This window comes from Mercenaria mercenaria, chromosome 3, assembly GCF_021730395.1.
Source record: "Mercenaria mercenaria strain notata chromosome 3, MADL_Memer_1, whole genome shotgun sequence".
In the NCBI taxonomy this organism is placed as follows: Eukaryota; Metazoa; Mollusca; class Bivalvia; order Venerida; family Veneridae; genus Mercenaria; species Mercenaria mercenaria.
In genome coordinates, this window is record NC_069363.1 from 22,532,855 (window position 1) to 22,604,943 (window position 72,089).

The window sequence follows — 72,089 nt, forward strand, 5'->3', positions numbered from 1 at the left end:
AATGGAAGTAACTTCTCCCTATTGGCATTGTTACTACAACCAATCAGAATGCTTGGATCACGTATTGGCCCTGTTTTTCTCGTATTGGCTCAGTTGAGTTTGATATTAGCTCAATCTAATTCACATAACTTGTATAATTTACCTAATATTGTGTTTAATATTTCAATGTTGAATAATAATTTCTAATATAATTTTGTCACTCCACAAAAACAATTACCAAATATCTAACTGAGACTGAAGTTTCTGTGATATTTTTATGGCTATTACATGTATTACGGTATTTTTATATTGTACCTGATGTTAACGTCATCAGATCTTCGCAGCCACAATAGAATATGTATTGAATAGCCGTTGATTTCGTACCTAATTGCTGGAAATCTGACACAACAGAGTGTACTTAATTACAGAAGGTATCTGCTCTTTCACCATCTGTGAAATCATACGTACCATTCGCGCGACTTATCAAATATCACTTGACTTATATAGAATTTATCAGATTACAACAAGTCTTTGGCGTATATCTTATAAATAACCTAGCGCTATATACAGTCATCCGCTTTTAGATTTAGAATGGGCGATGTTGACGTTGTAAAATGGTGTTTTGTACTGTAGCCTCGAAAATAATATTTTTGCTAAAATCTATACTAGGAAAACTGCAAAATCATTTTGTTATATTTTAATGTTAGTTCCTAGAATTAGCCTGAGATGTGGTGCCTCACAATAACTACTGTGCAGTACAGTTAAATGATGCTGAATCAGATGTGATAAAACTGTGTCGTCAACAGCTAGTGGCGTAGGAATGATATCAAAGTGAGTGGTGGAGCAAGAGAGGCCCGACCAGCCAAACCGGCTACCAATATTTTCCCACGAAATTTTGAAAGACTAAAAAACATTCTTGATAGTAGTTATAGCAAATCCTCACCAGTGCATCAATATGCCCTTTTAAATACGTGCTTTCCCTTTATTAACCTAATTTATGTGTAAACAAATTATTTTATGTCAAAAGTTGGGTCGAGAGCAAACGTTGGCCCCCAATCACAAAGCTGGGGTACCAGCACTTCCCCTGGCTCTCCATGGCCACCAAGACGAAAGATAAATCGATAATGTATGTCAGTTGGTGACTTTTTTTCAGGTACTTAGAAATGCCAATGACATGACATATCACATATTACACAAATCCAAGCACAAGACAAAATTTGCTATTGAGAAATAGTTTAAGTTTTGCCATTAAATGATCACTGTGATAACAATTATGTCTTGAAGATTGAAGTACCTCAATCACGCCGTTTTTAAATAGCCGGTGCTTGTCACTCTGGACACGGACCGCCTGGGGAGGTTACTAGAAGCTCATATATATTTACTGTGCTCATGCAAACACTAACGTGACCAGACTCGGCTGGCGCTAAAATGAACCCTAGGAATACTAATACTTAATTTGGGTACGGAAGTAGGAGTTACAAGAAGTACTTTCATGTTAAAACATTTGGCCAATAGTATTTGATAGTTAACTCTTATACGTTATTAAATAAATTGCAACGGGGCTTTTCAACGAAACTGTACCATTTAATAATAATAATATTTCTAAGACACAATGAAGTTTTGATTCTTTGGATTGTGTGTTATTTTCAATGAGGTACGTATGGAGAAAGAATCAAATAAAGTTTAATTAAAATTATGAAAAACGTTTAAAAAAGTACCCCGAGCGGTATGCATTAAATGTTGAATCCAGTTTAGCTGTATAATCTGGACACGATACGAATTTCTGCTTAGTTTTCGTACTTCGCCTTCTATCAGTTAATGTATGAAAAACATAACTTTTTCATTCAGAATTTGATGTGTTCGCCAGACATGTACAGTTGAGCTTTAAATATAACATAAACATAACATTGAATAGTAATAATACTCAAATGGCAATCTCAATAAATTCACACATATTTAAAATCGTGTTTTAGTTATTTCAGCATGGACATATTTCAATATTTGCATATCAAACACCGATGAACTATTGTCAGAACCATTCTCGTCTTTAAAATGGTTTTTGGTTTATCTACTGCAACTTTGAACAGTTATCACCGGAACAGGTCAATCCTTAGGGATGTTAAAACCAAAAAGAGTTAAATTTTACACTGTTGTCGGCAATATCAAAACCTTAATAGCGTAAACCAATACAGCTAGAACAATTTCCTTTTTATTTCTTTTTTTATAATATCAATTATATTCTATTGCAAAGAGGATCTATTTACAAACAGGTCGTTACAGCTGTACAGCATTGGAGAAAAAAATGTCAAGATGCCATATTTTGTTGTAAATTTATGAGATCGATTGATGCGTTAAATATTTCCTTCCTGTCACGAGAAGAGCTGCTGTCTGAATGCATCCCCACTACAATTGTGCTGATTAACCTCACAAATTGGCGGCATTGAATACAATAGGCGAGGACTTAGCAAGAATAATGTAATAATGACCCTAGAAAACTTAACTTGGCGTAAATATTGAATAGTTTGCCCTTAATACTCAAGTGCGTTCAACGTACTTATCTTCGAAATCAAATAAAATGTTCAGCTATTCTCATAATTGTCGGGTTGTAATCGCTCTATAAATTAGCAACTTACACATAATTATAAGTATGGATTCCGACTAGCCATCAACAAATCAAACTGCTCTTGAAACCTTATGATCTCTGCAGATCTGTTACAAGTAAATAAATGGTAAAATAAGATAAGATAAGATAATCTTTTATTATAGTGACTTGTGTTTACGTACATAATAATGAACAGGCATATATACAATAATAGAGAACACCCGGCCACACGGGCCTAGCTATAAGTCACCTTAATTAACAATGTGACATTTAAACGCAATTATACACAAATGGACAAATTAATGCTCATTCTATATAGAAACTCAATAATCAATATCAGTTTAACGTTTTAAATGAAAATGATAAATAACAAACGTAGTTTCAGACCTGTAAACATATATACACATACACACACATATGCTCTTGTATGTTATTACCATTTTCATAAATATATTCTGATAATTACAAATTGTAAAATAAAGAAAGTGGAATATGTCTTCTAAAGAGAAAATGATTAAGAAAATTTTATAAAACATGCACAAATTTACATATACAAGACGACAGTTGAATATCACTGGGTATACAGCATACTTCTTCTAATACAATAAGCCTGAACAATAAATTTTGCACATTTTCTTGGGTGGCCTCGGACTAAGAAGACTAGTTTATCTTTGTTTGATTTGCTTAAATATTCATCACAGTTCAAAATTTCACCAAAATGACAGATCTGGTGTTATTATATAAAGTACATTCAACAAGAAAGTGAGTTTCGTCTTCTATCAAGTTCCTATCACACAACCTACATAGTCCTTGTTCTGGGGATTCACCGATATACCTTCCGGTTTCAATTCTGAGCGGAAGAATTCCAGTTCTAAACTGAGCAAAAAGGGCACGTTCATTTCTTTTTAAATTCAAGTTGATATATTCTTCACAGGTAAACTCAGTTTTAAAGGTTCTATATGTTCTTAACTTTGACACTCTTTCATAGCCTTGAGACCAGAGTATTGAATAAAACTGATGCATGTTTTCTTTGGCTAAGTCCATTGGAACGTTAAGTTTATTGTTATAATAATCCGTAAGGTGAAGTCTAGACATAACGGTATTTAGTGCACTGCAGCAGTTATTGTTATTTGATGATCTATAATCCCTATTGAATGCGCGTTTAGTTAGTCTATTGTCATCAAATTTAATAAGTCTATTCCAGAATCTAACCTACGGTAAACACTGGGTAACCATCCAACTTCGCCGAGTAACGCTAAAATTGGTGTGAATCGATGTACGCCTAGAAAGTATCGTATCGCTCGATTATGAATGTTTTCTGCTGCCTGAAAATGTTTGAAGCCCCAAACGGACGCACAATAATCTGAAATTGGTATGACACAGGAATGGTACAGCTTTTCAAACGTTTTAAATCCGACTTGTTTTAAATTATGAATTTTATTTATTATAGATCCGAGGGCTCGCCCAGCACTTTTTGAAAGGATTTCACAGTGAAAAGTATAGTCATGTTTCTCGTGCATCATAACACCCAAATATTTATATCTGTCTACAGTTTCAAGCACATTTAATCCAATTTTGAAGTCAAATTCTGTACGTTGTGTGCGACCTTTACAGAAGTGTACGACTTTTGATTTTTCTGTATTTATGAGTACTCGCAATCGCTTACACCAGTCATGCATTTGGTGCAACATTTTCTGAAGATCTGCTTCCGTTTTGGCGACAAGGACTATATCATCTGCGTAAAGTAACACTGAAACAGAAATGTCATCTATCTTGACCCCAAGGTCAAGGTTGTTGATCTCGGCTACCAGGTCATTGACAAAGATTGAGAAGAGCGTCGGGGAGAGGTTATCTCCCTGTTTTACCCCGTTATCGCACTGGAACCACTCTGTAAGCCGCCCGTGAATACGTACGCAGGACCCTGTGTGGCTGTATATACTTTTTATAGAGTTGTATAGTTTACCGTCTGTTCCATTTAGTAAAAGTTTGTACATAAGCATCTCTCGATCTATAAAATCAAAACATTGGCGGAGGTCGATGAAAGCTGCAAATACTGAGTTATTGTCCCTTATGATACTATCTAAAGTGAAAACATGGTCTTCACATGAACGGCCTGCTCTAAACCCAGTTTGCTCTTCGGCTAGAATATCATTATCGTCAAGATAAGATGTGAGTCTCTTGTTAATAAAGGAGCTGTATAATTTGCTAACACATGACAATAAACTGATGCCTCTATAGTTCATAGGTAAATATTAATTCAGCTAGTATTTAATTGTTTTAATACTAGCCTGAATATTTAAGGAAAAAGACAAATCTTTGTAAAAGTTACTCATCATATTTTTCCAACGAAGACATATTTACAGATTAATGTATTGTCTCTATTCTCTGAAAAACTTGTATATATCACTTTTTGTATGAAAACATTTATTCATGCAATTTAACATCATAACTTCCTTCTAATATTTGCTCATAGACTGTAATATATCATTTTTTTAAATGATTATTTTCAAAGTTGTAAATATAGCCAATCTATATCCTCTGTCCAATCAATCTCTAAAGTACACTGGCATATGTCACTATTACATAAAATAAAAGAAATATTTAAAAAAAAATATGAAATTTTGTGACAAATTCTGTATCATCAGTCTAGTGGCCAGTCTAGTTGCTGCATTATGTTGTTAGAAAATTCAGAATTCCATATATTGATATTAGTCAGCCTTAGAAAATAAAGTTAAAATTGATGCAGAATCGATCAGTTTCTATTACATCACCTGAGAAGAATTCAAATGAATTCACGACTACTTTAACTATTAAGTAACGTAAAACATATTCCAAAGGTAGTATTGTTTACATAAAAAGAAGTCAGTGTACTGAAATCGCTAAATTCAAAATGTCTTTTGCAGGTCTCCAAAATACAGCTGTAAAAATTAAGTTGAAAGTTACAGCTGTAAAATGGCCATGTCTCCTCAAAATTACAGCTGTAACTTTTCTGGAGGGAAACAGGAGTATTGACAGCCATCTTTAATGCATTTTGGCGTGATATAACTAAAACTGAAATTCACAGAGACACCAAATCATCTAACATATTGGAATTTGGAGTAAGGGCAAATGTTTAATTTACAGTTGTAAAAGGACATGTGTAAGCACATTCATTAACAATTTACACTTTATTTGAAACTGATAAGATTAAAAGAAATAATTACAAGATTGTCATATGTTTTAATGACAAATAAAGTTTATAAACATGATATGATGCATAGTTTCTACTTTTTATCCTACTCTTTAATTTTGCACTTGATATACTAGAAACAAATTTTTCATATTGTTATTTACTTACGAGAGCATTTATTTTGCCATTTGTGTAGTAACTGCTACCCTTTCTAGAGAATTACAATTCATCCCAAAACTGTTTGTACCTCTGCTTTCGTCGCTAAAAATAATGTTCTCTTTTTCAACACCTAGCTGTACTGTAATATTTCTACAGCTGTAACTTTTAGGCATATTTACAGCTGTAACTTTTTCATTTTTACAGCTGTAAGGTTTTTTTTTTCAGCTATATCTCATTTGCACGACCTGTTTTACAGTCGTTTTGCAGCTGTAAATTGAAATCTACAGCTGCAAAATCAATATTGTTATATAAAAGCTACAAGTGTAAATTTGAAATAATCATATTCTGTAATTTTGCACAAAAATGCAGGTCTTTCACAGCTGTAAAATTTCGTATAGGTATATGCAGTTGTTAATACAAGAATTTCTGTTACACTTGGGTTTATCAAACTTAAATTGCATAACCAAGTCATGAGGTCAAACGTTTGCTCTCTTGGCGACTTATTTGACAGTTCAGCAGATACAGGTACGTTAACTAACTAGCAGTTTTCATAATACAGTACGTTTACAAACTTCAGCTCTCCATTAATAGATTACACCACAGAACTATAACTAAAAGTACTAAGTAACAATTAGAATATCAGAGCATGAACACACTTCATATCTATTAAATGAACATAATTTGCAAATCACATTTGCCGCATGTTTCATAAAAGTATATGTTCTAATTACAACCACAAATGACACGTTTTATCTTCACTAAAAAGCATCAAACTGAGTTGATGGCATATAATCACCGAATCATTCACGCACGCAAATTGACAAAACTGCCAGCAGGAAATATCCCACTTTAACGTATGTTAAAATAACTCGTATTTGTTAAGAATTCTAAAAATATCTTGCATGAAACCAAAAAGAAAACTGTTTACCTTATAGTTTATGTCATGTTGTATCTTAGCAACCTGTGGTTAGAAAGCATTTTAGCTAAATAATGACACCGAAGCCTCCATAAAATTCAAAAATATTGCAACTTACTATACATTCTACTTATACACAGTTAGATAGCTTACCCGTGGTTGCAAGCGACACATCATTATTTGTATAAATTGGAATATTCTGAACAAATTTTACACAAAGCCTATGTGCTCTCTCTCTCTCTCTCTCTCTCTCTCTCTCTCTCTCTCTCTCTCTCTCTCTTGAGTATATTCAAACTACCATCAACTACCATTAGGCCTTTGGAACACGCAGTGATGACCGCCAAATAGCGTTGAAAGTAAGTGTGTATTAAACTCCGTTGCATTTTGACTCTAACTCCAATTCTGAGAGCCGTCCCTCATGTCAAAAATCCGTAAAACCAAGTTAAGGTTCATGTAAAGTGTTTGAGACTGCCCCTCGGGTGAATATTCGTTTCACGTTTTTTGACCTCATAGACCTTTGTTTTTCATACATTGTATACCAAACTGTTCAGAAAGAGTAGAAGTGTCATTCAAGAGAGGTTGTTTTGTTCGGTATAATAATATTTTTCTTATATCACATGTACTTTGATTGTCCACATTCTGTTTTGTAAAACATATCAAACTTCTTTTTCAAAATTATTTTGACATAATGTCTATACTTACTGTGTGCCTAACATATTTCTCCAGGTACTCCCAGTGTTAAAATTGCTACAATACATGTACATTGCAAAATGTTGCAATAATTGCAAAACGAAAGTGAAAGTAGAGCTGTCATAATGACAAAATACTCCTATATTTCAGAAAATATGTAAGTTAACTGTATTTCAATCCTGGGAGTACCTAGATAAATATATTACAGACACAAACAAAACATATTTAAAGAAAAAATACTTTTGAAAAAGAAGTTTGATATTTTCTACAAAATAGAACTGTGACGATCGAAGTAAATGCAATTTTAGACAAAATACTCATTCTCAAAGAAGCTTACCTTTGTATAATGCATTCCCTACTTCCTCTGAACAATTCAGTGTATTTATAATAAATAGTAATGATCTGTCAGGCCTTCAGGAATAAATTTCCAGAATCAAAATTCACCTGAGGGGTGGTCTCCAAACACTTCTGATGAACCTTAAACTCGTAAAAGACTCGGGTAATTTATCGTTTACTAAATCATGCTGGTACTATTTTCCTATGGTAAGAAAGATATGGTCAAGTTTTATAATTTCCTTTACCCAGTCCTATTTCAGCGCTTTCAAAAGATTCACGTGAGGAAATACAAAGATTTCATGTATGGAAGTACGTCTCCTCAGCAACTGACTTTCATATACGTAAGATATGGAACAAACTGCCTGTTATAAAAACGTGCCAAAAAGCAAGCAAACAAGGCCACGTGCTCATTAAAATCATTTTTTCCTGAACCACTTCTGACAAAATATAATATTACTTCTTCCAGGTCGTCACTGATAGATCCATGTATTAGGTTGATGTCAGAATTTACGAAATTGACATGCATGATCGAACTGATCTGTAAGGTAGGAGCTGGACGATCATTCAGTTCCAATGTCTTCCTTTGTAATAGAAACACAACTTTATACCGATGAAAGTACTTCCTTCAGTTATCTAGGCAGCACAAACATTGTTTTCCTTAGTCTATATTTATATACCAGTATTTAATTTCGATGTTGTCATAACTACAATATTGTTGTATTCTTAAAGTAACCCAACGAGTTTCTGTACTTTTCTCAGTTGAGTGCACGAATCACACCTTTAACCACCGGTTTTAGAAGTGGAGTTTAGCTTCTAGACATTTAATTCTTTTCACAGTAGCTTGTTCATATTTACGTTGTCTTGATAAATGGTAGCAAAAAGAGAAAGAGAGAAACTATTAAAAACACAATAACACATCATAAATGAAAATGTTGCAGGCTCGGTTTGATTAATGCTCATGGGCGGTAGTGTAAACACAAGCTAACGCACACGCTCTCTATCCCTGGGTTGAGCAGAACTCAACATTTACACATGTTACAAGTACCAAACTATAATTCAAAGACACCCTTAGAGGTATTCAAAAGGTAAGGCCATTGTGTTTGGGGGAGGTGGTGGGGGGGGGGGAGTCATTATGTTATCCTCACTAAGCAGTTTTTAATGTTATATCATTATTATTACTGCTCTTATATCGTCAGGGCGTACCTAGGCATACTTTATACCGACATAACACAATGATTGGACAAAAGATAATAGGTAAGGGTAGAGTTCTCTGAAGCACAGAGTACCTAAAACACAGCCTCAGAGCCACGCATTAGCAAAGTAGGCCCACAAAATAAGAAGCTGTAATGGAAAAATATTACAGACGGGTTGCTTCAAACATCTAACAAGAACATATTACTTTATGTGAAATATAGAGTACCAAAGAACTGTATCAGACCTGCTACTAGGAAAGGATAAAAACCTGGCACCTTAAATGGCAAACTCGCACATCTTTGTAAAAGCTCACGCAGCTTCAGTGATTGATCTTGATCATAGTTATACTAACAAAACAAACCATCTTATTGCGTCTTTTGTGGCTATCATCTCTATTACTGTTCACTATCCCATTTGCTTTGCAAGAGACACAGGTAAAAATGAAGTCAAAAGAAATCAACATACTATCATATAAAACATTTTTGCGATTACGAGATATCAGACATAAAATAGGACTAGTTAATTAAATTGCATCTTTGAAATATAGAACAATACTTCGATAAGTGTATTTGACAGTCATGCATCCAGATTGGCTGGCCGAGTATATTACCTTTGCAAAAAAGAAAAGAGGTTAGTTATATACTTCCATTAAATTAAAAACAATTCAGAATATAAGTACAGTAGAAATAAAACTAGATCAATAATTAAGAAAAGGAGGCAAACCTTCTTTTCAAATGCTATAAATAACAACAAAAATAATGCATACCTTTAATGGTAAACCCAGTCAAAACTCTATTCAACAAAGTTTTGACATTGATAATTGCAAGATTGAAAATCTACGACGTATCATGAACACTTCTTATACTCTATTTATATAAGCTCATTCTGATAAAGAATTGAAAGTTTTGAAATCTTTCTCAATTCGTGGAACATGATAAAATTCTTTTAAACGTTAGATTTCAGATACTAACTGTGGAGGAAATTGAAGGTTTGAAACTTACTAATGATCTAGATTCAAAGTGAGTGACAAGTATTGATGGTTTTAGCCCAAACATACTTAAATTAACATTAAACGTAGTAGCCCTGACCATATCAGATATAATAAATGTAACCATACTAAACAATGAATCATTTATTGTTCCGAAATGCCTCAAGGCAGCTAAAGTCTTCCCTGTGGATAAAGCTGATCCTAATAACTAAGACATAAGCCACTAAATCTAAACGAATATAACTTGATATACACATCCCAGTCAGGCTTCAGACAAAACCATTCCTGCCAACCTGTGCGCTACTTAAACAAGCATAAAGTAACAGATAAATGGCTCACAGGTGTAAATAAAAGAGAGATAATAGGAGCCATATTTTTGTCATCACATTGTCATTATGTCATCTTCAGCGGACAATTTCAGGGATTTTGGTGGCTATAAATCACTAAACAAGTGTACTACCTTTAAAATCACTTATTATTAATAAATTAATCACAAATGTTTCTTATCCTAACCATAGAAGCCCGAGATCGGTAACAAATGATCAACTCAAGATTCCTAGATCAAGAACAGCATTATATAGTACGTCATTAGTGTGGTACAAACATGTGCAAAGGTCCCAATATGGTAGTAGGGATACGATATCCTGGAGGGGAAAATTGTAATGTTGACTATTTCCTGATGTGTGCATTCCGTTCTTTCTGATCAAAACCACCATCCATAATATCATCCACAGTAGCTGTGCGTTTGTACACACTGTTCATTCTTCTCATTCGTGAGTTCTCAAACATTGGAAATTCCCTAAAAGTTATCATTTTTGTCTACATCTTATAATAATGTATTCATTATTATCTACATATTTTCTTTCGATTGTTGCTAACAAAGTTGTACATTTCGTTTTTTTCTTACCTGCTTAGTTGTGTACAATTCGTATGACAATTTTGTCAAAACACATGACTATTTTAGTTTTTATACAATAAGGTACGTTAAGCTCCGTTTTTCAACAGTACATGTATTTCAGTTATGTATTGGCAGACAGTTAACCTAACTTTCCTGGATTCTGTACCAGTTGTAAGCTGTTTTGCGCAAGTAACTGCCAACGAATGTTAATGGACACACTAGTCTTTTATCAATCGTCAAGGACATACATCTCGCTTGGGACTCGAACTCATGACCCTGCAAACCGTTGATATGCGCTCTCCCTGATAAACTAAGTGGGCAGATTCACTTTACTCTCTCTATTAAATACAAACCTAAATATTATAGATTAACAAATAGTGTTAAGTGTACTGTGATGAAACTTAATTGTGTTAAGTGTACTGTGTTCAAACTTGAATTGTGTTAGAGAGTACTGTGTTCAAACTTGAATTGTGTTAAGTATACCATGTTCGAACATGAAAATAAACAAAAAAAGGAAACAATAAATATGAGAGTCTTTACTATCAGTTTGAATGAAGGTTTTGGCAGCAATATGAAATTATGCTATAAATCTCATTTTTAACAATAAATGAACAAGAGGGTCATTGACCCTAAATCGCTCACCTGTGAACAAGGCTTCAAGTGTGTTTGTGTAAGTACAGAGTTAGGTTTCTTCTATGTTGGCCTATATTATATACATGTCACACACATTTTGAACCTAGGGCAATAATTTGAACAATTACGGTAGACATTACAAATCTGATATTACATGCCAAATATCAAGGCATTCAGAGAAGAAGATTTTCAAAGTTTCTTATATACAAGCCTATAGTAAGTACATGTCAGACACAGGGGCGTGGCCATTTTATTTTATCTTAGGGCAACAATTTGGACAAGTTTGGTAGAGAGTCAAACCCCTATATCACAAGCCAAATATCAAAGCCTCAGAGAAAAGGATTTTTAGTCTGATAGCTGAAAACCTATTTTTAACCAGAAGGACCCGTATGTTCAATGAACCGGAACCATTTAAACAACTTTGAAAGAGGGTTACACAGAGATTTGTGTTAAGTTTCATCAAAATCCATTCAGTGGTTTTGAAGATGTTGTTTAAAGAAATTGTTGATGAAAAGTGGCCACGCCCTCTGGTGGCCTTGTTTTTTTTATTCATCAGAAAAATTTGAACAAGATTTATAGAAGGTCACACAAGGACAATTTGTGTGAAATATATTTTAAAATCGGGCTAACAGTTTTATACAAGAAGATTTTAATCGGAATAATTTGAAAAATCTTGGTAGAGGGTCACACAAGAACCATTTGTGTAAAATTGGGCTAGCAGTTACACACAAAAATTTTTTTAAAGTTTCAACTAAATACATATAGAAAAAAGTGACCACGCCCTCTGGCGACCGTGTTTTTTGACGAATCAGAATAATTTGAACAATCTTGGTAGAGGGTCACACAAGGACTATTTGTGTAAAATTATTCTAAAATCGGGCCAGCAGTTTCACACAAGATTTTAGAAGTTTCAACTATATACATACTAGTATAGGGAAAAGTGACCACGCCCTCTGGCGGCCACGTTTTTGACGAATCAGAATAATTTGAACAAGCTTGGTACAGGGTAACACAAGGACTATTTGTGTAGAAGTATTCTAAAATCGGGCCAGCAGTTTCACACAAGAAGATTTTAAAAGTTTCAACTATATTCATACTAGTATAGGGAAAAGTGACCACGCCCTCTGGCGGCCATGTCTTTTGAAGAATCAAAATAATTTAAACAATCTTGGTAGAGGGCCACACAAGGATCATTTGTGTAAAATTATTTTAAAATCAGGCTAGCTGTTTCAGACAAATTTCCACTATATACATGGAGGGAAGTGACCACGCCCTCTGGCGGCCATTTTTTTTTGTTGACGAATCGGTATAATCTGAACAATCTTGGTGGTCACACAAGAACTATTTGTGTAAAATTATTCTAAAATTGGGCCAGCAGATGTTTAACGTTTCAACTATATACATATAGGGAAAAGTGACCACGCCCTCTGGTGGCCATGTATTTTGACGAACCAAAATAATTTGAACAATCTTGGTAGAGGGTCACACAAGGACCATTTGTGTCAAATTATTTTAACATCGGGCCAGCAGTTTCACACAAGAAGATTTTTAAAGTTTCCACTATATACATATAGGGAAAAGTGACCGCACTCCCCTGGCGGCAATGTTTTTTGACAAATCTGTATAATTTGAACAATCTTGGAAGAGAGTGACATTTATGTGAAATTATTTTAAAATCGGACCATCGGTTCAGGAGATGTTGTTTGAAGATTTTTCTATATTTAGCTCTGGCGGCCCCTATGTGAATTCAAGCGTTTGAATAACTTTGGTAGAGGACTATCCAAGGAACATCCATGCCAAGTTTCATCAAAATCCATTCAGTGGCTTTGGAGGAGATGTCTTATAAACGACGGACGCACGCACGCACACACGACGGACACAGGGTGATCACAACAGCTCACCATGAGCATTGCTCAGGTGAGCTTAAAATAAATCGATACTTAAATTTGCTAATCATGTATTTTGCAAGGATGGCGTTGGCGATGCTTAGTGAAAAAAGCTCACATTGCGCCCTGTTGAGCTAAAATTACAAGGATGCTTCAGACTATTTTTGATGAAGATATATCAAGCAATTCGTGTTTATGAGCTGTTTTAGTTTTTTTTATTGAGTTCAGACTAAAAGGTGTCAAACCCTTTGAATAAACATGCATGCTACATACAATTTATTTAATTTGGGTTTTACGGCGCATAACAGTATAGGTTATATGGCACCAAACAGGACTACAAAGTTTGGTTTACATCGAAATAAAAACGAGGTATGGAATCAAAATTTGCATACCTGCTGGAATCACAGAGTTACTGCAAAACCAAGTGTTAAGACCCAATTAGTCGCCTCTTACGATCATGCAAGGGTAAGGCAGTTATTCCAATTCTTTTCATACACAGATCGTCCCAGAACCACCCTTTGAATATACATGCATGCTACATACAAAGCCTGGTGAAAAGTATTTGTTTTCAGCCAAGGAGGCCCCTAAAATGAGCAAGGTTGAACTGTATTAACAAATTTTAGAGAGGTCCATGCAAAAATACTTCTGACCAAGACTGGTGAAGATCCATCGAATGGTCACCTGCAGTAACAAGGAGTGCAAAATAGTAAGACGGCCATGTTTATATTGAAACGCGGCTTTGGAATGTTTGGAAAAAAGTGAAAGGAAACCCACAAGAGTCTAAATGAGGCATAAGCTGATTTGATAAAAAGGTAATATTAACAATAATAAAATTTGCGCCAGAATCAAGCAATACGTTTTGTGAAATTTCGAATATTTTACAAGTATCTGATTTTTCAATTGTCACTTTAGAAAATTGGTGTCAGTGGGCATTTGGCCTCTATATGCCATTCTACAAAGTGGGTAATTGTGCTTGAAGAGAAACTGTAAAAACAAGAGGGCCAAGATGCCCTAGGTCGCTCATCTGAGTAACGCACCATAACAGAGTAAACATGTTTTACCTAGTGATTTCATGGAGACAAATATTCTGACCAATTTTCATTAAGATTGGACCAAAAAAATTGTGGCCTCTTGAGTGTAAACAAGCATTTTCTTTGATTTGATCTAGTTTTTTACCCCACATGACCCAGATTTGAACTTGTCCAAAATTTCATGAAAACAAACATTCTGACAAAGTTTCGGGAAAACTGTGGCGTAAAAATGTGGCCTCTCGAGTGGATACAAGCTTTTCCTTTCATTTGACCTAGTTTCTGACCCCACATGACCCAGATTTGAAATCATCCAAGACTTCATGATAAACATTCTGACCAAGTTTTATGAAGATAGAATAAAAAAAGCCCCCCTAGGGTGTAAACAAGCGTATTCTTTGATTTGACCTGGTGACCTAGTTTTTGACCCCACTTGACCTAGTTAATAATTCGTACGAGATTTAATGCAGAGAAACATTCTGACAGTCTCATGCACATCAAATGGAAAATGCAGCCCCTATTGCATGCACAAGGTTTTTCTTTGATTTTAACAGGTGACCTAGATTTTGACCCCACATGATCCAGATTCGAACTATGGCCAGAAATCACCAAGATCATCATTTTGACCAAGTGTCATGAAGATAGGGTCATTAACGTGGCCGCTTCAGTGTGGGAGGTCGTGGTTGGACCGCCGGCCGCGTCATACAAGACGAGAAAAAAGGTACCAGAAGCTCCCTTGCTTGGCGCTCAGCATTAAACACGAGGGCCATGAAGGCCCTGTATCGCTCACCTGACCTACTGACCTAAAGATCATCAAGATTAACATTCTGACCAAGTTTCATTAAGATATTGTCATACATGTGGCCTCTGAAGTGTTAAATAGCTATTCCTTTGATTTGACCCCGTGACCTAGTTTTTGACCCAAAATGACCCAGATTTGAATCTGACCTAAAGATCATCAAGTTTAACATTCTGACTAAGTTTCATGAAGATAAAGTCTTAAATGTGGCCTCTAAAGTGTTAATAAGCTTTTCCTTTGATTTGACCTAGTGACCTAGTTTTTGACCCCACCTGACCCAGATTTGAACTTAACCTAAATTCATCGAGATTAACATTCTGACCAAGTTTCATTAAGACATGGTCATAAATGTGGCCTCTAAAGTGTTAGCTAGCTTTTTCTTTGATTTGACCCGACATGATCCAGATTCCAACTTGTCCTAAAGATCAAGTTTAACATTCTGACTAAGTTTCATGAAGATACAGTCATAAATGTGACCTCTAGAGTGTTAACAGGCTTTTCCTTTGATTTGACCTAGTGACCTAGTTTTTGACCCCACCTGATCCAGATTTGAACTTGGCCTAAAGATCAAGATAAACATTTTGACCAAGTTTCATTAAGATATGGTCATAAATGTGGCCTCTACAGTGTAAACTAGCTTTTCCTTTGATTTGACATAGTGACCTAGTTTTTGATCCTACATGACCCAGATTCAAACTCAATCTTAAGATCATTAATATTAACATTCTGACCAAGTTTCATGGAGATACAGTCATAAATGTGGCCTCTACAGTGTTTACAAGCTTTTCCTTTGATTTGACCTGGTGACTTAGTTTTTTACCCAAGATGACCCATTATCGAACTCCTCCAAGACTTTATTGAAGATAACACTCTGACCAAGTTTCATTAAGATTGGATCAAAATTGTGACGTCTAGAGTGTTAACAAGCTTTTCCTTTGATTTGACCTGGTGACCTAGTTTTTGACCCCAGATGACCCAATATCAAACTCGTCCAAGATTTTATTAAGGGTAACATTCTGACCAAGATTCATTAAGATTGGGCCAAAAATGTGACCTCTAGAGTGTTAACAAGCCTTTCCTTTGATTTGACCTGGTGACCTAGTTTTTGACCCCAGATGACCCAATATCGAACTTGTCCAAGATTTTATTAAGGGTAACATTCTGACCAAGTTTCATTAAGATTGGGCCAAAAATGTGACCTCTAGAGTGTTAACAAGCTTTTCCTTTGATTTGACCTGGTGACCTAGTTTTGACCCCAAATGACCCAATATCGAACTCGTCCAAGGTTTTATAAAGGGTAACATTCTGACCAAGTTTCATTAAGATTGGGCCAAAATTGTGACCTCTAGAGTGTTAACAAGCTTTTCCTTCGATTTGACCTGGTGACCTAGTTTTTGACCCCAGATGACCCAATGTCGAATTCATCCAAGATTTTATTGAGGGTAACATTCTGACCAAGTTTCATTAAGATTGGGCCAAAAATATACCCTCTAGAGTGTTAACAGTCAAATTGTTGACGACGGACGGACGAACGACGAACACAGGATGATCACAAAAGCTCACCTTTGAGCACTTCGTGCTCAGGTGAGCTATAAAAGGAAACTGGCTTCTTCTCTCATACCCTCGTGGCGATGGACTCCATCAGGCATGAGGTGTCTAGAGTGATTAATACAAGTTGTACAACTTCCTTCACAATCGACCTAAAATAATTTATGTATAAACTAAACATGGCCTCTGGAGTGTTAAGCTTTTCCTTTGATTCGACTGTATGACCTAGTTTTTGACCCCACATAACCCAGATTCGAACTTGACCTGGAGATCATCAAGACAACCATTCTGACTGAGTCACAACTGTGGCCTCTTGAGTGTTAACAAGCTTTTCCTTTGATTTGACCTAGATTCTGACCCCACATGACCCAGTTTCGAACTTGACCTAGAGGTCATCACGACAAACATTCTGACTTACTCGCATGAGTTTCAAACTTAAATTGTGGCCTCTAGAGTGATAAGATTTCTATTTGATCTGGCCTAATGACCTAATTTTTGACCCAACATGACCCAGTTTCAAACCTGACCTCATCAAGACAAACATTCTGACCAAGCTTCATAAAGATTGAGTCACAACTGTGGCCTCTAGAGTGTTCACACGATTTTTCTTTGATTTGACCGGGCAACCTAGTTCTTGACCCCACGTAACCCAGATTCAAACTTGACCTACAGATCATCGAGACAAACAAGCGCGCACAAGATTGCATATGCAGAATCTATGTATATAGTATAGTAACAAGAGAGCCAGAATGTCATAATATATGCCCGTCATAGCAAATATACACTAGCACCTGTATTTGCAAATGGAATTTTAATTTGGTGGTTGTGTAGCAATTATTGTAATTCTTTTGTTTTTCTAAGTCCACAAAAAAACTCCTTACCAGGTAGAGATACCTTAAAATACACCTAAAATTTGAAAGTAGCCAACTGGGGGATGCATGTGCCCCCTTGGCCCAGCCCTGGATCTGGACCTGTACAATGGAAATTAAAAATGATGACCACAGATATCTTGACTGGCAGTTTCTGTGCATGAATCAATGTGTCCATATGGTTTGGTAGGATAATAGGTACCTTGATATTAGGCAATGTATTGCAGGGGGCACCAAATGGCTCCAGAAACTGCCAGCAACACATCAAGAGTTCATCATCTGCAAATATGACTACTGAAAAGGCTGTTTATTTTTTTTCCTTTTTATGTCAAGGAAAAAAGTAGGAGAAGTAGGTTTTCATCAAAAAGTAGGAGGCATTAATAAGTAGGAAAATGTAGGAATGCCGGAAGGCCTGGTTCTTGCGCACGACACTCTGTCTCATGGTGCTGAACATTTGTGCCAAGTTACATCAAAATCCCGCCATGCATGAAGAAATGCTCCGGACAGTTTTCATTCTTGTATTCTTTGACCTCTGTGACCTTGACCTTAGACCTAGGGCCCTGGTTCTTGCACACGACACTCCGTCTCATGATGGTGAACAATTGTGCCAAGTTACATCAAAATCTCTCCATGCATGAAGAAGATATTCTCCGGACAATGTCTGTAGACGCTGCCCACCAGGGTTGTTCCCAGAATATAAACTAGAAATACATTCTGCATGCCCTAGGGCAGAATGTCGAGCCCGCATGCTGTCTAAAAAAGTAACATTTATGATACTATTTGCGGTGTGAGAACTGATTTACACTAGCACCTATGTTGGCATATGGAATTTTTTGACCAATTACAAAAAAAACAAGAAGGCCATGAAGGCCCTGTATCGCTCACCTGACCTTTTGACCTAAAGATCATCAAGATTAACATTCTCGCCAAGTTTCATTAAGATATGGTCATAAATGTGGTCTCTAAAGTGTTAACGAGCTTTATTTTTGATTTGACATGGTGACCTAGTTTTTGACCCCACATGACCCAGATTCGAACTTGACCTAAAGATCATCAAGATTAACATTCTGACTAGGGTTCATGAAGATACAGTCATAAATGTGGCATCTACAGTGTTAACAAGCTTTTCTTTTGATTTGACCTGGTGACCTAGTTTTTGACCCTAGATGACCAAATATCAATCTCATCCACAATTTTATTGAGGGTAACATTCTGACCAAGTTTCATTAAGATTGGGCCAAAATTGTGACCTCTAGTGTTAACAAGCTTTTCCTTTGATTTGACCTGGTGACCTAGTTTTTGACGCCAGATTACTCAATATCGAACTCGTCCAAGATTTTATATTGGGTAACATGCTGACTAAGTTTCATTAAGATTGGGCCAAAATTGTGGCCTCTACAGTGTTAACAAGCTTTTCCTTTGATTTGACCTGGTGACCTAGTTTTTGATCCAAGATGACCCAATATCGAACTCGTCCAAGATTTTATTGAGAGTAACATTCTGACCAAGTTCATTAAGATTGGCCCAAAATTGTGACCTCTAGAGTGTTAACAGTCAAATTGTTGACGACGGACGACTGACGGACACAGGGTGATCACAAAAGCTCACCTTTGAGCACTTCGTGATCAGGTGATCTAAAAATCTATATAAATTAAGTCCACACAAAACTCCTTACCAGGAACAGATAGGAAAATACACCTAAAAATTGGATGTAACATGCATGTTGTACCACAGAAAAGTGATCTCAATTTTTCCAGACGGCCAGTAATAAAAACGTTACAATATAAGCTATTTATAGTAAAACAAAGGGAAGTAATTCTAAAAACAAGGTTGCCTCATGGTGTTGAACATATGTGCCAAGTGACATCAAAATCCCCTTATGGATGATGAAGACATGCTCCAGACAATGTCATTCTTGTATCTGACCTTTGGCCTCTGTGACCTTGACCTTAGACCTAGGGACCTGGTTCTTGCGCATGACACTCCGTCTCATAAAGGTGAACATTCATGCCAAGTTACATCAAAATCCCACCATGCATGAAGAAGAAATGCTCCGGACAAGCTTCAATTTAACGTTTGACCTCCAACTATGCCATTGACCTTTGAGACAGGAACATGGGGTTTGCGCATGACACGCCTTCTCATTGAGGTAAACATTCATGCCAAATATAAGCAAATTTGGTCCATGCATTTCAAAGTTCTGGTCCATACAAACTTCAATTTGACCTTTGTCCTCCAACTGTGACCTTGACCTTTGAGATAAGAACATGGGATTTGCTCATAACACACCTTCTCATTGAGGTAAACATTCATGCCAAATATAAACAAGATTGGTCCATGCATGTCAAAGAAATGGTCCGGACAAAATAGGACGGACGCATATACACGGACACGCCAAAAGTGACAACTATATTGGGCTCACCGCAAGCGGGCTCGACAAAAACAGAAGTCCTGTAATTTTTTTTCTGAAAGAACCTAATATGCACCATGCACAACTACTGTTGTTACTTAATACTGATCAAATGTAAAGTTTCATTAAACTGTGTCAATGGGATTAGAGTTAGTGCTAACAAGTTTGTGTTGACAGATATACAGACAAACGAACAACCTGAAACCAGTATACACCCCCCTTACAACTTCGTTGTTCAAGGGTACAATATTTTTTGGTGTCTGACACTATTAAAACACGGCTACTAAACGCTAGCGCCACCACCAAATTGTGGTGATAAGGAAAAGAGCTATCGACATTTCCGTGGTGCAGCTATCGCCCGTTTCTACTTGTAAACACGTGAGTAAAATTTATATTTTATCTTATAATTTCATTGATAGAACTTTTTTCAAAAATCGGAGAATGTAGTTCCGTGTAACAACACTTTTACTACAGGTTGGCTGTGATTTCATTAAAATAATATGCAAATTGTGGTGTCAGGGGCTTTTCTCCCGAATCTTATAGTGGCGCATTTTCATATCGGCCAGTATTCAAACACCATTCCGATGAATAGACACACTGTAAGAACATACCTGCGCATGCAAATGGTGTAGAAATGAAAAATAATTATATACGCACACACCATGAATAATAGAATCTCGGGTTAGAAGAAATATACAAGGATTTTTAAAAGTGGTGGCGCTTTAACTCTAGTGATGGCGCTATACAGTAGTGGTGGCACTGTTACGGCATTCAATAATACGAACTGCTGACGCATCCGAAACAAAACAAACAAAAACATTCTCTAATTGATAATTTTCCTGCAATGAATTATGTTATTAAAGAAAGAATCGATCATAGTTCACTTACCTTTATGAAACATTCTTTATTCAAGAAAAAAAGAATAAAATACTCACAGACCCTTGGGACTCTTGTAGTCAAAGTAAATATTTTCCTTTGTTAATTAAAATGTTAATGTAGAATTATTTCTAACCTTTAAATATTCTTCTTAAATACAAACGTAAGTGTACTTTAATTTCAGGTCAAGAAAAATAGTAGCAATACTTTTATTTCAAACAAAGATTTGTGTCCAGGAAATAATTTGAAGATAGTGTAGAATTTATTTGTTATATTAAGATTCTGAAAGTTACTCACCATTGTTATTATACGTCGTTTACATGTCATTGTAAACAAAAAACCTTTCTGAAAAGTGAGTACAGAACATTTTCAATTCCAATCGATTAAATATGATTAATCAATAGAGCTTAGATGTACAATCTGAATCCATATAGATTATTTTGCGATCATGTAGAGGTTACTACGTATTTTGTTGAGTAACGTAATTTGGGTGTAGTGTGGGATAGGTTAATAACATCGATTATTGTAGCAATTTCCGTGGTTGCAGACAGACATTTTCATATATTAAAATTGAATATATCAGCCACTAATCATATACAACAGCGCCACCACTACTGTATAGCGCCACCACTTGAGTGATAGCGCCACCACTTCCCAAAATAATCGTGTTTTAACTTTTTACTGTGTTTTTTGCAATTGTTTGGTTTATGGGATACGTGTAATTCATTTCTACATCATTTGCATGAGCAGGTATGTTCTTACAGTGTGGCTATACATCGGAATGGTGTTCGAATACTGGCCGATATGAAAATATGCCACTGTCAAATTCGGGAGAAAAGCTCCTGGCGCCCTAATTTGCATAATATTTTAATGAAATCACAGCCAACCTGTAGTAAAAGTGTTGTTACACGGAACTACATTCTCCGATTTTCGAAGAAAGTTCTATCAATGAAGATATAAGATAAAATATAAATTTTACTCACGTGTTTACAAGTAGAAACGGGCGATAGCTGCACCACAGAAATGTCGATAGCTCTTTTCCTTATCACCACAATTTGGTGGTGGCGCTAGCGTTTAGTAGCCGTGTAAAAGTGCACATTTTAATTGTCATCTCTAAATTTTGGGGTATGTGACAGTATCATTTTTTTGAAATGGAAGCCTATGGAATAAGAGTGCCAAACTGTCACAAAATACGCCCGTCTAAATATTCAGTTACGTATCATAAAAAGATTTAGAGTAATTCAAGGGCCATAATCCAAGAGCATCTGGGGCAATTTGGGTGGTTATCGAACTTGGCCCAGATATTACGCCAACAACATTGTCACCAAGTCTGGTGAAGATCGGATGAAAACTGTTCGACTTAGATGGCAGACAAGACTAAATGTGCAGATTTTGAGTAATTCAAGGGCCATAATCCAAGAGTGACTGCGGCGATTTGGCTGGTTATCGAACTTGGCTGAGATATGCCCACAAACATTGTCAGCATTTTTGGTGAAGATCAGATGAAAACTGTTTGTCTTAAGAGAGCAGACAAGGCTAAATTTGCAGTTTTTAGAGTAATTCAAGGGCCATAATCCAGAAGTGCCTGCAGCGCTTTGGCTTGTTATCGATCTTGGCCCAGATATTATGCCCACAAACATTATCTGCAAGTTAAGTGAAGATCGGATGAAAACTGTTGGATTTAAAGAGAGCGGACATGCTTTTGGACGCCAACCGTCCGCCCGCCGCGGGTGTTCACATAATACGCCCTGCCCTTTCAGAGACGGGCGTATAAAAATCAATAGCAGTGCCTGACCTGAAGCCTGAGGGCATAAAAAGCTTAAGCAAGAAGACCTTCACAGCATTATCGTAAAAGCTGATCTGAAGACAGCAAAAGATGAGTGAAACAAGAGGACCATGATGGTCCTGAATCGCTCACCTCTTCCCACATGACCCAGTTGATAAACATTCAGACCAACTTTCATACAGATCCCATGAAAAATATGGCCTCTAGAGAGGTCACAACGTTTTTTCATTATTTGACCTACTGACCTACTTTTTGAAAGCACGTGACCCACTTTCGAACTTGACCTAGATATCATCAAGATGAACATTCTGACCAATTTTCATGAAGATCCATTCACAAATATGGCCTCTAGAGATGTCACAAGGTTTTTCTATTTTTAGACCTACTGACCTAGTTTTTGACCGCACATGACCCTGTTTCGAACTTGACCTAGATATAATCAAGATGAACATTTTGACTAACTTTCATACAGATCCCATGAAATATATGGCCTTTAGAGAGGTCACAAGGTTTTTCTATTATTTGACCTACTGACCTAGTTTTTGATGGCATGTGACCCACTTTGGAACTTGACCTAGATATCATCAAGATGAACATTCAGACCAACTTTCATACAGACCCCATGAAAAATATAGCCTCTAGAGAGGTCACAAGGTTTTTCTATTATTTGACCTACTGACCTAGTTTTTGACGGCACGTGACCCACTTTCGAACTTAACCTAGATATCATCAAGGTGAACATTCTGACCAATTTTCATGAAGATCTCATGAAATATATGGCCTCTAGAGAGGTCACAAGGTTTTTCTATTTTTAGACCTACTGACCTAGTTTTTGACCGCACGTGACCTAGTTTCAAACTTGACCTAGATATCATCAAGATGAACATTCAGACCAACTTTCATACAGATCCCATGAAAAATATGGCCTCTAGAGAGGTCACAAGGTTTTTCTATTATTTGACCTACTGACCTAGTTTTTGACGGCACGTGACCCAGTTTCGAATTTGACCTAGATATCATCAAGGTGAATGTTCTGACCAATTTTCATGAAGATCTTGTGAAATATATGGCCTCTAGAGAGGTCACAAGGCTTTTCTATTTTTAGACCTACTGACCTAGTTTTTGAAGGCACGTGACCCAGTTTCGAACTTGACCTATATATCATCAAGATGAACATTCTGACTAATTTTCATGAAGATCTTGTGAAATATATGGCCTCTAGAGAGGTCACAAGGTTTTTCTATTTTTAGACCTACTGACCTAGTTTTTGACGGCACGTGACCCAGTTTCGAACTTGACCTAGATATCATCAAGATGAACATTCAGACCAACTTTCATAAAGATCCCACAAAAAATGTGACCTCTAGAGTGGTCACAAGCAGAAGTTTACGGACGCACGGACAGACGCACGACGGACGCTGCGTGATCACAAAAGCTCACCTTGTCACTATGTGACAGGTGAGCTAAAAATGTTTCTTACAAAATGCTTATTAAGAACTGATCATTCAGGCAGGCAATTTACTTCAAAACAATAAACAGTTGTTTGGGGTTTTTTTTCAGTTTATTTTTTTTCTTCTGTACAAAGCATAAGAACAGCCATTCTTCATGTTTAGAAGTTCCTGAAATAAAAGATAAGAATATATAGTCATGTCAATAATTGCAGGTATGCATTCACCTAAATGAAATATATTTTAATATCTATTCAATACCTATGGGTGGTTTTCAAAATAATGAAGCAAAAGTGTGACATAGGGGTTGAAAATTCAAACTGATTTCTTATGGTTGTCACCTATTTTTTATGATAGCAAATACTTCAAATTTGAAGGAAATAACTTTAGGAAAGTGTTGAGAAATGCCAATCAGAAAATATTTCAGCCTTTAATTTGAAAGTTCAGTGAATTTCCAGTAAGATGGGTGATAAATGTTGCATGGTTTTATGACAAGGAAATATGTATAACAGTAATTTTTTCAACATAAATGATAAGTAATGGGTGTATGTGTATGGTTTGAAACTTATTTAATCATATGTTTGTGGACATTGGATTTAAAAATCACCCTTTCTGCACAAATCTGACATGAAAATAAAACTTTACCTATAAAAGTTGTTGCTGAATGCAAAATAACTAACATATAATTATAAAACCTATTTTTTTCTCATCACTTTGCATGTTATAAACCACATGCCAAATTTCAAGAATGTCCAGTAATTCTAATTTCTAGAATTGTCAACTCAAAATTGAGTTATTTTACAGATGCACAGGGGACACATACTGAAGATCAGTGTAATATTCATCCATTATTAGTTTTCTATTCTAAAAAGACTAATGGTAATCAACTTTAGACAAATACTATTAAAAATTAGTTTATTCCACAAAATAACTACAAATTAAAAATTTTCACTACAAAAAACATGAAAATTCAACAGAATGTAATGCTTTAAATGAAAAAAGTGACTTTATACATAACTAACACATTGAAATCATTTAATTTACATGCAATGCTTATTCATAGTAGAAAAATGACAAAATGCCATGCATGATAAAATGGAATAGTTAAATTCATACATACTTCATAATTTTACTAAAAAGGGTGCACAGGGGACAAATTGTATCAAAAATTTATTCATGGAATATGTTCATGGTAAGTAAAATTCTTTTAACTACATAATATTTACTAGTGAACATTACATATTTAGGTAAACTTAAGAGCCTAAGAAGCAATAAAATTGATGTTTCCACTTTTAAACTTGAAAATTGGCAACTTCAGAAAAAAATGCAAACAGTGAATTTTAAAATTGTCCAGGGTTTCTTATATAATGCTAAATTATCAAGAAATGCCTAAACTTTGCATTCACACTGCTAAGAATATAGAACTGCCACTGCAAATTACAGTAATGCTATGACAGTTGATATATGTCAAAAAAGGGTGCACAGGGGACATCACTTTTGGCTCTGTGAATGTTTAACAGTCAGTAATATGTGAAGTTGAACACTGCTTTTGTATCTGTTGTAACTCCCTTTCAAGGAAAATAAAGTAAAATCCCATTTTAATTAAAGAATAAAGAAATCTGACACTTAACAACTGAAAAGGTGCACAGGGGACATTTTTAGGTGTATAGACACCCATCAAGTTTCTGAGAAAGTTGATTTATTAAAGAAAAAAATCATAATGTGTCTTCACAGCTGAAAGGATAAAGATCTTATTAAAACATTAAGACTTCAGAAAAGTAATAAGGTTATGAATTGTAATGTTCAACATTTAAATTTAGTATTTTTTTCACTATTTTTTGTGAAGGGGGTTCCTTCACAAGATGTGAAAAATTGGTAACAATAAGATGTAGGTAAATGAAAAGAAGTATTTTATTTAAATGTGCAGAGTTTAAGTTACATAAAAAGGCCAAAGCTGTAACAATAAAACATGGTTTTAAAAAGTAAGCCACAGTTGAAAACCATACTTCATGTAAAATGTCACACTTTTTTGGGTGCACAGGGGACAAAATTAGCTATATAATTTAATATAACTTCAAAACTGCTTGAGCCATCAAGATAAAATTGCACACATTTATTGACTACATTGATTTGGATATAATTTGCTCCAAAACACATTCTAAAACTCAACTGAATTAAAGTAAGGTGAGAGAGAAGAAAAAGCTTCATTATTTTGAAAACCACCCCTATGCATTTAGTTGTATCAGCAATTACATTGCAAAGTATTCTATGCATTACTGAATTTTCTTTATAAAACAACAATCCCATGTAAGGTAAATTTATATTTTAAGCAAATGTTAAATACAGTACTGCTGAGAGACTGCAAACAACAAATCATGCTAAATAAAAAGTTCAACAATCAAATTACCCTGAATACAGAAAATATCTTAATTACCAATATCTACCTTTTGTAACAGTAACTGTATATTTTTTTACAAAGCAATTGAAAAAACCGTCATGAACAAGAATGAGGTCAAAATCATAGACACATGCCCTCTGATAATGCTCGACAGAATAAAATATTAAGTAGACAACTTTTCTTTTGGGGGTCAGTAGGTCAAAGATCATCAACTGACCACAGGCAATCACCCTACCATATGTGGCCACTGCAGTCACACATCGACACAAAGTGTTCTCTAGTTATTGAACAGAAACTTATCTACTGAACGACCAAATAATAGACACACAATGAGCAAAACGATATACCCCCTCGCCTATCACTGTTTAAAAAGATTCTCAAAATATCCAAATTGATGAAATCTAGAGTCCCCTTCACAATAGCAGTTGATATAAAGAACCCTTGCTGATCATGAAAAGTCTTTTTTTATAATACCTTTAACAGTAGCGTAATTATAATCAGAATAAATTTTCTTAACTTTGGTCGATCGTTTTGCCAAAGTTTAGTACCAACTTGCCACAATTTTGTGTGAGTAACAAATGCATAGTTTAAGATCTGGTCAAGCCCAGGTTTGACTTAACAGTTTTATCAACAACTTATGCTGTCAAAGGGACACTACCATAATTATTAGAACAGCACTTACTTTGCTATAATTCCATCCCTTTTAGCTAATCTGATAAGGCAGTCATCAGACTCTCCCTAAAATAAAGCAAGATTACTATAATGTCATTGTATTTTGTGGGCACTGAAACAAAGCAAAATATAATGTTCAAAGGACCTTGCCTCCTGATAACCCCTTCATTGTACTTATATCATTATCAACGAAGGGGGAAGGTTCTGAACATCCAACAGTGAACACTACAGTGCTAATCATTTATGCTAAGTTTAAATGAAGTGTGAATATGAATTACATGTTTGATCTTAGCAATATGTCCCGACGTTGTCCACATACAGACTGTAACAGAGAGACTGACCAACAACTATTAGACTTTCAATGAAAGGCTCCCAATGGTCAAGTTTTAAGATACTTTTAACATTATAATTACTGTATGATCTTTTATTATGGATATATATTCTTTTCATTCCTTGTTTTGCAGCAACTGTTCTACTCAGCAAAGCTGTCTCAATATGCTAAGGTGCTGATTTACGTTCATGTATTACTTTTGTGAAATGACATTCTATGACCAAAAGCAAGAAACATTACAGAATGGATATGTATTGTAAGCAAATATACCCACCATTCTTCTGATGGCTCCACATATAGCGTATGTCTTGTATGTACCGGTCATTCTACCAGTTGTCTCATCAACCTGCAAACATAAATCACATGTAATGACAGCCTTTATGCAAAAAATAGTTAAAAGTTGAGAATTCAGTAGCAAAATCTGTTGAAGTTTTTAGCGAATTAAATTTAAAAAAAACTACTAGTAAATGCAACTTGTTCCTTGAAATAATGAAAAGGAAGCTTATCTCAACACTCCAGTATTATATTCTGGCAGTCAAAATGTACACTATATCTAAACATCTACTTCCTATCAGTGATTATGCATAAAAATAACAAGGTGTTTAAAAACAATTCATTTTATTTTAATTTTTTGACCTTTATTACTGTACTGGTGACCTCTACAGACTTAAGAAATGTGTAAGATACTGAAAAGGTGAATTTGTATATATACATCAATCGCAAAACGGATGATGTCAATTATGGATGTCATTGTTCAGATCTCTCATACCAAAGTATCAGGAGAGAAATATTAACAATACATCAATCCACAGTCCTTATGTATCTTCAACAAATTTTCAGTCATTTTTAAACAAAGAATTGTTTACTGCAGCTGATAAAAGGTCAAATGCACTGCGAATTATGCTTAAATATGTCACAATTCCTTTACATTTTACGAACCTGCATATTTTCAATATATAGAAGTTTGAAATGTAAGAAAAAGTGTTAGTTTTTACATGTTTTTCAGCAGATGCAGCATTTTCTTAGCTCATGCACCCTGTAGATACCCTGACTTTGGAAAATACTTTGTATATCATGTTTATGCTTAAAAGATAGCATTTTACCATTCCGTTTTAATCTAATGATCCCTATAATATCCTGCTTTGTCTTCCAAAGTGAGAACATAGAATTATAAAGAAAGCCAATCTTTTGTCCATATACCATTATGTACTTACATCGGCAAAGTTGACCTGGATAGAGGCATGGTCCTTAGCTGCAATGATTCTGTTGCTTGCAGAGCTGAAAGTATATAATAATGCTAATTGCAATTTAACTACTTTTTCAACCCAAATCATCAGTTCTTTGAGAAGCTGACAGTAGAGATTACAATGAAGATGCAAGTTCAACAATGTTCAGAGAAAAGCATTTTAAAGATATATAAAATGATTATGTAGAGTAAAAGCAGGGTTCCCGCTGTCGGTCGCCAATGGCGCCAAATGCGACAAAATGTAAATTCTGGCGCTAAAAATCTCCAATTGGCAAATTTCATTGGCGCCTACAAGATAATCGTCGATCTGATCTTCTGATCTTTCTCAATGATGCAATAACGGATTATCTGATATTTGTATCATAGCTCAGTGTTTTTTCTTAACAAATTTGGTGCAGGTAATTCGTATACTCTGAGTACAGAGTGCGGTAACTAAAAGTGTGCAGGTATTTAATACCCGCACGCTAGTTACCGCACTGTTGGATAGGAACAGTAGACAGCGAGGTGTATTTTATTGATTTTCTGCTCTAGCATTGGTTTATTTTACCTGGGCTTTACACATTTGTAAAGCAAGGATTTTAAGTACTCACTGAACTGCTGTATATGGCAGTGTGGAACGCCTACAACTACCATATATGGATGGCTATGATACAAAACAGAAAGAACATTAAAACTCTCGGGTAAACGATTTATACTCGGGGGCTACGCCCCCTCGTACAAATCGTTTACCCTCAAGTTTCAATGCTCTTTCTATTACTTAACACTACACAAAGACAATACACAACGTGTCAATATCGATTTACACCTTGGGGCATAATTTAAAACTTCGCCGAGTCACTAGAGCATTCCTCCACGCAAGAACGATTATCAGTCAATCTGATTCGCCAAATTTAGACCCGCCTACTTACACGAAAGCAAATGAAATGAAATATTAGCTGCGTGCTTCGTCTAATGCACCTTTTTTATGATGCAAAAAACGCGAGATAAATTTACAGGTTATTTTAATGACAATCCGATTCGCGGAAGTAATTGAGACCGAGAAAATGCCGGAAATAATACTCAAAGCGCGATCAAAAGATACACATATTCTCCGATCGTAAAATTTCAGTCGCGGTCGGATAATTTCAATCGGAGAATTTTTGAGATACAAATGAACTAAAGCAGTTCTTTTGGTTCTTTTACGTGCCCACTGTAAAGCATTGATACACTGGGGATGATTTTAAAAAGCTCAACCCCAGAGCTTCAAAACAAAGTGCTAACAATACCAGTAGGTGGTATTTTCGCTATACATTATTATGTATGAAAGGAAATAGAAATTTAGTTATATATATAATGAAACTTAAGCATTTTAAAAAGCTTTTCAAAAGTTATAAAATAATATAAAACAACACTGTTTTTGATAAATGACCTAAATTAATTTTGAAATAAAAAGTTAAAAGAATAAAGAGATAAATATTCATGTTTTAATTAAAAACATCTATTTAGTGAAAATGACACTTAAAGGGAGATAATTAAAAATGGCAAACTATATAAAGGGATAATTTTATAGATTGAGCAATTACTTTTGTTTAGAAAATGTTCTTGAAAATGGTTGAGAACATGAAAAACTTTTTTTGATTCAATGTGATATTAGGATAAATATTCATGTTTTAAATTAAAAACATCTATTTAGTGAAAATGACACTTAAAGGGAGATAATTAAAAATGACAAACTATATTAAGGGATAATTTTATAGATTGAGCAATTACTTTTGTTTAGAAAATGTTCTTGAAAATGGTTGAGAAGATTAAAAACTATTTTTGATTTAATGTGATATTAGGATAGACTGGTTCAAGAGCAAATTCAATGGTTACTATAAAGAATCAAATGAAAAAGAGATTGAAAAAGAAACTGGTATGTCGCCCATCACAGACTATTGGCTCCAACTTGAGAGCCACTGGCGCAAACTTTTCCTGATGGCGAATTTGTTGGCGCAAAGTGAAATTGACCCAGAGGAAACCCTGTAAAAAGTACAGTCTAACCTGTACTAACGGTCACCTCCGATCAGCGGTCACCTCCGTTCAGCGGCCATTTTATGACGCCCCCGACGGATTTTCCTCTATTTTATCACTTTATTCAGCGGCCACCTGCCGTCCGCGGCCAGCGGCCACCGAAATTGCCTCCCGACCGCCGTATTTGACCCCTTTCAGCGGCCATTTTTCTTCCAAAACCAATTATTTTTAGGCAATAATCGCCGAAGATACCCGATTTTGAGAAGCACGTGGTTGCTAAGTTTCGCGTGACTTCACCACAAGAACGACAAAATGACATGAGCTTCTCAATTAAAACTGATAAGCAAAGGTGTAATCCCCTTTTGTTATGATCAAATGGCCAGTAATTATCGGCAATTAACGTGTCACCTCGTGTCAAATTTGTTGTTCACAGTTTGACCTCGGTTAAAGATAATACTCGATAACTAATTAGTAGCATAATATTTGTGATTTTTTATACTTTTGTCATCAAAATACTATTAAATTTATACGAAATTGTGTTTGAAAAAAATATAAACCACTCTATTTTTTACGGAACGTAACGGCAATCTTAGATTTAGTGTAGACAATAAGCGCCGAGAGTAGCTTCTCTTACCAAAATGGCGAAAATTGTAAACAAACTTGTTTTGAAGTTGGAAAATTGTCTGTAACAAGTTTTGTAATAAAAAAACCACGCCGGAGTTTTAGATTGCTAAGAATACCATTCGTATTGCGAAGGCAAATGCACGTCATTGTATCCTGGTAAAATAATAATAGAAAACCCAAAAAGAAATGGGCCTTAAGGCTATAGACTGGTCAGAAGTCTGAAAAATACATATACTGGCTGCACCTCCGATCAGCGGTCACCTGGCTTAAGCGGCCAAATTGTCTGCTTCCCTTGGCTGGCTGCTTAAGACAGGTTAGACTGTATGCTTTTTTTCCCAAACTGAAAGCAAAAAGTCCACAAAGTCAGCTGACAAAAGAATACAAGAGCTCTGTTAAGCAGGGCAATAAACGCCTGAAGGGTTATATTGGAGGAGGATGGCAGTAAAGTTTAAAGATTGGGTTTTTTTTGTGGGAGGTGTGGGGGGAAGGAAGCAGGGTGTGTGTGTGCTGTGGTGGTGACAGTATACTAAAGGGCAAGAAACATGATGATTGTTGCAGACTGCACATCCATATATGCATAACCACATGCCTATATTCCAAGTTTCAAGTCAGTACCTTTAATATTTTTTAAGTCATGCTCTGAACACGAAATAGGATGATGGGCAGATTTGACCTTGACCTCAGCACTCCCACCGACTTTGAAAAGTGGGTACATGTACCCACATGCTTCAGACAAGAGGATCATGACGGTCCTGAATCGCTCACCTGTCTCCAAATGACCCAGTTTTAAACCGAGTATGACGTCGTTTTTTCTATCATTTGACATAGTGACCTAGTTTCTGAGCTCATCTGACCCAGTTTTGAACCTGACCTAGATATCATCAAGATAAAAATTCTGACCAATTTTCATGAAGATCCATTGAAAAATATGGCCCCTAGAGAGGTCACGATGTTTATTATATGACCTACTGACCCAGTTATTGATGGCATGTGACCCACTTTTGAATTTGTCCTAGATATCATCAAGGTGAACATTCTGACCAATTTTCATGAAGATCCATTCAAAAGTATGGCCTCTAGAGAGGTCACAAGGTTTTTCTATTTTTAGACCTACTGACCTAGTTTTTGATTGCAGTTGACCCAATTTCAAACTTGACCTAGATATCATCAAGATGAACATTCAGACCAACTTTCATACAGATCCCATAAAAAATATGGCCTCTAGGGAGGTCACAAGTTTTTTATATTATTTGATCTACTGACCTACTTATTGATGGCACATGACCCAGTTTTGAACTTGACCTAGATATCATCAAGGCGAACATTCTGACCAATTTTCATGAAGATCCATTCAAAAGTTTGGCCTCTAGAGAGGTCACAAGGTTTTTCTATTTTTAGACCTACTGACCTAGTTTTTGATCGCAATGGTCCAGTTTCAAACTTGACCTAGTTATCATCAGACAAGCTTTCATACAGATCCCATGAAAAATATTGCCTCTAGAGAGGTCACAAGGTTTTTTTTATTATTTGATCTACTGACCTAGTTACATGTATTGATGGCACATGACCCAGTTTCGAACTTGATCTAGATATCATCAAGGTGAACATTCTGACCAATTTTCATGAAGATCCATTCAAAAGTATGGCCTCTAAAGAGGTCACAAGATTTTTCTATTTTTAGACCTACTGACCTAGTTTTTTGACCACACGTGACCAAGTTTCAAACTTGACCTAGATATCATCAAGATGAACATTCAGACCAACTTTCATATAGATCCCATGAAAAATATGGCCTCTAGAGAGGTCACAAGGTTTTTCTATTATTTGACCTACTGACCTAGCTTTTGATGGCATGTGACCAAGTTTCAAACTTGACCTAGATATCATCAAGATGAACATTCTGACCAATTTTCATAAAGACCCTGTGAAAACTGTGACCTCTAGAGTGGCAGGGCTTTTTCAGGGAGTTTTGGGAAAAAGGCCCCTGGTCATATTGGGAATTTTCAACGCGGTAAATTGTCAAATTTGGGAAAATATACTGACAAATTAAGTGAGTTTTTAATTAATATATATTAGTTTAAATCTTCAGTTTCAAATTTTACTGGTAGACAGTATCCCCTTGTGAAATTTTGATTTTTTTTTTCAGGATTGTGTTCCAATATTGCCTAAAAATGCAGTAACTCTTTATTTGTCATGCTATAATTTTTGTTTATTTTGTTTTCACTAAAGTTATAACTGAAGTTATCCAAAAAGTAGAATGGCAAAGTGCTTATATTTTCGAGTGTAAAAACTAGGTCGCGAAAATATGTGACAATTGACTTTAATGATATAAGAACTACCTGTCAACATGTTTTGGGTACTTTATTCAATTAATATTTGTGTTTTTATTTATTTTGAGAGGTTTTTGCATGCAAATCATGCATTTCTTCTGCAAAATCTTGTAATTATTTTTTTGCCGAGCTTGCAGACGGTCGTGTTACTAAAAATAGAAACGAGTTGGTTTTTCCAAAATTTTGTTTAATTTACTTGGCAAACAAAACTAATTGTGCAAGAATTATTATTAAAAAACAGAAAGTAACTGATTTCAGTTGGGAAATTTTTCATTGGATTGGGAATTTTTTGCTCCAGATTGGGAAAAATAGAGCATATTTGGCATTGGGAATGGGGCCGATATTCGGCCCCGTGAGATAGGGTGAAAAAGCCCTGAGTGGTCACAAGCAAAAGTTTACGCCCGGACGGACGACGGACGCTGCGCGATCACAAAAGCTCACAAGTGACAGGTGAGCTAAAAATGTGGGTACACGATAAAAAAGTTGGGTACAAACCATACAAATTACAAATTGAAATAAAATGTTCCAACCAAAACAAAATTATGAAGAAGTATATAAGAAGTGACACTTTTATTCAGCCTGTGTTAATGACAATGGTTTGTTTTAAACATGCACCACAGGGATGCAGCTAGAACTTACATTGGAGAAGTCACTTCTCCTCCAAGGAAAGTGGGGAGACTACTAGGTGAAGAAAAGAGTGTTTCCTTCAAATCTATCATTTCTAACTCAACATAAAACCCCCAACAGTTACTGCAAGCAAGCTTGTGAAGCTATCTGAAACAAGAGGACCATGATGGTCCTGAATCGCTCACCTGTCCCAACATGACCCAGTTTTGAACTGAGTATGACGTCGTTTTTTTTCTTCTATTATTTGACATAGTGACCTAGTTTTTGAGCTCATGTGACCCAGTTTTGAATCTGACCTAGATATCATCAAGATGAACATTCAGACCAACTTTCATACAGATCCCATGAAAAATATGGCCTCTAGAGAGGTCACAAGGTTTTTTCATTATTTGACCTACTGACCTAGTTATTGATGGCACGTGACCCAGTTTCAAATCTGACCTAGATATCACCAAGGTGAACATTCTGACCAATTTTCATGAAGATCCGTTCAAAAGTATGGCCTCTAGAGAGGTCACAAGGTTTTTCTATTTTTAGACCTAATGACCTAGTTTTTGACCGCAGCTGACCCAGTTTCGAAACTGATCTAGATATAATCAAGATGAACATTCAGACCAACTTTCATACAGATCCCATGAAAAATATGGCCTCTAGAGAGGTCACAAGGTTTTTCTATTATTTGACCTACTGACCTAGTTTTTGACCGCACATGACCCAGTTTCGAACTTGACCTAGATATCATCAAGGTGAACATTCTGACCAATTTTCATGAAGATCTTGTGAAAAATATGGCCTCTAGAGAGGTCACAAGGTTTTTCTATTTTTAGACCTACTGACCTAGTTTTTAACCACAGTTGACCCAGTTTCGAACTTGGCCTAGATATCATCAAGATAAACATTCAGACCAACCTTCATACAGATCCCATGAAAAATATGGCCTCTAGAGAGGTCACAAGGTTTTTTCATTATTTGACCTACTGACCTAGTTATTGATGGCACGTGACCCAGTTTCGAATTTGACCTAGATATTACCAAGGTGAACATTCTGACCAATTTTAATGAAGATCCATTCAAAAGTATGACCTCTAGAGAGGTCACAAGGTTTTTCTATTTTTAGACCTAATGACCTATTTTTTGATCGCAGCTGACCCAGTTTCGAACTTGACCTAGATATCATCAAGATGAACATTCAGACCAACTTTCATACAGATCCCATGGAAAATATGGCCTCTAGAGAGGTCACAAGGTTTTTCTATTATTTGACCTACTGACCTAGTTTTTGATGGCATGTGACCCAGTTTCGAACTTGACCTAGATATCATCAAGATGAACATTCTGACCAATTTTCATGAAGATCTTGTGAAAAATATGGCCTCTAGAGAGGTCACAAGGTTTTTCTATTTTTAGACCTACTGACCTAGTTTTTGACCGCACGTGACCCAGTTTCGAACTTGACCTAGATATCATTAATATGAACATTCTGACCAACTTTCATAAAGCTCCCATGAAAAATGTGACCTCTAGAGAGGTCACAAGCAAAAGTTTACGCACGGACGCACGCACGGACGACGGACGCTGCGCGATCACAAAAGCTCACACTGTCACTTTGTGACATGTGAGCTAAAAATGGCTCTAATTTTCTTGTTTATGGATAAAAACTATTTATGTGACCATTCATTATCTTAGATACATCATTTCCCTTCAAATGAGTATTACTTCATTCCATAATTCTGCAGAAAAGCTGTTTTCAAAAATTCAAGCAGACGCACAGAGTTTTTATAAAAACAATTTGATGCTACATCTTGCATATAGTCATCAATTTAGCATGAACAGTATCGGACTCGAATAAAAATGAGAAGTAATTTGTAGAAAATTGCCCTATGAAAGTCAGTCTGCAACCTGTCATTTTGTAATTTTTTATAAAGAAGAAGCTTGCGAGTCTTTCTTTTACAACAGAGTCCAAATAATTGTGAAGTAGATGCCAGCTGATTGCTTAATTATTCAACAACTTGTTGAAAAAACGTTCAAAAACGTTGTGTTTGCAAGCACTCGCACATGTTGACAATTGTTGGAAAGTGTCAAAGTTGTAACCGCGTTGCTGATTGGCTGAATGCTATCGCGTCTAGTTTGGCAAATAATTTGATTCATACATTCTGCACATTTGTCTCATCACCACCTACCTACATCCAAGTTTGAAGTAATACCATGAATGGTTTATACGTTATCCACCAGACACTAAATATGACAGACAGATTTTGCGTTTGAGCTCAAACTGTTATCTTGACCTTAAACCTACCGACCAGGTTTATGTTCTCTTCACATCGTCTCATCACTATCCACCTACATGCCAAGTTTGAAATCCACGTGGTATTACCTTGAAGGATTAATAAGCTATGCAATGGACACAAAGTATGATGGACAGATTTGACTTTTGAGCTCAATTTGTGACCTTGACCTTTGACCTACAGACCAAGTTCATGTGCACTGCACATCATCTAATTCTAGCCACCTACCTACATGCCAAGTTTTAAGTCAATACCTTTGATGTTATAAAGTTATGCTCCGGACACAAATTATGATGGACAGACAGACGCACACGCCATCCCATAATACATCCGTTTTTTTTTTTCAAAATGGGTGTATAAAAAGAGTAGTATTCTGGTATTTGAAAAATGCATCCAAAATATTCCAAAGCTGCCAAATATTTCTAGTTAAGTACAAGACAAGATCTCAGGAAAACGCAGCAGGGCCTCCCAATCCGAAGTTGCATTTTTTTCCACAAAATGGCAGGGGAAAAAATCGCAATTTCTTGCAGATTCCACAAATTATCAGGGCTAAAATTTTGTTGTTCAGACTGATCACTACCAAATCAAATGTTATTCAACACAGGTCTAGACATAAGTAAGTCTTAATTTTCCTTTCTTTCATTGTGCCCTTTCTCAATAGCATCTTGTTTTGTTTTACTCTACCGCATTTCAGTATGTATTAGTACTAGTATGTATGTGAAGCATATCGAAATCGGCATATTCCCATTGCATGCTAGGATAGCGTTTGCTGCAGGCCTTTTGGACTGATAGCACCAAACAGGAAGTGACTGCTCAAGTGTTACATGTGAAGTAGTCCAAAATGTAGTTCCATACTGTTGATGAAATCTGGTATAATGAGGCATATGAGGATGTGCCTATTGTACTGAGAAAAGATCTAGACCATTTTCCGTTTAAGTTTTATTCTTTGAGAAAATACCATGTGCCGTTTTATCAGCCTTGTGTATTTATCTTCACAAGACTGTAGTGCCCTTTCAAAACCAGCCAGGATAGTGAAAGTCTGCTGGACATGATGTCCTATGTATTGATCAACAGGCTGACACGTGGGTGCATCAACCCTGAATACTGAACACCCGTCGCGATCTTTAGATGACCACAACTAAGAACTGACAGGATTATGTTTTATATTTTATTGAAGTTGATCGAAGCCGCTAATTGACAGTACAATACATGGGACATCATGTCCCGCGGGCATTCGCTACCCTAGCTGTTTTTGAAAGAGCACTTGTGCACTTGTAGAAAATTGCCCGATAAAAGTCAGCCTGCAACCAGTCATTTTGTGAATATCAATTTTATAAACAAGCAGTTTACGAGTCTTTCTTTTACAATGGAGACCAAATAATTGTGTAGTAGATGCCAGCTGACCACTTAAGTTAATTATTCAACAACTTGTTGAAACAAGAGCTGTCTGATGACAGCGCGCTCGACTATTCGAAGAATTGATTGAAGAATGGGGTCAAAATATTTCCACCGATATTCAGACAAAAGAAATAAAATAGATTAGACAAACAATGTTCCTGTATTACTTTGATTTCGATAAGTCTTGCACTAAATGGCAATATATAAGCCAATTTCAAAGTCCAAAAAGGGCCATAATTCAGCCAAAATAGTTATGTACTCTTGCCTACAGATGGAAATCATAATATAATGATAAACAAGTGTTCAAAGTTTAAAAGCCATATGTCAAATAGTTTTGACAAAACATGGACTTGTATGAAAACAGAACCAATTTCAAAGTCCAAAAAGGCCATAATTCAGCCAAAATAGATTACAGAGTTATGTTCTCTTTCCTACAGATAGAGACTATTATACTAAACAAGTGATAAAAGTTTAAAAGCCATATGTCAAACACTTTACAAAAAATATGAACTGGTACGAAAAACTTAACCAAGATTTCTAAGTCAAAAGGGGCCATAATTCAGCCAAAATCCTTGATGGAGTTATGTGCTCTTGCGTAAACAAGTGTTGAAAGTTTCAAAGCTTTATCTCAAAAGACTTTGTCTAAATATGAACTGGTACGAAAAACTTAACCAAGATTTCTAAGTCGAAAGGGGCCATAATTCAGCCAAAATCCCTGATGGAGTTACGTACTCTTGCCTATAACTGGCCATGGTGATGGTAAACAAGTGTTGAAAGTTTCAAAGCTTTATCTTAAAAGACTTTGTCTAAATATGAACTGGTACGAAAAACTTAACCAAGATTTCTAAGTCGAAAGGGGCCATAATTCAGCCAAAATCCCTGATGGAGTTATGTACTCTTGCCTATAACTGGCCATGGTGATGGTAAACAAGTGTTGAAAGTTTCAAAGCTTTATCTTAAAAGACTTAGTCAAAATATGAACTGGTACGAAAAACTTAACCATGATTTCTAAGTCAAAAGGGGCCATATAATTCAGCCAAAATCCTTGATGGAGTTATGTGCTCTTGCCTATAACTGGCCATGATGATGGAAAACAAGTGTTGAAAGTTTCAAAGCTTTATCTCAAAAGACTTTGTCAAAATGTGGACTGGTACGAAAAACTTAACCAAGGTGTGACGCCGACACTGTGGTGAGTAGGATAGCTCTACTTATTCTTCGAATAGTCGAGCTAAAAAACGTACAAAGAATTTAATGTTGTTTTTGCACTGGCACATGTTGACAATTATCGGAAAGTGTCAAAGGTGTAACCACGTTGTTGATTGGCTGAATACTATCGCGCATGTCTTAGTTCTCGCGAAAATCTCACAAGTACCTGAAGTAACATTAATAAGGCAGAGCTTAAATTATGTAAATTCAACTCATTTTGACACCTAGCAAATTGTCAAGAGTCTGAATTGCAGTAATTTGCGTGTGTGGATCAAAAATAAAGTTTGGTTGCTTGAATTTCGGTCCTATATGGACGAACAATGTATTTTCTGTCAGTCTTTTTTATGTGCGAATTACGCAGATTTTAGCACGAATGGGAATGCTGCTTTAACCAAAGTGCGGACGCATAAAGACGTTGAAGCTGGGTCGAGTAGGTGAGCTCTTCATACTTTGTATAGTAGTTTTTACCATGCTGAATTTGTAACAAAATATATTCAATGTTTAAGATATGTGCTCAGTGTGTTTTAAAAGACTACAAGAGATCACAGAGTGATCTTGGCGCCCACCAATGTGCCATTTTTGAGTGTTCCAAATTTCAAGACTTATTGACTAGCTCAAGGTCAAATTTCATTTCCGTACACAACACTGTACATGTGGTCCAAATTCGAAAGCTGTAGCTTGAGAAATGTGAAAGTAGGTCACTAGATCAATTTCAAGGACAAAGTTATTTGTACACAAAACTATGCATGTGAATCAAGTTTTGAAGGCTGTAGCTTGAGAAATTTGAAAGTAGGTCACTAGGTCAATCTTAAGGTCAAAGTTTAATTTGGTACACAAAACTATGCAAGTGGTCCAAATTTGAAGGCTGTAGCTTGAGAAATGTGTAAGTAGGTCACTAGGTCAAAATCAAGGTCAAATTTCACTTCAGAGCACAAATCTATGCATGTGGTCTAAAATTGAAGCCTGTACCTTCAAAAATGTGAAAGTAGGTCACTAGGTCAATATCAAGGTCAAAGTTTGTTTCGGTACACAATCCTATGCATGTGGTCTGAATTTGAAGCCTGTAGCTACAGAAATGTGAAAGTAGGTCACTAGGTCAATCTTTAAGTCAAAATTCATTTCGGTACACAAAACTATGCATGTGGTCCAAATTTGAAGGCTGTAGCTTGAGAAATGTGAAAGTAGGTCACTAGGTCAAAATCAAGGTCAATTTTTATTTCAGAATACAGAACTATGCATGTGGTCCAAATTTGAAGCTTGTACCTTCAAAAATGTGAAAGTAGGTCACTAGGTCAATGTAAAGGTCAAAGTTTGTTTCGGTACATAAAACCATGCATGTGGTCCAAATTTAAAGGCTGTAGCTTCAGAAATGTGAAAGTAGGTCACTGGGTCAAAATGAAGGTTAAATTTCATTTCGGAACACAAAACTAAGCATGTGGTCCAAATTTGAAGCCTGTACCTTCAAAAATGTGAAAGTAGGTCACTAGGTCAAAATCAAGGTCAAAGTTTTTTCCAGTGCACAAAACTATGCATGTGGTCCAAATTTGAAGGCTGTAGCTACAGAAATGTGAAAGTAGGTCACTAGGTCAAAATCAAGGTCAACTCAGGTCAAGGTTCATGTTGCCACTCAGAAATATACAAGTGGTCCAAGTTTGAATGTTGTAGTTATTGACAAGAAGATTTTAAAAGCTTTTCCCTATATAAGTCTATATGAACCATGTGACCCCCGGGGCGGGGCCATATTTGACCCTAGGGGGATAATTTGAACAAACTTGGTAGAGAACCACTAGATGATAATACATTACAAATATCAAAGCCCTAGGCTTTGTGGTTTGGACAAGAAGATTTTTCAAAGTTTTTCCTTATATAAGTCTATGTAAACCATATGACCCCCTGGGCGGGGCCATATTTGACCCTAGGGGTATAATTTGAACAATCTTAGTTGAAGACCACTAGATGATGTCACATACAAAATATCAAAGCCCTAGGCCCTGTGGTTTTAGACAAGAGGGTTTTCAAAATTTTTCCCTATATAAAGCTATGTAAATTATAGACATAAACAAAGGGCCATAACTCACTCATAAATTGTTGAACCAGTCTGATTTTCAGGGGGACACAACTAGGGTAACAATACATCATTCTGACAAAGTTTGGTCAAAATCCCCCCAGTAGTTTCTGAGGAGATGCGATAACGAGAAATTGTTAACGGACGGACGGACTGACGGACGGACGGACCACGGACGCAGAGTGATTTTAATAGCCCACCATCTTATGATGGTGGGCTAAAAAATATTGGATGATACTTGGCAGGGGTGGAGAGGAGAGGGGGAGCTTGACCTCAAATAGTCCAAATTTATAAAAGGACGTTTCAGAACAGCGTGATAACTTTTGACTGTTGCTGTCTCCGTCTTGTCCAAACTTATTCTGCATATTTCTGTTAGGAAATCTCCAGTGTACGAAGTATTTGCAGGGCCCTCACTCTACTTTGGGGGAAGGGGTCCCAGGGCCCTCTCTACATTTTGGGGGATTGGGGCCGGGGCCCTTGGAGGGGGGAATTTCGCGTCGTTTTCAAGGGAGGGGGGAATTCATTCTGGAGATATGACATCTGATCATAACCCCTTAAATTAAGGTCAATTGAGTATTACAGATATCAAACTAATGTGAATATATCTGAGTATTGTACAGAACATAATCTATTGAAAACAGGCAACTTTTATTTTCTTTTATTAAATCAGTTGTTATGTGACATCCAATCGAGGTTCACATGTCGTCATTATCGGTAGCACTAGCAGTATCCACGGACATTGTCTCAGCAGCAGCCGAAGCAGGGCTTCCCTTCATCGTATCTACCTGATTGTGCATGTCTGGCCCTGATGAATCAGCAATGTCTGTGACAGCAGTTTTTTTTTTTTTTCGAGAGCATGCTGCTTAAAAAGCAAATTTATTTTTGTGCATTTCGCCCCTGTTGCATCCGTGATCTTTTTACGGTATGATGTGCATTATGCGACATTTTTTTTTAAAGGGAAGTAACTTTGCATACACGCATCCAGGGAACTGAAAAACGCGCGTATTATACGAATCAGTAAAACCAGGGGTTCCACTAGACCTGAAAACCCAAGAGACCCGGGACCCTTGGGTCCAAATTTTGAAGGGTCCTTTTTCAAAATACAAGAGTCCTGCCCCAACACATCGATACAATTGACTATATTTTCTTATAAAGTAATACTAGGTAATTAATAGCTACTACAACCAAGAACATGTTACAGCATAATAACAATTTCTGTTTAAGGTCATATAATCTCATATTGTAAATAAATTTTTATCAAAATTCATTTTAATTTGATGAGGTTTTTCTTCAATATTTTGTTTGTTAGCAGAAAAGTGCTAAAACTCTGTAAAAATGTATCCAAAAACGTACTATCCGGATACTGGTACACTTTTGGAATGTCGTCTGAAATGTTATTTTTGCCAGTTAACTTGGTCAACTAAGGTAAACCAGAGATAGTTCCTCAAATAATGATGCTACTTTTCATTAAAAATTGCATTGAAAGTCAAGTTTTTGTAGTGAATTTTGGAAAAATTGCTATGTCACCGGGTGTAATTAGAATCATGAACGGACATTCTAAACTTCTTTTTACTTTCCAAATTCATTTAAATTTGTGGATTTTCTCGTTGATATTAAGGTACAATCATTAAACAATGATCTAATTTAAAGTTTGCATGAAGAAATCATGCAGGACACTTTTCATATGCTCGGTAATCAGCTGGTCGCTTAATTACGATAATAATTGGCGCCTTTTTTGACAGTATGCAGGCTCAATACGGGTAACGCTTTATCAATTAATGTTAACACTTCATTGATTCTCATTACCTATGTTCACTCGTCGTGACGTAACTTGCTGATAAAAAAAAATCAGCGTGGCATGTCCACAAGATAAAGGGCGGGAATTTAGCAGAAGATCAAAGGCAGGAGGGCATGACCGCGAGTGTTTATTTTGAATACACGTGTTTATCGTGGACATAGTTTTACTGTAGGAAATGACTGATAAGAGGAAGGATTATCAAAGGTAAATGTCTCCGGGTCCCGAGTAATGCACAGGCAATTATCATGCCGGATCCTTTGAGCGTCTTTTAAAAATCTCCCGGACCTGGGTTCCCGGGTCAAATGGAACCCCTGAGTAAAACTTTATCAGGCCCATTAAGTTATGAGATGCTCCTAAGACTATCGGGTGTCGATTTTTTTCTTGATTTTTTTTTCTTTCGAGGGGGAATTTTTCTACACTTTGGGGGAATAAAACATATTATTTCGAGGGGGGAACGGGGCCGAATTTCGGCCCCAAAAATCGGCAAACGAGGGCCCTGGGTCCGCAGCCCTCAGGCGGGGGAATTTTCAGTGCTTTCAAAGAATAACATACTATGTAAAAAACTATAACATGTATAACTTTCATTAAAGCTAATTTTCATTGCTTCCAAAGAATAACATACTATGTAAGATCTATAACATGTATAACTTTCATTAAAGCACTTTCTTTTTGAAAATTTCTAAACATACTTCTGGTAACTGCAATTATATCATGTCAAGATCAGCTTTTCAGGGGTCAAGCTATACTGTTATTAATGCAACTGCCACAAACTTTATCTAAAACAAGTACATTTATCATTAGATTTTTTTTATTTTATATTTTAGTTGTCTAAAAGTTGGTGGGGGTTGGTGCCTTTGCATGATTTTATTATCGAAAAATGCTTCAAAATAAGGGCTGATTTTGCATGTCTTCGTTTTCCTAACAGTAAAATGCAGATACTGGTAAGCCTTAGAGGGATGGCAACTATAAATTATCAGATCATAAGACATCCCGGTAAGCCAAATGAGTAAAGTACATCCTGGGTGAGAAAATAACAAGGCCCCTACTGGGGCTCGAATCCACAACCCCTGGATTGAGCAGCAGACACTCCAAGTGTCTGTGGTCCTGAAGTGTGCTGCGGCCATTGGAAATTTGCCAATGTTATATAGAATAGAGAAAAGGCCAGCAATTTAGTGTGTTTATGCTTAGAAATAAAGACTTAAATCTAACTCTGTCTGAAAATGAGCTAGTTCAATAACATTAAACTTGCACAGGGCGCCTTTTAATATTTGGACGTTCAACATGTCCCTGTGTCAAGTTTAATCGAATGACAGCCGTTTGCATAGCACAGATTTCGACCTTATTTTACTGAAGTGTAATGTAGGAAAACTCTCAAACACATGATATATTGGTTTATTGGTTTACCGTAACTAAAACTGCACCTCTAATCACTTCCCTGACACATTACACAGACTCTTCTAGCAGAATAATATCATGAACAATACAACACTGAATAAATATATAGAATCAATTATACATGCTTAGACAAAAAATACGTTTAGCCTACGGCACTAGTGAAAAATCTGCGGCAATTATTTACAGGGTTGACGACTACCCGCCCAGGTTGGGTAAATCCGCCTGGGAAAACCTGTTTTTTCTCGGGTTGGGCAATACTCCTAGAAATGAATGAAGTGGGCAATACTGGGCAATAAGAAGTCTTTCTATTTCTTTTTTAACAAAACAATTGAGTTTCTATGTTATGAAATATGAGGTAATTCTTAACATTAAGTTTTACTTACTTTGAAACCATTGGTGAAGTGATAGGTAGTTGACAGAACAGTTTCATAGTAATAGAAAGAGCATTGAAACTCGAGGGTAAACGATTTGTACGAGGGGGCGTAGCCCCCGAGTATAAATCGTTTACCCGAGAGTTTTGATGTTCTTTCTGTTTTGTATCATAGCCAATAGCGTAGTTCAGTAGGCGTTTTCCTTGCCATATACAGTAGTTCAATGAGTGTTTATAATCATTGCTTTACAAATGTGTAAACCCCAGGTAAATTAAACCAATACAACAGCAGAAAATTAATACGATACAGTTTGCTGTCTGATGGGTCAGACACACCGGCATTTAGAGTTATGCACTTGATCAGTAAAGGTGAATATTTACTTATGACAAAATGGACGACGGGCTCGATGCAATTTTGAGTCAGGTGGCAGAAACCGCGGAAAAAAACTACTATGAGTTACTAAATGAAAGTAGTGACAATTTATTTTTATCTCAAGTACCTCTGGACTGTTACGATATTAAACAGGATAATAACATTGCTGAAGCTTCCTTTGATCTTGGATTAGACTTTCTGTTCGAGACTGAACAAAATGCAGTATCTGACGACAGCGCGTTGCTAAAACCACAGAGTTTGGAAATGAAATGCGAAAGTGATGACCGTTTCGGCAAACCGGTCACGGACAAGGAAATTGAAGAGCTTAAATCCTCGAAACGAAACAAAAACACCGCCAAAAACACTCGGTGGGCGTATAAAGTTTTCAAAACCTGGCGACAACACCGTGATTCGAATAACATACCAGAACTTCATTCTATGGACAAATCAGTGTTGTCATATTGGTTAATACGTTTCGTAATAGAAATAAAAAACCAAAAAGGAGAGGATTACCCCCCGAAATCTTTGTATCTTGTCATGTGTGGACTTTTAAGGCATTTACGCGAGCATGGAGTGCACGACATGAACTTTCTTGATAAAAACAATCCCGCATTTGCTGAATTTTATTCTGTACTGGATAGTAAAATGAAAAATCTGCTAGATCAAGGCCTTGGCACTGACACAAAACAAGCCGATCCAATTTCTGGTGATGACGAAAACAAATTATGGGAGTCCGGTGTTTTTGGCATGAAAGACTCTAAAACTTTGCAGCTGACTGTGTTTTTTTATGCATGCAAGTTGTTTGGCTTAAGAGGTCGTGATGAACACCGTGGTCTTCAATGTGACCAGTTTGAAATTGGTGAAGATAGTGAAGGACGATTCATACGATTCATTGGCCGAGGATCTAAAACCTACCATGGTGGACTAGGCCAGATGTCTATAAATAACAAAGATATAAAACACTACTGTACACCAGGTATGCAAATTTTTATTGAGCCTTCTACAGTATTTAAACAATTTTACGCATTGCTTAAACACTCGGCTGAATTATTTTATGTTAATTTATTAAGTCAGCCTACTTCTTGCATTACCGTTCAATTCCTTGTCATTTATGCACATTTAAAAGCATATTTGAGCCGCGCCATGAGAAAAACAACATAGCGGTTTTGCGACCATGATGGATCCAGACCAGCCTGCGCATACGCGGATCCATGCTGTTCGCTAACGGTTTCATTAATTGCAATAGGCTTTGAAAGTGAACAGTGTGGATCCTGGCCAGACTGCGCGGATGCGCAGGCTAGTCTGGATCCACGCTGGTCGCAAAACCACTATGTTGGTTTTCACATGGCGCGGCTCATTTTACCATTTTAAGACCTAGGGATGTAAAAACACTTCGACTTGGTGGGCAGGGGCGGATCCAGGAAAGTTCTCCTTGGGAAGGGGATTCCTACCAAATTCTACCTGCGTGAATCCCTCTGAACCCCGCTGGAACCGCCAGAGTCTGGAAATTGGTTGGACCAGACTAGTGATAGGAATTTAATTATTGCAACCCCAGTAATTCATTGACCATAAACTATAAAATGTCACTCTCTAGGCTAATTTTGTTTTTAATTCACAGGTCCACGCTGCATGGCCACGCATTTTGAAACGTATATAAATGCCGTAGGTAACGACGGTGATTTCTACAAGAGGCCTCTTCCTGCTATGCCTGGAAACTCGATCCGGTATGGACATCAGCCAGTCGGTGTGAACACTCTCACTAAATTCATGAAAGAAATAAGTCAGAGGGGATCTTTGAAAGGTGTATATTCCAATCATAGTGGGAAACGAACATGTGCAACCAGCATGTATGAAGCTGGTATAGACGAGCAGGATATTATGGACAGGACAGGTCATAGATCTGTTACTGCTGTCAGAAAGTATAAACGCTTGAACGATAAAATCCGTAAAAAGGTGTCCAATGTACTGGACCCAAATTCTGACGTCAGCTTATCCATGTCGAAAAGGAACGAGCAAAGTGACGATGACAAAGAAATTAATCTTAAAAACTCGCCGTGCCATAAGAAACAAAAAGTTCGAAATGCTCTGTCGGAAATTACAACGAAATCTGGAGTAGTTAATTTTAGTGGATGCACTTTCAATTTTTAACATGCCTGATGTGTTGAAATACATTTTTAATCTTGAAAACTCGCCGTGCCATAAGAGTCGGAATGTTCAAAATGCACTGTTTGAAATAACAACGAAATCTGGAGTAGTTAATTTTAGTGGATGCACTTTCAATTTTTAACATGCTTGGTGTGTTGAAAAACTCACCGTGGCAGAAGAGACGAAAAGTTCGAAATGTACTGTCTGAAATTACAATCAAATGTGGAGTAGTTAACTTTTAGTGTATGCAGTTTTTTAACATGTTAAAATTTGATGTGTTGAAATAAAAGTATTTTATTATTTTCAGCCTTTTCAGTCTTTGCCAGTGAAGCTGTGCAATAACTAGAGAGCAGGTATCTGATACCCGCACTGTTAGTTACCACACTCTATTCAATTGAAAACTGAAACCACGCCTCTTAGTTAAACGTTCTTGAAATCGTATGATAGTTTGGTATACGATTTAACCTCTGAAAGTTTTATACTGAAAAGTCCCTAGGCTATGATACAAAACAAAATTGTAGTTTTTTACCCAACAAAATATTTTTTTTTGTGAAATTCAGGTTAAAAAACCTTTCAACATCTGGCAAGGTCACAACTAGATTTTGCTTAACATATATGATAGTAAACCAGTCTAGTTCTTTAACACAAAGCATTCTGTAACTGAACACAAGTTTTGCAGTTTTTTTTATCCTAAGTCTATTTCTGAGTTTTGTTAGAATAATACCAAAATTTGAAAACACCCTTTCAGTTGATTAATGCCGCAGTATAACATTTCAGTCTATGACCTTTCAGACTCTCAATTTTGGCACTAACAACAGTGCCACAGTCTTTACATTTTGCAATCTTTTTCAATCATCTTCAGTAACATTAGAACAATTCCACACAGGGTCCTTAGGCTTAATGGTTATATGATAGAAATGACAATGTGGTCTTAACTGATTTTCTTGAGTAAAATGACTAGATTTATGTTGTTCACACTTAATAACGTTTATTCAATAGATTTTTACAGATATTATAGGACTAGGCATGCAGGTGTCACTGCTATCACTGGAAACAGGCTGATTCGGACCGTGACTGATTCGGACCATGGCTGATTCGGACCAAATAGTTTGGCTGATTCGGACCACATACTTCGAATAAAAGTACATAATGACCATATATTTTGGCTGATTCAGACCACAAACTTTTATTTAACAGTCAATAATGACCATAAATTTTGGATGATTCAGCAATTTCAGAAAATAATGTTGCTTATAGCTTATATAGAGGTTTAACTTGAAGTAAAGACATAAAATATACACCATACAAGCAGGTAAGAAGTTTTGACAAACTAAAATGTATCTAAATAAGGACTTTAATTATTCTTTGCATCAGACATTAAACTTAATACTCATAAATTCTTTTTTTACTCATGACATTAGTGTCAGGAAAACTTTAACAATTTGGGCCGAATAAGCCAAGTAAATTTGGTCCGAATCAGCCTGTATTCCTATCACTGTATGGGATGTTAGTCAACTAATGTTGAAATATATATTGAAGTTTGAACTTTAAAATATATTGCCCAGTATTGAACACTTTTGCCCAGTAAAACCTGGGTTCTCCCAGTATTACCCACTGGGCTGGGCAATATGCTAAAAACCCGGGTTTTTACCAACCCTGATTATTTAACGCATGGGTACCGCCGAATACACGTTGACTAGCCTTTCAAACTGCTTTGATATGAACTAATAATTTATTGAAATAACTTTTAATAAAATCAAAACCAATAAATGCTGGTTACACCCATGGATTATAAACATATGCATACTACATAGACAATACTTTAGCAGGGTTCTCGGAAACGCCGAAATCGGCGTCCTTGTACGCATAATTGGTCCCGGTATACGCGTGTTTATTGCAGCTTGGGAGTCCCCGGACGCACGTTTCTGCAGTGACACGCAGTGAAAATTAATTGATTACATAAATTGCGAATACACAAGGTTTGACACGAGAGCAAAATATGTGGGCGGAGTCACTCGCTTGTCACCGATAGCCGCGTACAGCCAATCAGCGTTGCCCGTTTCCACTTCACGCGAGACAGATCAACTCGAATTCATGTGATTGTCGGTGTGATTGCATAGGTGACAATTTCTAATTGCTAACGACGGATTACGTAGTGTTAGAAGTAACTCCAATTGTTTTCTCACGTACTAATTACCAATTTTAAAGAACTATTTAAAATCTTTTTTAAGAAAGTGATAATTAGGCTTAACTATGAATGTCCGGCTGTCGATGCTGGTTTTAGTAACGTGATTATTATTCTGCAAAATCAGGAAGCATTTATTAATATGTTGATCATAGATATACTGTGCATTCTTGTATTTTAGACACGTTGTGCTCTTAATGAGTATTTAAAAAAAAGTAGTAATTGTTTATATATATTCTTTTCACTTTATGTTTATATACGTTTCCATTCTGAAATAAAAAGGCACCAGTAAAGAAAAAATTATCAGGAGCGACTTTTGGGCAACTTGATATTTTCACAAGGGGGATTTTGTCCAACTTGATAACTTCACTGGGGGATTTTGTCCAGGAAGATCAGAAGCAGCAGGGGTATGGGGGTGGGGGGAGGGGGGTGTTGTCCAGGGGTGATTTTTTCCTACATTAATTTTTGACTACACGGGACCTATTTTATCTTTACTTTTTACCACACCTTAACAATATTTGTGTGAAGAATTGTGTTTACAAAATGTCTGTCGGCCTACACTTAATTTGACAGTACAATAGAGGCCTGTGTTTTGATGAAACGTTTAAGTCTGTACGTCAGTCAAGTCAGTAGTTGGGACTGCAACTTTTTCAGCTTTGGGATACCCAGGACTGCAACTTGAAAATGCTAGTGAGAACCCTGCTTTAGTAACAGGCCGCATTTTTTTTCAAAGCAGTGAGACTATTTTTTGGTCTAAAATCATTCTTTATAATAAAGAAGATTGGACAGTTTCATGTTGTGCTGTGAAAGTGCATGGATGTAAATTTCACTTTGAGAGTGCGGACAGATCTTCAATATTTTCAGTAAGACAGTATGTTCAATTGGTGTGTAAAATAGGTTTCTTTGTCCGTTGTTGGTAGTTATTGCTTTTCAGTCACTTCCACCGTGAACTTGTAAAACCTTCTGCAAGATAATTTGCGGAACGCTCTAAAGGGAAATATATAATTTCGATAAAACGTCGGACTATATGAAATGTCAAAATCGTAAATATAGAAGTCCGACGTTTATTTATAGAACTAAAAACGAGCATGCTTACCATTTTCTTGGGACGTACATGTCCACAAATTCACCAGTTTCGTTCTGCATGGTATTGGATAAATGATTCGACCTGTAAGAAAGTAAATAGTATTTTTTAAAAAACCTGGAAATGAGGAATGATGTGGTATTTCATAAAAAAACGTGAACACATTTTTACCTGGCTCTCGCTTGAAAATGGCGACCGGAAAAGGAAGCAACACGTGTGTATAGGATAAATTTCGTACCTATACGGTACAATCCGCACACGTTGTAGGCTGAACACCGTTAAATCCGGTTGCTCTTTATTTCATATAAATCCACTTACTTAATGACGTTGATAATATCTTCTAGCTTGCAAGGTTTTGAGAGACTTATATTCCTTTAAAGAACTAGATATTCCTACTACAGAAAAATAGAAATGGTTAAAAATAACAATTCGTGAAATACATTCCTCCCAAGGATATGGTAAGAAAAGCTTCCAGTTTGAAGGATTGAAACAGTACACCTATGTCTTCCATCAGTATTTTAGATTTACATTGTGTTCATAAATTGCTGATTTTGTTAAAGTAAATAACACTGACTAACGGAAATCGACAATACAATTTAATATTCATCGTCTTAAACTCGAGTGACAGCTTTTTCTAAATAAATACGTACCAATATTTACACACAAAAAAACCTGCTTAATAATGGCAACTTTATGAAAAATAATTACAACATTTTCACGGCAACTGTCATATACGAAAGTAGGCCTTACACGGTACAGAACAGTACAATTACCATATATACCGATTATCGGACCTCTAAACTCCGGTTCTAGAGGTCCGGTGACTTGACCCCTAGCCACTTTCTTTATAGTATGCTCACCAGTGTTTCAGTTGCGTTCCTTTCGTTGCAGCTGCATGTTTCTGTTTTATTTTCTTTGCATTTCCTTATTTGCTTGACAGCTGTTAATAGTTATATTTTTATCTAAAATTTACTTTGTTCTTATCTTTTCACAATTAGATTGGTCTTGAATCAAAATTACATGAATAATTTAATAAAATGCGAGATATTCTTGGCACAGGGCTAAATTTCGCGATATAGTTCTTTCCTTTATGGGAATATAAGCCTCTGAAAATCTGATATTCTGGAAAATGTCGAAAACACGTTATCAAGTGAGTGGATGTTATATGAAATAAAAATTGAAGGATTTATATTGAAAACAAATATTCTAGGATGGAAACCAAAAGATAATAAGATGAAGTTTTGCTGTGTGACTTGAATAAATTATCAAAAACGCAGAGTTATATTGTCAAACTTGGCCGCCTTTTTGATGACATCATACACCAGTCCAATCGCGGAACTCATGTTTTTGTGACCTTTACACATGGTCTATCAGTTTGGTATATGTCGCCATTAATCATTTTTTCGATCGTACGGGATCCTCGTTCTGCATACACTAATAGTGGTGTTCAGCCTCAATTTGTCCACCAAAGGTTATCCGGTGGAATCATAAAAGAACAAGCAAATGAAAATCATAAGATACAAAGCTAGATCTCTCCAAAATGTTTTGTGTATTCAAAAGTTGTCAGTAAATAATTGCACATGTTCCTCATAAAATACCAATGCACTTAGAATTTGCCTTAGGCGTTGGTATTTCCAAAGGCTGCTGTCCCGGCACCGGATCGTAACGCTGAATGAAAGACGCCTACAATAACGTAAAAAACAACGTCGAACAACAAGTCGATAGGCCAGCGGGTGACTTTCTTCGGGTAATGGGTTATGCTTAAGACATATCATGTGTTGCAGAAAACCATGAACATGAGAAAATTTGCTACTTGGAAGTATGTTTCTTTTCGCTATAAAAGCATTATTGTGTTAACTACCTAACAAGGCTTGGTCGAGTATTTCACTACTCGAGTATTATGAGTACAAGTACCATTTTCTTTGGTAACCACCAGCACTCAATACACACGAAAATATATTGTAACCAGGTACTCGTACATTGTACTCACGTGTGCTGAGTACTTTCATAAAATACTCAGTACTCATGAGTATTTTTTTCAGTACTCATGGATATTTTTTAGTTTTGAAAAATACTAAATTAGAAAAAGTGGAAACGCCACAGGTCGCTCAACTCGACAAAATGAAAATGTTGCAAGCTCGGTTTGATTGAGCCTGTTCATGGACGGTAGAGGCAATGCATGCTTCTATCCGCGCCCTCTAGCCCCGAACTGAGCAGAACTCAACATTTACACATGTTACAAGTACCAAAAAAAAAAAATTTTTCTCGAAATAAATCATTGTCAGTAGTATTATTTTCCTTCAGTAAAATAGCATCATTTTTACAATTTTATATTGTAGCATACACACCAGTTATGTCCTTACAGATTAACAGATTACATTTGTATCTTTTATGTTGAGATAGAGCACCTCCTGTCAAACAACAGTCACACTTAAATCACAGGTTCGGGGCAATTAATTAGATCTAATAACCTAGTATTAATTGTCATATTATAGATATTGAAACAGGTCAAAATAATCAGTACAACAGGATTTTGACACACCCGGTGATGAGAAGGAACTATGTGAAATTCTAATGACTTTCCAAGAAATAACCCATTTGATCCGACAGTCTGCCCATACCTGTTACACCATTTTGTAAGGATTTTTCGGGATCTTAGTGCAATGTGCAATAGCTAACTTTTGAAAGTTTTCCAGAATTCCATAAAACAAGAGCTGTCGCAGGAAAGCAACGCTCGACTATTTAACAGCCTTTTCAACAGAATGAATATAGAAGTAAAAAAGGACATCATTTTGTAAAAATGCAAACAGAGTTATAAAACCTGTACTATGCATGTCAACACATCACAGTGTGCGAGTGTTTAAAGTTTCAACCCATTCCCGTAAGTTGCTACCGAGCTACCAGCTTGCATACAAAAAACTTAACCAAACATTGCTAAGTCGGAAAAGGTGCACAGCTTTGTAAAAATGCAAAGTAACTTTATGGAACTTATGCATTGCGTGTCAGGTCAATACAGTGAACACGTGTGTGAAGTTTCAATTAATTCCCATTAGTGGGTACTGAGAAAGCAACTCACATACAAAAACATAACCAAAAATGCTAAGTCGAAAAGGGACATAACTTTGTAAAAAAGCAAAATAGAGTTATATAACCTCTGCAGTGTAAGTCAATCTATTACAGTGATTACGTCTGTTAAGTTTCATTCCATTCCCACAAGTCGGTACTGAGATACCAGCTTACATACACAAACTTAAATCGGGACACCGGCACGGACGCGGATGCCGACGACGTCGCCGACGCACTGGCGAGTCCAATAGCTCTATTTATTCTTCGAATAGTCGAGCTAAAATGTTTAAGCCTGAGTAAAAAGAACCAGAACACTTGAAACGTGTGAATGTATGAAAAAATTCCCAATGTGAAATTTGACCGGAATTTAAAAATGAAAAAAAAAAATCAACAGAAATTCAAAAGTAACAATGCTTAAGATACAAATCATCAACTGCTAAACAGATGAAGTGAACATCTGGATATAACTGAAAGAATAAATTTTATCAACTTGTACTGATGTGCTGATAAGAAATTATGAGAAAAAATGGAGCAACTACTGTCACATATGAATAAAATGTATAGAACAGAGCGATAAAGAAGTACTTGCTATTGCCCATTTGTCTGGCATAACATTCACTCATACTGTAGTACTCAGAGAGTATTCATGAGTACTATGAGTAATACTAAAGTAATATAGTCGAGAATTTTAGCCAAGTCAGTACTCAGTACTCACATGAGTAAGTACCAAGTTGTACAGTACTCGAATAGTACTTTAGTGCTTTCACCCAGTACCTGACCAACCCTGCTACCGAAATATCTCTATTGCGCCATTTTTAGCAAGGGGCTCGTCAGAGCCTCTTGCTTTAGTTAGGCTAAATCCGAAGACACTCGATGAAAGCCTTTAGATTTGAACCGCTAAATGCGCATGAAAAAATTAATCCTTGGCTAACAAAAATAAAGCAGCGGTAAGCATTGGCGATATCAGCTGGAAAACGGATTTGAAGTAAGATTACTTATACAATAGAAATCACTCAAGAGAATTTCGCTGTTAATATACTGTAATTACAGAATTTTAAAAACGCGAAAGCGACCTTCAACGGATGGAATGATGCCTATCAAGCGTGAACTGTAGGCGGCAATGCTAGAATATTCGCGTGGAAGCAGCTATCGATTAATCGAATAGAACCAGTTTCGATTCCGACTTAGAAAAAATATTTATAATCTTGCCTCTAGAGATAGAATAAATACCAAAATAGAGTTATTATTTTGAAATGATAATACAGTTAGCCAATATTAATACAATATATTTACTAGTAACAAATACGCCAATACGGGCCATTTGCTTTTCTGTGCAAGTTTCGGATTTGATTTGTATTACTGAGTGTATATATATACTGCGTTTGAACATATATGAAAATATTAAATGTCACCTAAGGTAATGTTTAAAATTTGTATCAGTGCTTTCAGTTTTAAATACTCTCGGCCAGCAATTCATTGAACCATTTCCTCATTACAGTACTATTTACTAATAGCAGTGATTTTCTTTCACATGAAACTGCACATACTTTGTGTATGTATTTCCGGTATGCTGTAATACACAACGAACTATTGTCGATTTTTATACTATATTGTTATCATCTGTACTAGACGCACGAGTACTTTAACTCTTATTACTGATGTAGTCAAACAATAACTCCTAAAAGTATGCAAGGGCATTTATTCAAACTGCCTGCAAAGACAGAGCACCTTAACGGACAGTGCAGTGTCAATGAACCACATGTCTGCCAGTCTTCGTTTTAGAATTATGTCCCTTTGTTATATAGTAAAATGCTTCTTTGGAACTTATCTGGAAAACTAATGAAGGGATTAAGTTAATATTTCATACAATGATAGAAGACATTGAGAGAAAGTGCACTGACCAAGAACTATAACTCTGTCGAGATACATCTTTTAATTATCTCCCTTTATTATAATTTTATTATGCTTGTCCAGAGCATTACAAATTATCCAAGGGATTTTGTTAAACTTTACACAATGAAAGGAAACACTGTTATAAATTAAAGTGTCCAAGAACCATAATGTTGCCCTATTTACTTTTCAAAATATCTCCCATTATAATTTGTATATAAGTTCACAACTTGTCTGAAGTACATGCATAACACAAAAAGTTTGCAAGAGAATTTATTAAAACTGCACACAAAGACAGAGGGCCTTAACAGGCACCGCAGTGTCAAGGAACCGTAACTACACCTTCATTTTAGAATTATCGCTCTTGGTTGTATGTTATGCTTCTCTGGAACTAGAAAACTAATCCAGGGATTAATTTGGTAGTTCATGCGACAATAGAGGACCTCTCAACTAGTGCAGTTTTCAATTGCTTGCTGTGAAATATAGCATAATCAACATGATATGCATGAAGTTGTTTGCTTCTTCCCCATCCACTCTGCTGTCCACCACTATCGTGTATACTACCTTGTTTGTTCCACTCCGATATTATTCATTATATTGACAAAACAAGGTGCTATCCAACTGATATCTATGATCTGCAATGAGCCCCTTGCTGTCAGCACTTTCAGTGCTTTGATTTAATGACCGATGCTTGAACGCTAGGGGAGGTAACTTGAGACACGGATTGGGACTAAGTTTACTGTAGTGTCCACTACTTAGACTTTCAGTTCCTTTTATTTCAAAATTCCATTAAGAGCTATTATTTTAGTACCAAGTTCAATATTTCTTCATCTTTTACAATCTAATGAAAACAAATAGGTAAAAACTTGTAATATCTTACTTTTACGTGCATTTGAACAAAATGATATGGGGAAAGTTAATTTGAGCTGGCAGTATCCTATTCCTCTATCCAACTGTGCAAAATATTTGCATCCAGGTAGAACAATCTTCAGTTTTATTATGTCAGATAATTCTAAAGTTACCGCCCATAGATATAAACAATTACATTGTAAATAAATGTATGGAGAAAGTAAAGTTTTTGAATATTCGTCCACATCTTGTTTTTATCGTGGTCTGGATTGAAAATTTGGTCAAGATCAGTTTAGTTACCATTTTATTTACTTTGATAAATTACTAGAGCGTTATTATACTTTGATGCCGCATTCCAAGAAATGCAAATTAGTTAATGACATAAGTCATGGAGCATGTGCGCTGTAACATAAATAAGAGATTATAACTTACATTCCAGAGAATTACGTATCTGGTGGAAGATAAAGTTAATACAAATTGCAATATTTACAAGACATCTAGCAGCTTTATTTGCACTTGCTTACCGGCGCACATTTCACATGTAGAGTTATCTGCGTCCGCGATTTTGAAGTGTCGTGTTTTGATTTATTAATAGGTATTAGGGTCTTTCAGCCCCGCAATAAAAACTCTTTTGTTTGCAGAATGAATGTCTGTGGTATACTATTTTCATTCCATCTAACCCATTTTGATAAACATGCACGGGGAATTACATTTCAAAACAGTATTTTTGAACACTTTCCTCAACACCCCACCTTTTTATCTACCCTTACCCCCCTTTTTCGTGTTTTGCATATAATCAAAATGTATTTGTTGTTGGATTTTTGAAGCAGCCCGTCTACTATATTCTTTCCGTTACAGTTTCTTTATGTTAAAGGTAATTGTTATTTACCATCGCTTTGTAAAACAAAGAACAAAAGCTCTGTAGAGCTTTTGAACGACCCTTTTGAAAGAACAGTTAAAACCAATTATACCTTACCCCCAGCAATTGGCTGGTATCCATTTAAAGCTGGGTCGACTGAGGCAATCGTGAAAAAGTTCCTTGCCCAAGGACACATGGGAGTAGCCAGGAATCGAACTCGGGGCCTTCATCTCGATAGGAAAGCGCCTTAGCCCTCTCGACCAATGCGTCCACTTGCGGGCCTAACTTGCGATGTATGGCTCTTATAATGGCTGTGTTTGGGTTGCTCTGTGCTTCCGGAAAACCTACCATTACCTTTTATCTTTTACTGCAGTCTCGAATTAAATACATGTTTACTTGTACGAAATTTTAGAGCTGTAAAAAACCTGTATTTTGTTCAAAATTACATTCGTGATTATTTTTAACTTACACTTGTAGATTTCATACATCAACTTTTATTTTACAGTTGTAGATTTCCTTTTGAAAAATGAAAAAGTTTAATCTGTAGAAATGTTACTGGTGTACAAAATATTTAAGGATGAATGATAATTCTCTAGAATGGTATCAGTTACGACAAAAAAGCACAGACACCTGGGGTGTCCCTCCTCCCTGCCCCCCCCCCCCCCCGCACACACACCCAGCCCAAATTACTACGCACTTGTATAGCCTTTTTCCATCATTGTATGTCCCGACGCAGACGCTTATCATACAACAGAGGTAAAATTTATGAGGTGGGGAGGGGGGGTATAGGTGTGCCACACCCCTAGTGACGGTCTGTGCAAAAAGGCAAACTAAACGACCTAGTAGCTAAACAACAATAAGGAATATGTTTGCAGTATTGAAATTTCAAAGTTCAAGAGCTACAAAGTAGAAAACTATGCATCAGATATTGTTGATAAAAATACTTTGTTCTGAAAACATATTACAATGTTGTAATTATTTCCTTTACACATATCAGTATCAAATGTATTGTGAATAATTAATATTTGTGCGTATACATGCACTTGTACAATTATATTAGATGTTTAAACACTTACACTTACTCCATAACAGTTAAAATTCCAATCTCTCTGAATTTCAGTTATATCCCGCCACGATGGCTGACAGTACTCATGATTCCCTCCATAAATATTTAAAGCTGTAATTTTGAGAAAATGCAGTTTTCAACTAAAATTTTTACAGCTATATATTTAAGACCTTAATAGTTTTACACCTGTAAATTGCATCTGTATTTCTGGTCCATTTCAACTGGAAGGTCCTTTACAGCTGTAATTTTATGATACAGGTCTAGAGCTTTTACAACTGTCAAACAGGTGCTTTTTTCGTACAGGTTGGTAATATCTGGCTGCATGTTCAATGAACTGCAACCTCAGAAGAAATCTATAAAGTGGTGCTACGACGAATACGATTGAAAGAGGACCTTTATATCTGTTTGACATAAACCTGGATCTGTCAAGCAATACTGAAAATGTTGGAGATGTGTTGGAACACAGATGTGCTTAACATCGTTTTTTATCCACGATAACACACTTTTTCAAAACATTTTTTAAGACAAAACCAGAGGGAAATACACGTAATCCACGTCATTCTTTATTGTTTGGCCGTTGTTTCGTTACGTGGGCGAGGTTGCCGCACAACATAATTTTGTACACATCGGATATGTATGAGCTGACACAGATATATACCGCTACGGTAGCCTAGTGGTAGAGCGTCCGCTTCGAGTGCGGGAGGTCTTGGGTTCGATCCCCGACCGCGTCATACCTAAGACGTAAAATATGGTACTAGTAGCTTCCTCGCTTGGCGCTCAGCATTAAGAGGATAGTACTAGGACTGGTCAGCCCGGTGTCAGTATAATGTGGCTGGGTGGGGTATCATGCCACGTGTCTACGGCGTGATATTCCAGTGAGGCAGCACTATATAGTTGGGCATTGTGCTCACTGCTACAAGTAGACACCGTCGTTTATATGACTGAAAAATTGTTGAAAAAGACGTTAAACCCGAACACACAAACACACACACGGCACAGTTATATAAACAGCACAAACAAAAACATCACTCATTTCATTTTAACATCAACAAACATTTAAGATTTCGTTCGATTACAAATAAACAAACAAAAAGGTGGAGGTATATAATAAAAGGGTCATTACAACAGTAGCTAGATCTGGGATTTTGTATTTGACTCTCGTGGATTTTGCAAGGACGGATCACACTCGGCGCGTGCGTGCCTCGTGAGATCCGAACTGGCAAAATCCACGAGGGCCAAATACAGCATCCCAGATCGAGCTACTGTTATAATAACCCTATTATATTCAGACATTAAATACATTGTCTTAGCCTTATATATGTCACTGTCAAATTGTAACTAGACTCTTGTTATATCTCATTTCTCCATACAAAAAATGTATAATTACCATCATGTTATGGAAATACAAAAGATTACCCGTCGTTTATATGACTGAAGTCGTTAAACCCGAACACACACGCACACGCACACGCACGCACGCACGCACGCACACACACACACACACACACACACACACACGATTACAGTTATTTTGTGGTGCGTCTTTAAGGTAACGTGACAAACAGCCGGTACTGACCTTGACATTTTATAGGGAAAAAATACAAGTATATATAACTCTCAAAATATACTAGTAAGTATTTAGAACTGAACATCAAACAAGGGCTGGCACTATTAGTGACAAACGCCCCCGAAGTGTGCCCAAGAATGCTACAGTGGTCTGCGCAAAATATGCCAAAAAAGTATAGGTAAGAATCATTTTGCGACCAGATAAAAATAGTTCTCCGAAGGTAACCTTGAGCTAGGGGTCTGGGTCTTGAGCATGATACACCAACTCATTATAGGGAAGAATTGTGACAAGTAATTTTAACATCCTTTGACGAATTGCAGAGTTATTGACCGGACAAGAAACATACAATCTTAACCTTTGCTCTCTAAGTGTGACCTTGACATTGAAGCTAGGGGTATTGGTCTTGTGTCTGACACGTCATCTCAATATAGGGAACGTTTATCCCAAGTAATTTTTTAAAATCTCTTCAAAAGAGTTATGGAACGGACAAGAAACAGACCATGTTAACCGTTAACCTCTAAATGTGACCTTGACCTTACAGCTAGGGGTCTGGTCGTTATGCCTGACACGTTTTCTCGTTATAGGAAATATTTATGCCAAGTAATTTCGAAATCCCTTGATGAATGGCAGAGTTACGAACCGGACATGAAACAGACCCTATTAACCTTTGACTTGTCTTCTAAGTGTGAATTTGATCTCGGAGCTAGGGGTCATGTATTTCCAACTACGCTTTGCACGGAATGTCACGGATCAGAGGGGTAGATAGATTGGCTGTACTATCACTATAACTCGACGCTGAGTTAACAAATTGTAGGAAATCTAAAGTGGTAGTATATTCGTGGCATGCATGGAAATTTAATGACATTGAGGGACACTATTTTCATTTATTAGTTTTTACCCGTTTTATGCTAGAATAGCCTTCAGAATCCCTCAGGTTACGTTGGTACTCTCGCCCTACCGGGATCGGTCACAAACTGATCCCTCGGGATTCTGCAGATGTTATTACACGAAAAAAAAATCCTGGGTTATCCCTACACTTGAAAAAAATTTAACGCTCAAGTTTTTTAACGAACCACCTTGTCTTATCTTATCGTATCTTACCTATTGTTAAATTGTGTTGATTGTAACTTAGATGGAGAACTTAATACATGTCTATTCTATACGACTCAACCCTTTCCCCTAGAATACATGCTGCCTTTTTAATATCATATCCAATCAATGAAGTCCTGTGGTAAGGGGTCATGCATATTCGTTACTGGCAACAAAGTCAAGATTTAGACATATCAATCCAGCAATCACCGAGGAAGTGCAAACTGTTAGAGTTCTAAATTGAATTAACATTCGCAGCAATGTGATACATTCATTTTATAATGATATATTTTCTGAGAAATGTATTAAAGGTATTATTTTAATTCGTGTAAGGGTAGTATTCAAATAATTGAAAATAAAATATGGAAGAGCGTCTATGTTCATTAACTATGTACATTAATCTGTACTGTGATAAGTATTCTGGTATAATTCGTACATTTCAAGTTAAGTAGCTCTTCCCGTGAAAAGTACACACTGCAGCATGGAACGTGACAGCTGTGTAACATTAACTCAGTTTGAATAAACACTTGAAGAAAGAAATCTGAAGTACATTAGAGACAAACATTCTGGTGGAAAATAACCTGTATAATGTGGAATGCATCAGCGAAATATACACTCTTCAAGTTTCTTCTCGTTACACACTTTGTATTGTGTGAGGAATTTGATATTGCATTAATGTTAGAGAAGCTGGATTACTTAGCAGGAAAGATAGAAACACAAAGCGGTATAAAACACGAAGAAATAACAAATGTCATTACAAAGTTAGAAAACTTGATGAGGAAAACTCAAAGTATATTCTCGAATCCGGAGATATACACATCTCTTGCAGATGAATTGAAAAATAACAAGGATGAAAACGAATGTCGCGAGAAAAGTGACTTACTGAAGAAAAAAATATTTATCGATTTTATTGACGAATTGAAGGGAACTGTAAAAAGGGAGAAAAATAATAACCTGATTCTGCGAAATGATTTTCGAGAGTTCACTGGTGATGTTATTACTGGTCTTCCTGAAAGTGAACGAATTCCATTTACTAACAGACTGCTGATTTTGCAGTTAAAACTAGAGGAATACGATGAGAAATTCGATTCATATTTAATCACGCTACGCAAACATGAAGAACGTCTCGGTGTTACCAGTACAACCCTTGAAAGTATAGACAACCCTTGTGATACTGAAGGACCAAATAAAGTTCCTGCTAGCACATCTATAGATGATTCAAAACAAATATATGTGAATGATTCAATTAAAGTGCTTCATGCGGAAATTTTTTCAGTGCAGCAGGAAATTGACTTAACAGTAAAAAGGATATACAGGAAACCAATATCTTTTCCATAATCATCTAATAAAAAGAACACATTTGGAAAATGTATTCAGTTTAATATATAGAATGTATATCTAAAAATATATCAATCTATTTCCAGGATAAAGTGAGCGTTTAACACAAAAATAGTTAACTATTTAAAATGTTTAAACAGTAACATCTTATGTGATAATTTATACATTTACGTGCCTGATAATGTTTAGATTGTGAACAGAACAATTCTTATCTAACAAGTCTGTATACATGTTTTCAAAGAACAGAATGTTTACACGATCAGCAGACTGGAAACATGCTCTGCGTGTATATACGCTATCTATAAATACTTCCAGGTACTACGAGTACACAGCTGTATAGTCTACATACACAATCTTTGCTATTAAAACATCTTCTAAAAGCATTTTGTAAGAGGTAAAAAGGCAAATAAAACTTAAATGATACAGGGAAAGTTATCTTTTTATGATCTTTTAGTAACAATTAACTAAAGCCTTGAATGCATTTGAATAAGCCTAGGAATGCGAACCAAACCGGAGCAGACTCGTAAATGAACTAAAGTTCGGTACTACGTGGCCGAAATGTATTTGTTTTTCAACATTTTATAAACCCTTTACACCCCATTTATTCCTTAAATCTAACTGTTGCCAATACCAACAAATTATGCTTCAAAATAACATAACATTATGTTATGGGCCTTTCATAGAAATGAATTAATTCTTTTCACTAATGTTTCTTCTAATGTGTAATTTGACGTAAGTGGAATATACAAATTTCCAAATTTAAAGGTACCTATATCTGATAGTGAGAAAAACAACAACACTTTTAAATAAGAAAAACTCAGTACAATACAAAACATGTGTAAAGACCTCTGTAGAATGTTTTCGCAAGCATCTGAGACAATGTTTTTCTTGTCGAATTATTGTTTTTCTTCTTGAATCTTTACAAGATGCTGCAACAATTCAAAGTATTTATATCAAAAGGTCAAGTTTTTAAATATTCTTGTTTTTCTCTTTACTGTGATTATGAATCATGTTACATGTTTTTCTTAGCCCAGATAGATTTATCTAAAGTCTTGAGAGGATTTCATTTTTGCTACGTACATATGAGAGTGTCTCTTTAAATACATCATTGTTTTTTATTATCATTTTGATTAAATATAAAAGTGATATTACCATGATTACTGAATTATAGATATTACATTTATAGGTATATATTTTTATACTTTAATTTAAGAAAAAAAACAAATAAAGTAATGATATGTAATAAAGAAAATGAAATGAATTCCATTCCATGTGCTACTTGTCTATTATTTTCAATGTCATCAACTACTTTAACCTTTAGCCTGTTTTGCAAGCAGTTCAGACCAAGATCAGCCTGCACATCATGGTCTGCACTGTTCGCTATTCAGTCGGTGAATTTTCAGTGAACACCCCTTGGAATAATAGGTGGTACCTTCCAAATTGAATTATGGATCAAGCCATTTTATAGCAGGGTAAAGGTTAAGAGAAAACATTATGATGACAACTGTTTAAAACCTATGTACTGTAACAATTCTTCTTTTTGAAGATATGTGCACTGTGCACGTTATATGTATACTTTCTGATGAAGAAAATTCAGTCATCTTCAACAATGTTTAAGAATTTATAATGTACTCGCAGCGTTATGAAGTAGATAAAATAACATCTTATCTGTAAAGTGTTGGACTTAATGCATACATTCATACCCACTCCAGGCTAACAATGGGAAACTGATCTCTCAAGATTCCAAGATTCATTTTTATTCCTTTACATAAAAACAGTTTTGTGTATTTGCATTGTCTCTATTTATTATCTTTTTGCATGTAACCGTCCAATTAGTGAACGTCTGTGTGAAATACTGTTAGGGAGAAACCTTTACTGATGTTGTCAGAGCTTGTTCTTCAACCCTTTTAATACCTTTGAATTATCATATAATGTATATGTATACTAATGATTGTACATGTATCATTTTAAAAGAGCAAACGAAATATATTTAAATCAATGTTCCTATTATAGATTTGATACATATTTTACATACACATGTATTATCCATAAACGGGCATAACCACGTCCATATATTTTACATTGTATTTTAATTTCTTACTATAAATGATAACAATAAAAAGCTCTTGAACTCAAAGTACTGAAAATACAGAAAGGCTGTCTACCACAAAACACTCGATGAAAACTGTGTGGGAAATATGCTTGTAAAATCTGAAATATTATTGGTTTTCCGTATCAAACTAGGGCGAGCATAGGGTACTGTTGACATTAACCATCTTAAATAACTATTGTTAGCATATTACAGACTATAAATGCTAAAACACATAGTGTATGCTTCATTTGGGACAATACAATTGGTGAGAGAGACATCATGTAATTCTCACTTGGGAATCCTAAAAAAAACAAAGATTAATATCTAACAGGAAAAGTCAGAATCCGAGAACGCATCCTCATCAAACCTAATCCCCATAGCAGTGTATGTGTATAGATGTGTACACATAAACATATCTACCAAATATAAACGAAGTAAAACATATAGACAACGAGGGCAAAATGAACAATGGAAGGAACACAGTCGGACACCGTCTTATATCTGTCAGCGTCAAACACAAAACTGGTGAATTTAAACAGGTTTATGCTGCGCTTGTAACCCACCATGGCTCTAAAGTCAAGTTGAATTATTGACTTAAAACAGGATTGAGCAGAAATCTTTGTTTGAACTTGTTTATAAAACTCTTTCTTGAAGAATTTATTGAATCACCCTTGTACGTACGTCTACAAACAAATGTCTGATTTTTGTTGTTGTTGATGGAGGGGTGGGGTCTAGTAATAGGTTGAAATAGTCTAAATACTATTTCTCTTCTATTCTATATAAAATGTGCAAAGTTCACAGTCTTGTCACACATGGCCAGGTGTGTTTTAGGTTATAAATCTTTAACTTATTTTGAAGAACTATTTTAAATCTGACATAAAAGGAAGATTTAAGTAGGGGTCATGTATCTTTAAATACAGATTTTTTCCTGCTACATTTGTATACTATACTGCTGTGACCTGGTATAACAGAAAATTTAATTTTTGTCACAAACAATGTATCTTACATACTATCGGCAATGTCCGACTTTATTTGAACCATATTAAAGTCAAGACAACACTTATTTTGGCAGTGTGATTATACATGAACAACAGCGTGTAGTTACACTACGAAATTTCTAAAGTTGAAAGTAATATCCCGGTATAGGTGTGTCTGATCACCTTTGCAAAGGAAAAGTCATATTCTGGTACGTTACCAAAACAGTGTAACTGACTACTTCTAGCTGGAGCTGCTGTTTGTCATTTTTATAATTTTAACATTTATTGCAAGAAAAATTGCACACAAATACTTGCTCCTGACGGGGACATGGTAAGCGCTTAATATGTATTTTTAAAGTACATGTACACCAAAAAGAGACACTGTGGTTTTTTATCAGGTTTTGAACAAAATCTGACCAAAGTATCCTATCTGAATCCATTTCTGGGTAAATTTCAATTTTTAGCCATCTATTTTAACAGATAGAATAGTCACTTTATTTATGTAGTACAGTGATCTAATACGCCAAGATAGAATCATTTTTCAAGGTTTTGTGGCATTTTCACTACTGTGACAGCTTTCATCAGCTACAATAGCATCAGCCATACGACGATACTAAAATTCATTCGAAATTTCGCGATTATATTGATCATTAACAAAGAAAATGAATTAACGAAATATCGGGCGAAAGATCCACTGCAACTGAAACGTTCCTGTTCTTTAGAAACGACGTAAACGTCAAGTCTTTTTTTTTGTATACATAGTTTGGCCAACTGGTTGTCTTATATTAGTAACTGTTAGATTAATTAGTGACTTCATTCTGTGTAGTCAAAAGTGTTCATTGCAAACGTCTTGTTTTTCTTTTTTTTTAGAATATTGGGCACTACGGAGATTTGGGCGGTGTTTACTTTGCGTCAACGTGTATTTTCCTGATGAACTGTCTACTATTTTGCGCCGTCAGCTGAACATGTGAAAGGCAGAAAAAGGAAAAACTAACATTAATTAATGCGTTAATACTTAAATTTAAAGTAATCACACGTCGCGAAGGTCATACTAATTAAAATATTCAATTTGTTTTTACGTGATTAGCATTTTTGAATTTGAATGATAAATGTTTAAATGTTTACGAGTGAAGTTTGTGTAATGTACTGACGTCTACATTTTGTTATGTTATTTTGCATGCATATAGAAATCAAAACATCGCGCATGTTATTACGCTGGAATACTGATGATACGGGACATTAATCGGTCAAAAATAGACGATTTTTAAAACTTGGGCGTATGTTATAGAGAAATCATATAGTTTTCTTGTTAATGTAAGGTTTTAATCACTTTACAGTACTTTTGCACATCAAATGATAGATTAATTTTACTATTGTTGCAAATTTAGCTCTGTATGATCAATAAATTTAGAAATTTTGATAATTTCGCCATTTCAGTTGCCGTATATAATTATAGAGATAATTGTTACTGTATGACCGGTCTGCATTCAACATGTTAACTGTGATAATAAGTCTAACATTTTGAAAATGAATTTCTGTGTCAGGTAATAAAATACTTGTTGAATGGCTTGCCAGTATATATATTTGTAACCGTCAGGCATGCATTAAAGAGTGTTTGTCATTTCTTACCATTTGGGTAAATACTATACTCACACTGGCTATACATTTATCAGTTTAAGTGGTTCCAACGTTGTTTAAGTGGTGAATTTTACGCAGAAAAAGTGGACGAAATAATATATTTCCGATACTGTAAGTATTAATTAGGCAATTTGCACCTGTATTAAAGATATATCGAATCAAATGAAGAACAAATGCGGAAGGTATTTAAAACTAGCCTGCCTTTCCTCGTGCAATTTTGAAACTATGGAGAAAGTCATTTGTATTATCACCAAGTATGTTTAAATTGATAGAACTGTTTAACTGTAACAATGCAAATTACAAATTAAAAACCTAGGTAAAATATGTATATCATGCTTTTGCTTTTAGAAATGAAGCAGTGTATGGTACAAACAATATTTAAAGTGACTGTATATTTACTTGAACGTAAACGTATTATAAATATGAAATTGTATTAGGAAAATGCTACATTCATGAAACCAGACCGCTAACTTTGCTCATGAATATATTAAATCCCAATTCCTAAACACTTATTAATTTTAAAATAAAGCTGTATATTATCATATACACATCCACGACCGTAAAAACAATCTTGCCATAATTATTTCGAGTATGTAAGATTGGTCCTACGCAGCTCCTATATTTATGCACACAGGGTTTAATTTATTAGACGTTATTACCATGCATTTCGTTTCGGCAAGGTTAGTGCGACCGTTTGCGAGTCTTGGGTCTATACAGACCATTACGGTGGCACAGAGGTGACATCCGCAACACTTTATTTATATTGTGGCCACAACTTAGTAAATTATGGCCACAATTTAGTAACTTGTGGCCACAACTTAGTAAACTGTGGCCACAACTTAGTAAATTGTGGCCTCAATTTAGTAACTTGTGGCCACAACTTAGTAAATTGTGGCCACAATTTAGTAAATCGTGGCCTCAATTTAGTAATTGAGGCCACGATTTACTAAATTGTGGCCACAATTTAATAAGTTGTGGCCACAATATAATAACTCGTGACCACGACTTATATCAGCCAATCGAAACTATAAATAGATGGATAGACGGACGGACAGATGAATAGACTGGATGATACCTACGTATTTATTTGTTTGTCAGCATTTCCGGCGGTCTATCTATCTTCCATTCCTGTCTTACCCTTTGCAGTGACGCAGACATTTTATGCGTCCATTTCGTATGGTAACTGATTTCTGCCATTTTGCGTTATCTCCCTGCTACCCTTTTTGACCGAAAACACGAGATTAAACGATTTAAATGCGGGGGCGCAGGCTGAAAACTCTTTATTGGGTGGGGAAGCGGAGCGAAAGCACGATAATTACCGGGGTCACGGGGTGAGAATTAGTAGCTGGTATGTCAGGGGTGGGGAACGAAAACACGATAATTAGTGCTGTTTAAACATAGTATTTCTGAACCTCGCCCCGACATCCAGTTACCAAATTTCACCCCGCGATCTTGTTAAACATCATGTTTCCGCTCCTTGCCCCCACTAAATAGCGAGTTATCACGCCGAACACCCACCATTTTAACTTATAATTTTCACGTGTTTTCGCTGTGCGCAGTCACCAGGCGAAAAATGCTAATTATCGTATTTTTGCACCGCGCCCCAGACATACCAGTTACTAAATCGCCCTTGTGAGGTTTCGGCCTGCGTTCTCGACATTTTAACTTGCTAATTCTCGTGTTTTCGCTCGACGGGCCCGCGGGCTGAAAATATAATTTAATTGGGCTAAAACGCGAATTGGCAGAATTTAGCATCCTTACAAAATGGACGTGAATAAAAATGTCAACGTCCCTGCAACGGGTTAGACAGGAATGAAAGATAGACAGACGGACAGAAAGGCAAATAAATATTTAGGTAGGTAGGTACCATCCAATCCATCCGTCCGTCAATCCATCCGTCCATCGGTCTGTCCCTCAGTCGATCCATCCATATATCTACCTTTTATTCCTGTTTAACATTTGCTGGTAAGAAGACACTTTTGTGCGCTCCTAATTTGCACTCCTATACAGCAACGAAGAAAAAACATTCGTTTCGATTAGCTAATTCTGTCATTCCGCGTTTTAGCCCTATTAAATTATATTTTCGTCTCGCGGCCACGTCGAGAGAAAACACGAGAATAAACAAGTTCAAATGTCGAGAAAGCAGGTCGAAACCCCGCCAGGGAGATTTAGTAACTGGTATGTCTGGGGCGCGGGGCGAAAACACGATAATTAGCGCTGCTTAAACTTTTAATAGCGATTTATCGGCTGGTGACCCCGAAATTTACAACTAATAATGGCAGGGGTTCGGGGTGATAACTCGCTATATAGCGGGAGCGGAAACATGATAATTATTAAGATCGCGGGGTGAGATTTAGTAACCGGAATGTCGGGGCGCGGTTCGAGAACACTACGTTTAAGCAGCGCTGATCATCGTGTTTTCGCTCCCCATCCCCGACATACCAGTTACTTATTCTCACCCAGCGACCCCTGTAATTATCGTGTTTTCGCTCCGCGTCCCTGCTAAAATAGAGTTTTCAACCTGCTTCTCCGCATTTTAACTTGTTACATCTTGTGTTTTCGCTCGACAAGGTTGCGTGGAGATAACGCAAAATGGCAGAAATCAGAAACCATACGAAATGAACGCACAAAAATGTCTACGTCACTGCAAAGTGTGATACAGGAAGGGAAGATAGACGGACGGAAGTACAAACAAATAAATAAGTAGGTAGGTACGTAGGTACCATCCAATCTATTCATCTGTCCGTCCGTCTATCCATCTTTTTATCGTTTCGATTGGCTAATAAGTCTTGGTCACTAAGTTGTGGCCACAATTTAATAAGTTGAGGCCACGATATACTAAGTTGTGGCCACAAGTTACTAAATTGTGGCCACGATTTACTAAGTTGAGGCCACGATTTACTAAGTTGTGGCCACAAGTTATTAAATTGTGGCCACGATTTACTAAGTTGTGGCCACAATTTATTAAGTTGTGGCCACAATTTAAATACAGTGTTGCGGATGTCACCTCTGTGCCACCGTAGACCATGGTATTTATCTGCTGTCATAAATGAAGTTCATTAAATGCGACTCATAGCTGATTTATGTTTCTCTACAATAGCATATAAGTAAATAGATGTTAAGCTTCAGTACTTTCGCTGGTATAGAGTAATTAGTTACATTCTCAGCAGTGAGAAATATTGTCCGACAATTTAGATATACATTTACAATGATTGATATATGATATGCATTGTAATTATATTATTATGTCAAAATGTAATATGACATACCTTCTCCTCTTACATATATTTCACTGTTCGTCATATATTAGGTAAATGTTTGCCACCATGGACATAAAGCCCAGTGGAATATATCTGAATATACTTGAAACTAGAATATAGAACAGTTAGGGGACGTAACTCCACCATCGATAAGTTAGTTTATTGTACTTACACATTAGCATTTATTAAGGTTGTTTATGTATAATACGCAGTATTATTCTATACCTATTTTATCTATCCAATCGCAAACGTACAATATATTACGGTATTTGGATGCACGTGCGTACAAAAATCCTGTATTTTCTGTATTTGGACGCACGCGCGTACAAAAAATCCTGTATTTTCTGTATTTGGACGGTTCAACAGTCCCATGTTAAACATACGATAAAGCCCGAAACACGTGAAAATGTTCCGAATGTAAATCGGATGAAGTAGGCGCTCTATGCACAGAGTTTGATTATGCGTCTTGAAATTTGGATTTTATTTGAGTTTTTTGTTTACAACACACAAAAACGATTCATGGGATAACAACGCTATCTGGTTTAGATATTAAAACGTTCGTTAATAATCAAAAACTTAAAAATACAGTAAAAAGGATCATCAGATGTTGGAATATTTGAAAAGTCGATAAAAGAAGCCGTTCCTGACGAAACCTAGAAATTGGTATCAGCCCTAACTGACAATGTTTTTGGGCATTACATCTCGGCCAGTTTCGATAACCAGCCAAATTGTACCAGGCACTCTTTTATTATAGTCCTTGAATTACTCGAAAAACGGGGAATTTAGCCTTGTCCGCTCTTTTAAGTCGAACAGTTTTCATCCGATCTTCACTAAACTTGCTGACAATGTTTGTGGGCATAATATCTCAGCCAAGTATTATTACCACCAAATCGCCATATGGCTGTTGTAGGGAGGTTGCACCGTATACTTTTTTCGGCGACGCCGTCTAAATTGGTTTTCGTTACTATGCCACGTGACTTCAGTTTGCAAATCAAACTACTTGATAACGCATTATAGATAATTTATCAAAATGGAAGATTTTTGCAACACTCTGCCTGATTGGACGAGAGTGTCAATTTATTTCACTCTGTTGTCTTAAACGACGCTATTCACAGTTTTAAAGCTAACTTTGGCTCAGTATATTTAGCAAGAATATTGATATATCTCAAAATCATAAGTAAGTTTAATACATATGATAAAAACCTGTTCAAATACCAACATATATCAAATTAAAGAAAGAGCTGAATACGGTCTGCGTATCACATGAATAAGAGTGTGATAAGAGTCTTTTATGTAGAGAAGTGCTTTTTAAAAGATTTTCCTTGTTACAATTGTCGTCTGTATATGAAAAGGTTTCTTGCTTTTGTGACTTATTCAGATTGCATATTAAAATGAGTACTTGTTTGCTTTGATATATTTGCTATAAATTATTTAACTGATTTATTATATATGAATATTTTTCTTTAGTGTGGTATGCAAATATTGAACTCAGTTGAAATCTGTTTTATTATATATATGCTATATAATGACTGAATCTCATTACACTGAAACGAAGGTACGCTACATACAGTTTATCTACGTGATGTGACTATGGTTAAACTTTGCTTATGAAACAGAAATATTGAAATAATTACAATTGTATGTTTTGCTTGACCTTCAC

General features: G+C 36.1%; 2 protein-coding genes across 2 annotated transcripts; one reads left to right on the forward strand and one right to left on the reverse strand.

Moving 5' to 3' along the window:
• Positions 1-24,313: 24,313 nt before the first annotated feature.
• LOC123525285 (40S ribosomal protein S21-like) lies at positions 24,314-50,993 on the reverse strand. The gene is made up of 6 exons (XM_053537989.1): positions 50,910-50,993; positions 50,751-50,822; positions 28,830-28,893; positions 27,890-27,961; positions 27,295-27,350; positions 24,314-24,385 (listed from the first exon to the last, which is right to left on the reverse strand). The coding sequence occupies exons 2-6, from the start codon at positions 50,798-50,800 to the stop codon at positions 24,376-24,378; spliced, it is 252 nt and encodes an 83-aa protein (XP_053393964.1). The 5' UTR covers positions 50,801-50,822; positions 50,910-50,993; the 3' UTR covers positions 24,314-24,375.
• LOC123535419 (uncharacterized) lies at positions 45,247-47,843 on the forward strand. The gene is made up of 2 exons (XM_045318077.2): positions 45,247-46,300; positions 46,943-47,843. The coding sequence occupies exons 1-2, from the start codon at positions 45,343-45,345 to the stop codon at positions 47,470-47,472; spliced, it is 1,488 nt and encodes a 495-aa protein (XP_045174012.2). The 5' UTR covers positions 45,247-45,342; the 3' UTR covers positions 47,473-47,843.
• Positions 50,994-72,089: the final 21,096 nt, after the last annotated feature.

Coding starts and splice junctions, on each gene's coding strand:
- LOC123535419 (XM_045318077.2), top strand. CDS start 45,343: ATGGACGACGGGCTCGATGCAATTTTGAGTCAGGTGGCAGAAACCGCG. Junction 46,301..46,942: donor AAAACACTACTGTACACCAG/GTATGCAAATTT, acceptor TTTAATTCACAG/GTCCACGCTGCATGGCCACG.
- LOC123525285 (XM_053537989.1), bottom strand. CDS start 50,800: ATGCAGAACGAAACTGGTGAATTTGTGGACATGTACGTCCCAAGAAAA. Junction 27,962..28,829: donor TCCAGGTCAACTTTGCCGAT/GTAAGTACATAA, acceptor TTATGTTTGCAG/GTTGATGAGACAACTGGTAG. Junction 27,351..27,889: donor GTGGAGCCATCAGAAGAATG/GTGGGTATATTT, acceptor GCTTTATTTTAG/GGAGAGTCTGATGACTGCCT.